The sequence below is a fragment of the Salvia hispanica genome, chromosome 6 (assembly GCF_023119035.1).
Source record: "Salvia hispanica cultivar TCC Black 2014 chromosome 6, UniMelb_Shisp_WGS_1.0, whole genome shotgun sequence".
Taxonomy (NCBI): domain Eukaryota; kingdom Viridiplantae; phylum Streptophyta; class Magnoliopsida; order Lamiales; family Lamiaceae; genus Salvia; species Salvia hispanica.
Window position 1 is genome coordinate 9,940,143 of NC_062970.1, and position 60,948 is coordinate 10,001,090.

General features: G+C 36.5%; 5 protein-coding genes across 6 annotated transcripts; 2 read left to right on the forward strand and 3 right to left on the reverse strand.

The window, feature by feature from the left end:
• Positions 1-1,984: 1,984 nt before the first annotated feature.
• Positions 1,985-2,512, forward strand: LOC125194655. The gene has a single exon (XM_048092901.1). It carries the CDS (start codon positions 1,985-1,987, stop codon positions 2,510-2,512), a length of 528 nt encoding a protein of 175 aa, XP_047948858.1.
• A 20,671-nt stretch (positions 2,513-23,183) lies between these two features.
• LOC125192236 (protein DETOXIFICATION 16-like) lies at positions 23,184-25,813 on the forward strand. The gene is made up of 7 exons (XM_048089749.1): positions 23,184-23,535; positions 23,708-24,252; positions 24,336-24,479; positions 24,679-24,917; positions 25,066-25,184; positions 25,270-25,356; positions 25,446-25,813. The coding sequence occupies exons 1-7, from the start codon at positions 23,266-23,268 to the stop codon at positions 25,497-25,499; spliced, it is 1,458 nt and encodes a 485-aa protein (XP_047945706.1). The 5' UTR covers positions 23,184-23,265; the 3' UTR covers positions 25,500-25,813.
• Positions 25,814-37,192: 11,379 nt separating this feature from the next.
• Positions 37,193-38,620, reverse strand: LOC125196516 (transcription factor MYB36-like). The gene is made up of 3 exons (XM_048095057.1): positions 38,369-38,620; positions 38,152-38,281; positions 37,193-38,009 (listed from the first exon to the last, which is right to left on the reverse strand). The coding sequence occupies exons 1-3, from the start codon at positions 38,502-38,504 to the stop codon at positions 37,373-37,375; spliced, it is 903 nt and encodes a 300-aa protein (XP_047951014.1). The 5' UTR covers positions 38,505-38,620; the 3' UTR covers positions 37,193-37,372.
• Positions 38,621-45,557: 6,937 nt separating this feature from the next.
• LOC125196033 (FGGY carbohydrate kinase domain-containing protein-like) lies at positions 45,558-50,264 on the reverse strand. Of its 2 annotated transcripts, none has more exons than XM_048094382.1 (12): positions 50,176-50,264; positions 49,895-49,977; positions 49,619-49,803; positions 48,913-48,974; positions 48,582-48,696; positions 48,367-48,483; positions 47,445-47,564; positions 47,198-47,345; positions 46,960-47,116; positions 46,391-46,463; positions 46,146-46,273; positions 45,558-45,867 (listed from the first exon to the last, which is right to left on the reverse strand). In XM_048094382.1, the coding sequence occupies exons 1-12, from the start codon at positions 50,215-50,217 to the stop codon at positions 45,739-45,741; spliced, it is 1,359 nt and encodes a 452-aa protein (XP_047950339.1). In that variant the 5' UTR covers positions 50,218-50,264; the 3' UTR covers positions 45,558-45,738. The 2 variants fall into 2 exon arrangements, with proteins under 2 accessions (XP_047950339.1, XP_047950338.1); XM_048094381.1 differs by having other exon boundaries at positions 48,367-48,486; positions 50,176-50,261.
• Positions 50,265-50,600: 336 nt separating this feature from the next.
• On the reverse strand, positions 50,601-51,486 carry LOC125194656 (D-ribulokinase YDR109C-like). Its single transcript, XM_048092902.1, has 3 exons — positions 51,182-51,486; positions 50,834-50,913; positions 50,601-50,726 (listed from the first exon to the last, which is right to left on the reverse strand). Exons 1-3 carry the CDS (start codon positions 51,339-51,341, stop codon positions 50,601-50,603), a joined length of 366 nt encoding a protein of 121 aa, XP_047948859.1. The 5' UTR covers positions 51,342-51,486.
• Between the last annotated feature and the right edge of the window lie 9,462 nt (positions 51,487-60,948).

The window sequence follows — 60,948 nt, forward strand, 5'->3', positions numbered from 1 at the left end:
GGCTTCAAGAGTGCAATCTTCAGTCTTAAAACAGGGAGTTGGTTTCTCTAATTCTGGTTTTTCTGAGGCTACTAAAGGGAGCACAGGGGTGGGGCAGAAGCGACATCTAGCTGATATCCTTAAGGAAAACGTAAATCACCCGTTTACTTTTGAACCAGGAAAAATCAAGAAAATTGGTATTGCAGGGGAGAGCTCAGGTCTGCCATCTATTTATTTCTCTGGGTCGGATACTTCTTTTCTTGCGGAGAGACTTGGATTCGCGGTGGTAGGGAAATTCTCTCATTCAATCCTAACCTCACAACAGATACAGAAGGCCCTACAAGGTATGAAGTTTGTTGGGGAATTTTCTTGGAGCTACATTAATGCGAAACATGTCCTAGTTCAATTTAAAGTGATCTCAGATTATGCAAAACTACTATGTGGTCCAAATGGAATGCCTGTCTGGTTTATAGATCGTCACCCGATGAGAGTTTTTAAGTGGACTCCTGAATTTGATCCGTTCTTTGAATCCTCGATAACATCAATCTGGTGTAACCTCGTGGGACTCCCTATTCATTTGTTTGAGAAATCAACTTTGTTTGCTATAGGAAGCTTAATAGGGACGCCTATTCAAGTAGACCATGCTACTATCACTCAGAAACGGCTATCTTTTGCAAGAATTTGCATTGAAATTGATATCTCAAGGACGCCACCAGAGGAAATAGTTATTGATATTCAAGGAAGGGAGGTCCGGCAAAGGGTGAAATGGGATAGAATCCCTCAATATTGTCAAGATTGCAGGCATGTGGGTCACTCCACGGATGCGTGTTATGCGAATGGAAAAAAAGAAAAGCCGATGAAAAGAGATTATAATAAGCCTTTCCCAAGATGGCAACAACCAGAGGCCAAGAAGGGGGAAGATAATAGTCAGCACAACAGAGAAGGTAAAGAGGGAGAGTCTTCTCAGATGGAAAAAAGAGACATGCCGCCTAGAAAGGTTGATACAGAGGGGCCATCTTTTGGGGGAGGAGCTGCCTCACCAACGTCTCAGTTGGAGGTAGGGAGTCAGGCTGATTTAGAGGTTGAGGCAGATGATTTTCAGACCCATTGGAACAAGAAAGGTAGGCAAGGAAGAGGTAGAGGGAGAGGGAGAGGGAGGTCCCTCTCTTTTGACCATGGCAGAGGGAGAGGAAGGTCTATGCAAGGGATGCAGTCAGCTGGGTATTTAGCGAGAACGTATGGCAATGTGGGGGTTCCGCTTTGGAATCAGAATGGTGACAGTGTGGAGGACCTCTCACATGGTATTGTTTCTAACCCAAAATACTTTAAAAGTCTACCAAGTGGTGACTTTGAAAAGGAGCAATACGAGGATGAGAACGATTGGGAAGAGGAGACAGTCGATGAACAAATCAAGCTGGTAAAACCCCCAGAGAAGAGGGAGGCTGTAACAGGGGACCCGCAGCTTGCGATTGAAGATGGAAAACAGAAAAAAGGGAGGCTTGAATCCTCGGGGGATGCTCTCTTGTGATATCATGACTTACAACATGATGATTTGGAATGCTAGGGGTGTGGCTAACACAAACACCCAAAATATAATCAAACACATGATTAAAGTTCATAGAATCTCAATTTTGGCTATCATTGAGCCTTTAATTCAATCTAATCTGGAATTTTTCAGCAGGAGGTTTGGTCTTCAATTCAGGGGTGTGAATGAAAATGGTCAGATTTGGTTGTTTGCGGAGTATGACATCGAGGTGGATCAGTGGGATAGTTCAGAGCAAGTTCTTCATGCTCGGATTTCCACACAAGTTCTCCCAATGCCATTTTTTATCTCAGTAGTCTACGGCAAATGTTCCAGGGTCGGACGGCACCCCCTTTGGGACAAACTTAGAGAGATCGCTGTTAAAATGAAGAGCCTCCTGTGGTTGGTGGGGGGAGGGGGGATTTCAATATTTTTATCTCGGAGGACGAGCGTCATGGGAGTAGTAAAAATAGAATAAGAGAAATGGCAGAATTTGCTGACGCCCTAAATGACTGCCAACTGCTCGATCTTGGGGCAGATGGGGCAATATTTTCGTGGGCGAGAGGGGAAATCTTTGAAAGATTGGATAGAGCATTAATTGGGGAGGGTTGGCCGGACCTGTTATCAACTTCTAGAGTCACTAATCTGCCAAGGATCCTCTCGGATCACATCTCGCTGCTCATTCAATGTCAGATACCTGGGCCTCCAATTCGCCCACCGTTCAGATTTCAGAGCATGTGGGTTAGGCATCACTCTTTTTTAAAGGAGGTGGAGGAGTGTTGGAAAGAAGACACGGGGGAGAAAGGAATGGTGAATTTACAACTTAAACTGGGCCGGCTGAAGAGAAGCTTAAAGTCTTGGAATAAGAATATTTTTGGTAATATTTTTGAAAAGGTAAAGCAAGCGGAGGAGGAAGCACAAGAGGCGCTTAAAAGATTTGAATTGTTACGGACTCCTGCCTGTAGAGTAGAAATGAATCGGACGGCAACAGAACTTACTTTAAAGCTTTAAATGGAGGAGGATTATTGGAGACAAAAATCAGCTATCAGGTGGTCGGTTGATGGGGAGAGAAACACTAAGTTCTTCCAGGGATGGGTAAAACAGAAGAGAGCGAAAGCGAGAATTCACTCAATTGAAGTAGGAGAACAGGTGATCACTGAGGATGGAGAAATTAGGCAATCGGCGGTCTCTTATTTTCAAGATCTTTTGACCTCTGATATTGACCAGCTTCAAGAGCCAAATCTTGACCTTCTGTGTTCGCTGCCTCCAGAATTTAACATGACAGAGTTGGAGGAGGAACCGTCGGTTCAGGAGATTAGGAACATTGTTTTTGGTATAAATGCAGAGAGTGCATCGGGGCCGGATGGCTTCTCATCCTTATTCTTTCAGAAATGTTGGGTCATCATAAGCTCTGATGTAGTTGAGGCGGTTAGGGAGTTCTTTCAAGGGGCTAGCATGCCAAGAGACTTTGCAGCAACTATGATTGTCCTAATACCTAAGAAGAAGAATCCTACCAAGTGGTCTGAGTTTAGGCCGATTAGTTTATGTAATGTTTCGAACAAGATTATATCCAAGCTTATTGCTATAAGAATGGCTCATCTCCTTCCTTTGATCACTGCCTCGAATCAAAGTGGCTTCATCAAGGGGCGCCTTTTGAGTGACAATGTGCTCCTTGCGAAGGAAATCTTCCAGGAGTTATGGAAATGTACCCCTTCTCCGAATCTAGCTCTTAAAATGGATATGGCTAAAGCTTATGACCGGGTTCAGTGGCCATTTTTACTAAAGGTCCTGAGGAAAATGGGATTCTCAGATAGGTGGCTGGGAATGATAGAGAGATGTGTGAATTCGTGCTGGTTCTCAATTCTTATCAATGGATCCCCAGCTGGATTTTTCAAATCCTCTCGTGGTCTTCGACAAGGAGACCCTCTTTCCCCTTCTTTGTTCATTTTAGCAGCGGATTATCTCTCCCGGGCGCTAGATCATCTTATACTTGGGAAGAAGGAGATGAGATTTTGTACAGCACGGTATACAATGGGGGTGTCTCACCTTGCTTATGCTAATGACATCTTAATATTCACACAAGCCAGGAGAGCCACGATCCGAAAACTCAAGGGATGTCTCAAACATTACATGGAGGTCTTTGGGCAGAAAATTAACGAAGAGAAGAGTTGCTTCTATATTGATAAAAGACATGATGGTTGGGCAACTGGTGTAAAGGCAGTGGGTGGATTCCAACAAGGGACCTTACCATGCACTTATCTTGGTATCCCTATTTTTCGGGGGTGAAAGAAGACAAACTTGTTCATGTTCATCTGAGAAAAAATTTCTGCAAAGATTCATAGTTGGTGCCATAGGCACCTTTCTTTTGGAGGAAGGCTTACTTTAATCAGAAGCATCCTAGAGACGATCCCTATCCACATCATTCAGGTACTAGAACCGACAAAAGGGGCTCTCAAAATGATGGAACAGGTGATAGCTAGGTTTTTCTGGGGATCCTGCAACACTGCGTCAAAGACACATTGGATTAAATGGGCAGATGTGTGTCGACCTATCTTTGAAGGGGGTCTCGGATTAAGGCGTATGGCTGACACTGTTGAGGCGTACAGTTTTAAACTTTGGTGGAGGTTCAGGGAGAGAAACTCACTGTGGGCAGAATATATGCACAAGAAATATTGGTCGCTCTCGGCTTCTCTTGCAACCGGTCTAACCGTTTCAGCCCTACGTGGAGGAGAATGTTTAGAGCAGGGATCAAATGCCAGAGATTTATTAGATGGATGTTGGGGAGTGGGAAGGTGAGCTTCTAGGAGGATACCTGGGTAAATGACCAGCCGTTTTCCTCTCTTTGTTCTAGGGTTGGGGTGCCTGACTTTGCATGGGTGGGGGAGTTTTGGACGGAATTTGTCTGGAATGAGGCAGCTCTGTTCAATGTGGCTGATGAATGGGGTTTACCAAGGGAGGTGGTGGAGGATATCCTTGCCATTCCGGTTGACAGCACGGTGAGAGATGAGTGCAGATGGTCTCTGACACCCCATGGCAACTTCACAGTGGCTTCGGCATGGGAGCTTCTGAGGAATAGAGGAGAATTGTTTGAGGTTTATAGCATTATTTGGAACAAAGGTATTAACCCCACAATCTCAGTATTCCTTTGGCGATTGCTTGCGAATCGAATTCCTGTAAATGCTAAGTTGCAATGGAGAGGTGTTTCCTTGGCATCTAAATGTCGGTGTTGTACAAAAATAGATATAGAAACTCGGTTACACCTATTTGTTAATGGGGAGGCTGCTTCAGAAATATGGAACCGCTTTGCAGGTTGGTTCCCTCAGGCCCTTCCGTTTGGCAGGCCGGGACACAATCTGGAAGGCAGATTAAGATGGTGGCAGAGGCACCTGGGAATAACAGATAAGTTTCATATCTGTGCTCTCATACCTTGTTTAATCTTGTGGTACATCTGGACGGAAAGGAATGGATGTGTACATCGGGACAAAATTTTCAAGGTAGACAACGTTTGTAAGAGGGTGGAGATGCACCTAAGAAATCTGGTTTGGGCAGGGCACCTTGGTCCAGATCAGTGGAGGGGGTGTGAGCCAAAGATGGAGTTGATGGGAATGATGCCAAGCAGACCCAAAACTAAAAGGGTTGAAAGGATACATTGGAGACCTCCAGACTGGCCGTGGGTCAAGTTAAATGTAGATGGGGCCTTTGTAGGGGCAGGAATAGGGCCGGTGGAGGCGGCCTGATGCGTGATCACCAGGGGGAAATTGTGGAAGCCTTTTGTACTCCCCTTGATGCGAACTCTGGGCTTGAAGCTGAGATGAAGGCACTGCTGGAGGGAATTCTGGTAGCCAAGACACACAGCAACCATATTTGGATGGAATCAGATGCTGAAGTTCTGAGCTCCATGATGCGGAAGGGACAACTGGGGCCGGCAAAGCTTAGACATGTAATGGTGAGGATAAGAGTTGCACCCAGGGACATTACGTGGAGAATGACACATATCTGAATGGAAGGTAATAAGGTTGCTGACTGCCTAGCAGCGCTTTGAAAAGATAGCCCATATTTGTTGATGTTTCAGACAGGATCGGTGCCTGCTCAGGTAAGAGCTCTTTCAAGATTGGAACAACTTGCATGCCTAATTTTAGATTTGTATGAGTTTTTAGTTTGCTGCTCTGTTTGATTGTTTGTTTTTCTAAAAGAGTGTAGGCTCTGTAATCTTTTCTTTGGTAGTCTTTCCACTTTTGGGATTGACTGAATTGTACCTCTTTGTTCATGATATATATGGGATGAGGGTCCTACTCAAAAAAAAAAAAAAACTATATTGAGTCGTCATAACAATAAATATATTCTCTATGATATTTAATAAAAATGACAACTTAAAATGCAGTGACAATATAATATGATAATATGCAAAATAATGCATGTTTCGGGTTAGGGATGTCACAATTCTTCCCCTCTTTAAGAATTTTGTCCGCAAAATTCATTTCATCCTAACATCTGTCTCTGACTTACCATCTTTCTGATGGTGAAAAATATTACTAAAATATAATCATGTCTCCATAAATAGTATATTGCGGACCTCTGCTAGACACAAAAGATAGAATACCATATAATCGTGCTGCATCTTTCGCGTACTTTTCAGCTAAGTGATATAACAAAGAAATCCAACGTATAAGTAAGAAATGTGCTAACTTGGTCAGTTATGTCATCCAAATAATATCATTCCTCATTTGTTTGATCGATGACCCTGTAATCACTATGCCTGACTTGTAACTCAAAGCATCTGTAACAACATTAGCCTTCTTAAGATGGTATTTCGATGATGTAATCATAATCTTTAAGAAACTCCATCCAATGTAACTGATCAAATATTTCAATCTCTCATGATCGGTTGAAATTCAAAAAGTCTCTCCATGCAGATAAGGATGTCAAATCTTCAAAGCAAAATAATGCTACTAATATCAAATCATGAACATAATAAGAAACTTCATCTCGTGATTGTCATGACGCATAAATAGTAAAATTCCATTTTGCATCCAAAGATAACCAAATTCCTGTTGCAAAGCATCACTGTAGATAATATAATATTATGTACCTATGGAAATTGTCAATATAGGTGATATAGTCAATCGATGATTCAACTAATCAAAACTGTTTTGTCATGCTTCACTCCATATAAGAGAAGAATTATGTCATACTAACTTCATTATCAATTGAATAATAATCGAGAAACATTTCCGGCTGAAAACCAGCTCAATCTTTTGTAGATCCACTTATATTCCATGACCTGACACCACGTGTCCCAACAATACCACATGTTCTAGCAAAAACTCACATTTACTCAACCTTGCAATAATCTGTTTATCTCGCAGAACTTGTAATACTGACTGCAAGTGATTAACATGCTCATCTGTACTTCATGAATATAATAGTAAGTCAATAGAAATAATCACTAACGGATCCAGGAATAGTTGAGAGAATTTGTTCATCAATGCCATAAATAATTGTAGGTGCAATAGTTTATTCGAAAGGCATAACCAAAACTCATAATGGTCGTACTGAGTTCAAAATGGTGTCTCTATAATATTCTCTTTAGCTATCTTCAACTGATGATATCTTGATCGAAAATCAGTACTCGAAAACAGTTGCATACCTTGAAATTGATCAAATAAGTGTTCTATTCTCAGTAATAGATATTTATTCTTCACTGTCACTTGATTCGACTTCCAATAGTGTATATAATGTTGCAGTGTGCAGTCTTTCTTCTACAAATATGATATTGGTGCACTCCAAGATGAAACACTGGGTCATATAAATCTCCTACCAGACAACTCTTGTAACTGATTCATAAATTCTTGAAACTCAAATGAAGACGGTTGATAAGTAGAAATAAAAATAAATCCAGTGCTCAATAGAGAAATATGTCTCCTAATAAGGTGAAAATCTAGATAAATCGCACTTCCAATAAATCAAAAAGTCGATATAGATAATATAAGAAAACCTGGAACAATATATTGATTACCGTAAAATATCACTCGATCCCGTCTCGATGATTATATTACCATTTCTTTTACTTGACAAGCTACATTGGTTCGATGAAGTGAAAACCACTCTATACCAATAATAATATCAAAACTTGTGTATGAACAAGAGAATCAATATCCGTTGGCAGCTCAATTGAATTAACTCGCACGTGCTGTAGAAAACCATGTATACTGAAATAATGCCAGCTAATAATCAACAAACATAGTTCCTTGATTAAAGACAAAACCTTCTCTGCTTCTTATCACGATACACTTCTTTGCATATATTTAGCACTGAGTTCTCTAGAAAAATTGTCTGAACTGAATACCAGAGGTTGTATCATAACTTGTGGGACTGTTTCTCACCAAGAATAAGTATTGCTTCAAAGAGATACCCTATAATCAAAACCTTCTTCTGACATACAAATCATCTGATTGAACACCGGTTCTATCACTTTTAACTATATCCCAGCTTCAGTAAGATTAGTCCCATAAAATCAACAACTTCTGCTTTTCCGAGCTCTTTAAATTTTCTACCTCTTTACCTCATCATTGGTCCATGTACCAAAAATCCCCATATGAAGCAACATGTATATGAAATGCATTCTATAATTAATGGACAATGTAGAGCGGCTAACCCTTCTCTCTTCGGTGACAAATGTTCATGATAATTCAAATGCATGTGAGACTTATAACTAATATGTATCGTATGATATTTATTAATGTCATGTCCCAGCGGGATTCTATCCCCGCTCTGATACCACCTAAACTGTCACACCCCAACTCTCTTATGACATATGCACTTACTATAAATAGATTCAAAATTTTAAATAAATAATCCACGTTTTGAGTAACTGAAACACACATATTATATAAGCTCAAAAACCAACATTTATCAAGTACATATTTCAAAACACTCTAAACCGTAGTGGGACCCTCTCACCACTCTATATACTACACATTTATCTACATGCAAAAATAATTAGGAGGAGAAAGTTGCCAAAACGCGTCAGCCGCCGACCCTGATAATATGTTGAGTTCCTCTACTTTTATAAACTAAGACGTCGGTCTAACCCACTTAAATATATCATGCTAAAGTAATAAACGTGTGGCTAAGCTCCACTTACAAAATACATATATATAGCAAACATAAGATATATTCATAAATTGGGTGTTTCGTTCAATACAAGATATTTAAACAATTAAAATTATGACAAGTGTTATAACATGCATGAAACACATATGTAGGGATTTTATTTGTACACGTATAGAATAGATATTAAGGCATGTCATCTTTCATTTTCTTTAGTAAAAGTTACGTGTGTACACATACACATTTTATAAACTAAGTACTAAACTTATATTTTCATGCACACTACAATAACATATACATATTAATCAAATAAACTAATTTAACTAGTTAACTATATACATATATGTTTACGAATATATATATAATAAAATAATATACACACATCCATTTTAACGATTTCCGTAAAATCAAAGCTATCTATATATTCAACTATATTGAGTCGTCAAAACAATAAATATATTCTCTATGATATTTAATAAAAATGACAACTTAATATGCAGTGACAATATAATATGATAATATGCAAAATAATGCATGTTTCGGGTTAGGGATGTCACAATAGGCATCCTTTCTAGAATCAAGCACATATTTGGAATTTTTCTATTTCACATCTTGCACTTTTCTTTACATTAAGCACACTACTTTTTATACTTTTCCTCCTTATCTCTCCAATTCCTTTACAAGACAAGATAGCAAAAACTAACTAACCCAAGGAATTGTCCTCATTATGTTGGCTTCCAAAGAATAGGCTTAAAGGCTCAAAATTGGCTCCAAAGGGAAAAATTTTAAAATTTGAGAGGGTCGAAAATTTGGGTAAAAGTAGGCTAAGAAAAGATGGCCAATCATCCTCCTAAATCAACTTAAACACTATGTAAACTTAGACAAGACTAGGAGCAAGTTCTAGAAACATATACATGAATGCAGATTAATCACACAAGAAAGAAATTAGGCTCAAATCCTCACAAGGTATAAGCATGATTCAAGGCGAACAAGCAATTCACTAATTATGCACCTTTTTACCAAACCATCAAATCAAAACGTCAAGCCATACTTAAACATGGATGGAATGTAATATCATCGGAAACTCGGTCTAAAGCGTGTCCCTAAGCATGCGTGTTTCTAAGTTCTTCATGTTAAGTTCACGACATGGATTCAAGAAAACATTTTTAGAACACAAGATTCTCCTACGGGGTTTTGAAAAACAAAAACAAAAACTTTAAAAAGAAAAACCCTAAACTCACGGTCCACCACTTTCATCCCCCCAAACTTATTTACAACAAAGTGTAAAATAAGTTTGTAGAGTCGGTAGGGACGTGAGTAAACTACTGGAAAAAAAAACGTACCTTGAAAAATTTCGCGTCAAGGCTTGAGGGGGTGAAAATTCGAAAAACTTCGAAAAATCGCGTTGGAAATTGTCCCCACGTGGCGGTCTGCCGCGGCATGTCCGGCGGTCGCCGCACAGCTCCAGACATGAGCTGCGGCGGTCGCCACGAACAGGTCAGAACCTGCGAAAATTTTTCAACGCACAAAATTAAACTAAAACCAAAAATACTCAAAATTAAATTGAAAATTGTCAAAACCAAGGTTGGGTTGTCTCCCAACAAGCGCTCTTTTAAAGTCATGAGCTCGACGTTACCCCCTTTTACTCATTGCATGATGCATGATTTGAGTGCTTATATACACATTACCTTTATACACTTTGAGAGTGAGAGAACACTTCCCATCTTTGGAAGTTTGCCACATGTGAGTGCGTGAATTCAAGGTGTTCCACGAGTTAGTAATGAAAGTGCACTAATAAGCTTTGCTTGATTTGATTGCGTTAATACATGCTTAATCTATTCTTTCATCTTTTTAGGAAATAACGACGTCTAGTCCTTGTGCAATCCGTGCGTCTATTTTATGTTTCTTTCTTGTTTTGTTTGAGGACAAACAAATATTCCAGTTTGGGGTATGATACGCTCGCATTTTGCACTATTTTAAGGCCATTTTGTGGTCCGTTTTTAATGTCAAAGTTGCATTACATGTCCATTATTTGCATATTTTATTTATTTTGGTATTTTGGCATGTTATGTGAGAAATGTGCATATTTGAGCCTAAAAAGGGAGTTAAAACACGAAGTAGGAAATCTGGAGAGCTTCAGGTGGCATCCGGCGACCGCCGCAAAACTTCCGGCGACCGCCGGGAAGTGCGTGGCGACCGCCATAAGGAGTCAGAAGCTTCTGGACTGCACGCGGCGACCGCTGGCCAAGGTGCGGCGGCCCGCCATAAAAATGCGGCGCGTGACAGCTGTCTTCAAACTCAATTTTCTGGCGATCCTGAAGTCCGATCAGGGCGTTCTACACACCATTATCTTCGTATTGAAAATAGCTTCAAGATGGTACAAGAATAACCTAAATCGGACTTCTGTGGAGAGATTTAAGGCCGTTCTACCAAAGTCGCGCAAAGCTGCCAGCTGCAGTCTAGGCGAAAATCTAAAGAAGGAAAAAAAATATTACCTTGTGAAGCCAAATCTTTTCCTTCTACTATGGGGAAAGAAAATTACATCTTTCCTATGCTTGGAGGAAACTTATTACCAAATTTAAATTCTTCTCAAGCTTATATATACCCCATAACCTCATTCATAGAATCAAACTCTTCCATAACCCCCAAAAGGGGAGCCTTCATGGCTCCTCCCTCCATTCTCCAACCCTAATTCCTTCATCCATCACCCATCACCATTCTTGGAGATTGAAGCAAGGCAAGAGGAGCATGGAGACTTCAAGATTCATCCTTGGGTTTTATTTGTTTATTTCACGTCTCGTACTTTAAATATTGTTTTAGTTCATCTGTATATGGATTGCTAAACAATAGAATTTTGGGGTTTGATAGTAATTGACTTTTATGTAGTTCTTTTTATGTTTAATGTTCAGGACTCGTTTCCACTTGATTTTTCTTGAACTTTTGTTTGACTAATTGGTCGTTACCTTGATTATTGTCAATCTTTGATTGGTGATAGCTTTGATTGGTTTATCTTATATGTTCATACAATAATTGTGACATGAGTATTGATGCATGATAGGGAGAGATCGTGGTAAAACTTGAGTCGGATGAACGTAGAACTAATTAGAATAACTAAAGAGTTAGTGAAATCATTATCCTTGAAATTCCTCTATTAGCCTAATTCTATCTTCTTTGCCCTTGTTGTTTTACTTTATTTAATTTTGTTTAGTTTAAAACCCAAAACTTTTGTTTCTCTAGATAGTATTTGACGCTTAGTACATGATAGCCAGTTGCAATTATATTCTTGGTGTTCGATATCTCGGTACTGACCTTTAGCTATACTAGATCTACCCTGTATACTTACAGGTATTTTTAGTGCTAATAAAAAGTGCATCAATAAGGGGACATACCTATGGGGCCCTTGTAGGCGGTACGATATGCCCACAATGCGGCATCTAACCGAAGTGCCCAATCCTTTCGGCTCACACTCACCGTCGTTTGAAGAACCGACTTGATTTCCCTGTTTGCTAACTCCGCTTGCCCATTCGCCTGAGGATGATAGGGTGAAGTAACTCTATGCTTGACTCCGTATTTGTCCAACACGTTGTCCAACCATATATTGTTGAAGTGAGATCCTCCATCACTAATAAGAGCGCGGGTTGTACCAAATCTGCAAAAGATGTTTTTACTAACAAAAGCAGTGACAACTTTAGAATCGTTAGTTCTGGTTGGAAACGCTTCCACCCATCTAGAAACATATTCTAGTGCAAGTAAGACCAATAGAACCCACTCTGCAAGATTTTTATCGCGGTTCTTTGCATACCAAAATGGCCTCTAGTTGGAGACGAATGGCACTTTTCAACTATAGCCGCCCAATCCTCTTGAGGGACACATCTCCTAAGTATAGTATCTGCACATCTTTTCTTTTGAACAGGTAGGGCTTATCCCAAAAGTAAGATCGTACATCTCTATAAAATTTCTTTTTCTGATAAGGAGTAAGATCTGGAGGATGTACCTTCGCCGCCAAATAATTTACAATACCGGCGTACCATGGGAAAGTGGCTTTAGTGAAGAACAGATGCTCATCTGGGAAGTCCTCGTTGATTTCTTGAGATAAATCTTCTCCTTCCACCGGGTACTCCAACCTTGACAAGTGGTCCGCTACCACGTTCTCGCACCCCTTTCTGTCCCTTATTTCCACATCAAACTCTTGGAGTAGCAAGATCCATCGGATAAGTCTGGGCTTCGCATCCTTCTTTGCAAACAAATGCCTAATAGTTGCATGGTCAGTATAAACAATTGTCTTAGTTCCAACAAGATAGGCCCTAAATTTATCAAAAGAATAAACAATAGCAAGCATCTCCCTTTCAGTAGTCGTATAATTAGCTTGAGCAGAATCTAAAGTTCTACTAGCAGAATAAATTACTCTAAAAATCTTGTCCCTCTTCTTCCCCAAAGCTGAGCAAACTGCAATATCACTTGCGTCGCACATGATTTCAAATGGTTGACTCCAATCGGGTGTGATGAGGACAGGAGCGCTCACTAGAGCTTTCTTCAAGGTCTCAAAAGCCTGCAAACAATCGGAAGTAAAATTAAATTTCACATCCTTCTCAAGCAATTTACAAAGAGGTTTAGAGATCCTAGAAAAATCCTTGATGGATCTCCGGTAGAAGCCTGCGTGGCCTAGAAAACTTCTTACTCCTTTTCCGTTGGATGGAGGTGGGAGTTTCTCAATGGCTGCAATCTTTGCCCTGTCGACTTCTATCCCTGCAGAAGACACTTTATGCCCTAGAACTATACCTTCTTTCACCATAAAGTGACATTTTTCCCAATTGAGAAAAAGGTTAGTTTCTACGCATCTTTGCAAAACCTTAGCTAGATTGTCAAGACAATGATCGTAAGATTTACCAAACACAGAAAAAACATCCATAAAAACTTCCATCACTTTTTCAATCAAATCATGAAATATAGCCATCATACATCTCTGAAAAGTAGCAGGAGCATTACATAAGCCAAAAGACATCTTCCTTTAAGCATAAATACCATAAGGACATGTGAAAGCAGACTTATGTTGGTCTTCGGGAGCAATTGCGATTTGATTATACCCAGAATAGCCATCAAGAAAACAGTAGTAATCATATCCCCCTAGTCTATCAAGCATTTGATCAATGAAAGGCAAAGGGAAATGATCCTTCCTAGTGGCTGCATTTAACATCCTATAATCAATGCATACTCTCCAACCTGTAGCTACTCTAGTGGCTATCATCTCTCCATCCTGGCCGGGCACTACCGTCATCCCCCCTTTCTTAGCTACTACTTGCGTAGGACTTACCCATTCACTATCAGATATTGCATAGATAATCCCTGCGTCTAGTAACTTTATCACCTCTTTCCTAACTACATCTTGCATGATAGGGTTAAGTCTATGTTGGTTTTGCACACGAGGTTTATGCCCCTCCTCAAGTAAAATTCTATGCATGCATGTGGTTGGGCTAATTCCTTTCAAATCACTAATAGACCATCCTATGGCAGACCTATACTTGTTCAAAACACACAAGAGCTTCTCACACTCTTTCTCACTCAAAGCAGCGGACACAACAACCGGGTAAGTGTTATCCGGCCCTAGGAATGCGTACCTGAGATGTTCGGGGAGAGGTTTTAGCTCTACCTTGGGCGGTCCCCGTGGCTTTCCCACTGTTTTCTTCTTTTCTGCCTCTTCTTCGGGAGTGCGTAATGGCAAGAATGCGTTCCCCTTTTGAGGGATTCTTTCCGGTAGCACTTCCAATTCTGCAATAATGGCACACACGTTAGCATCACAAGAAGATAAGTCAGTACTATGAGTGAAAGAATTTATTAGATAAGATTCGAAAGGATCCTGGGTTTGGTGATAAGTGACTTCCACTTCTCCCACACAATCGGTGACGACTTGGATGACACTATATTCTTGGTAGCCTTCTACCCCCTCCTTTCCATGAAATTTCAGGGCGTCGTAGATGTTGAATGTAATGCTTTCATCGTGTAGCTTCAATGTAAGCTCTCCTTTCTGTACATCTATCATGGCTCCCCCAGTAGCTAAAAATGGTCTTCCAAGAATTAAGGGCACCTTCTTGTCCTCCTGCATGTCTAACACAACAAAATCAGCTGGAAAAATAAATTCTCCAACCCTTACCAAAACATCTTCTACTATCCCCATTGGTGTTGTTGTGCTCCGATCTGCCATTTGCAACGTGATTGAGGTGGGGCGGATGTTATCAACGTCAAGTTTCCTGTAAAAAAGATAAAGGCATCAAGTTAATACTAGATCCTAGATCACATAACGCTCTACCTTTCACACCATTCCCCAAAACACAAGATAAAGTAAAACTCTCTGGATCTTTGTGTTTAGTGGGTAGTCCCTTTTGGATGATAGCACTGTAATTCTCTGTTAAGCCCACTGTCTTGTACTTCCCTCACTTCCTTTTCTTGGCCACCACATCTTTCAAAAATTTAGCGTAATTGGGCATTTGATGCAGGGCCTCTACCAGTGGAATGTTGATGTGGACTTTGCTCATTACTTCCAAGAATTTGGCAAACCGAGCGTCAAGTTTCTTGATCTTCAATCGCTGAGGATATGGGATGGTAACGGGCTGCCGCGATGGGGTGTGGCGGCCGCCGGGTTTTCATCAGTGACCATTCCAGAGTCTATCTCGATCTGCTGGGGTGTAGACGGCGGGTCGCCGTGTTGGGGTGCGGTGGGCCGCCGCACGTCTTCAGCAGACGTGTTGCCAGGCGACTTCTCCGTCTCCCTTCTTCCCCTGCCTAGGTCTCCTGCCTCCGGAGGTTGATATGTAATTCCGCTACGCAGCTGCACGGTGTGGCACTTTCCTTTCGGGTTTACCTCTGGCAGGCTAGGAAGCGTACCTTCAGTGTGCCTCCTCCTATGGTTGTGGTTAAGATCCCAAGGTTAAATTCCAGCATCCCGACTTGAGTAACGAGGGTTGCCAACCCCCTTTCCAAGGTGCTTGTATTTCTTTCCAGATTTTCCAACATCTGGTTCGTCACCTTTCTATGTTCGAGAACTTCGGCGATGCAGATGTCCAACAGATTCTCCCTATTGGAGCGGGGTTGATCCTCCACACCTGCACATATTTCAAAAGAATTATCAGAACAGTAATCTTGTGCATCGTAGGAGTAATCAGAGCAATTTGGGTCGTACTATGATCCCCCATGGTCGAGGTTATAGTACTCATCGCAAGATTCCCCTTGTTGCTCATCACAGTAGTCATATGCATCCTCCATACCTGCAGGAAAATCCATTAAAACAAAATTAAAATTAAAAAAAAAACAAAATTAAAATGAAAGCGATTAAAATTCAAAGTAGTAAAAATTATCCGTTTGACGATATCACTCCAAAGTGAATTGTCTTCCCCGACAACGGCGCCAAAAACTTGATGCACTATTTTTTAGCACTAAATAAACCTGCAAGTATACAGAGTATATATAGTATAGCTAAAGGTCAGTACCGGATATCGAACACGGGGAAGGCAAACACAAAGTGTCTATCCTCTACTAAGACTCAATTACTATCTGGAAAAACAGTAGGTTTTGGAAAACTTTGAAAACTAAAAACAATAAAAAGCATATAACAACTAAATGCAAATAGAACACGGAGATAATCGATAGAGATAAGGGAATCCCAATGATGTGCGTTCACAGTTATGGTTATACAAGTTTCAAACTACAATACCCTAGCACAGTTATTACTTTGATAGAACGAGTCACCTAGCTTATGCTCATGCGATGCAAGCTTTGATTACAACATTAGGGTTGTCAATCCTAACACGTAACTCCATAAAGCTCCTAAGACCCTTGAAAAGTCCTCACTCTCAATTAACAGTGCCGTTTTAAGGGAAGCTAACTGTAGCGTCTACTAAGTGAATCTAACTCGCTAGAACTCTCTCACAGTTATGAAAGCAAGCTATATTAAATCATACATAATTGTGTCACTCAATCATGCAGCATCAAAACTACTTAGGGAAGAAACAAAGTAAAAACAAAACGGATATTAAATAGAAAAAAGAATTGTATAACCAAAGTCGTTACTAACACATCCCTAGAATCCTATGAGTTTAGTTACACATGATGGAATAAGCTAAACACATAGATTGAACGGAAGATAATTTGAACATAAAACTAAAGCAAATAAAACCCGTAGGTTGAATCCTTGTCGTTCTTGGTGTTCTTGAAATTCTTCTCCAACTCCTTGCACAAGTGAAGTACTCTAGCTCTTGGTCTCTATGAAATATTTTGCAAGTAGATGTTCTCTCTTTTTGATGAAGCTTGAGTTCTTATTTATAGGGGAAAGCCAATCCTTGTTGTGGAAGGAAAAGATCTTCAAAATTGGTAAATCTTGGAGCAAATTTAGGGCATCTCGGATTCGCCGCCTTTCTCCGGCGGGCCGCCGCACCTTGGCCGGCGGTCGCCGCGTTGGAGTCTAGAGAGTCTGTTTCTCCGGTGGCGGACCGCCGCATGGCTTCCTGCGGTCGCCGGGCGAGACTTCTCTTCCAAGAGTAATATTTCCGAGGCGGACCGCTGCATTGATCTGCCCGCCGGGCGCCGGCGGTCGCCGGTCGCCGTTTGACTCCAGATTTTCAGACTTTGCGTTTTGGCTCCCTTTTTCGGCTCAATTATGCACATTTCTCACAAAACACGTCAAAATACCAAAATAGACAAAATAAACAAATAATGGACGTGTAGAGTGACTTTGACATAAAAAAACGGACCAAATAACGGCCTTAAAATAATGCAAAATCCGAGCGTATCATTCCGCGGTTAACCCCCGGAACCGAAAACCTTGGGCATCTCTACACCTTTGTGATATTTTATCCAATTCCTACTTTGTAGAATGCTTGTTTTCATTTTTTTAAATTGAATCAAGTAGATGTATGCATCAACGGTGGATGTATCCATTAAGTAGTTGACCATAGGATAATTGGGTTTAGTGAAAGTTACCTAAGGTTACTTCAATCTCTTTTGTTAAGGTCTTAAGGTTCTAGATCTAATTGTTCATCATGTACACTTCTTCCCCTTTCTAATTTCCCATCCATTTAAATTAAAATTCATTTTTTTGGCTAGATCCAACCTATGTTTTGTATTTTTGTGTTAATTTTGTGATCAATCATTTTGGGCATTATCTTAGGTTATTCATATACATCTAAAATACATGGATCCTTATCATGAACAGTCAATTAAATATGCTTATAAATATATTTCATACTCTCTCCGTTCGTGAAAAAATGTCTCATTTTGCTATTTCGGGATGTCCCTGATTTAAAATCTTATTTACCTTTTAGCAATACTTAGTAAGTGAACCTCATCCTCCACCTAAATTATTACACTCAAGTTCTATTATAAACCAATATAAATGAGGCCTACATTTCACAAAGTCAAAAAATTTCTTAAAACCCGTGTTGAGACACGGAGTATAATATAAACATCAATTTTGAGAAATTTTAATATGGATCAAAGAATTGCATGTTTTGGTTAGTTGCAAGATATTTGATCAGCCTATTTATAAAACATGTTCAATAAAAAACAATCATGTCCTGGACAATGAAGACAACTAATGAACTAGTAAAAGAAATATAAACGTAAGCATGCGTTGTACAATATGCAAACCAACCCAACTACTAATTTATTAGTCACATGCAAATTCCATTTAAAGAATTCAAGCACTCGTCATTTAGTACTCCCTCTATCCCATAATAGATATCAGACTTTATATCCCATAATAAATATCAGACTTTATTTTTTAGTTGTGCTATAAAAAATTATATTTTTATTTTTGAAAAAAATTCTCTTCCACATTAATATAAATATACCATTTTCTCTCTTCACCTAACACACAAAACAACATCTCTTAAAATCCCGTGTCATTCTCAAACTATGTCATCTATTATGAGATGGAGGAAGTAGTACTTCATTTGTCCATTATTAAAAAATCATTTTATTATTTTGAATTGCCCACGTTTTAAAAAACTATTTTACCATTTTGAATTGTCCACGATTTAAAGAACCATTTACTTTGTGCATCGCACATATGTCATACCATCCGTCCCACATTACTTCAGACGTTTCTTTTCGGCGCGAGATTTAAGAAAATTGTGTTTAGTGAGTTAAATAAAGTAGATGAGAGAATAAAGTAATAGAAAGAAAAGAGAGTAAAATAAAATAAAGAATAAAATATGTGAGATTTGATGTTTTGGTTTTAGCAAAAAAAAAAAAAAATGACTCAATTAACTTGGTGACTCAACTTATTTTAACACAAGTAATACCCGCAAGTGTACGGGATAGTGCAACAATTAGTAAGCAAATGTATCGTATCCCACAGAGACAAATTTTTATCAACTTAAGTATCACGAACAAATATTAACTACTATCTAGACAATCGGAAAAGGTTTGATTTGTTCTAACATTAATAAAATTATTGAGAAAGTTGTAGAACTAGGGGATCCTATACACAATATCTAGCTCTTATCCAATCTATTTGCCTTACCTTTTTTGTGTCCCTAGAGTTATTAAGTCGATCACAATTATAGATTAAACTCCCATCCCGAGGTGAGAAACCTGAATAGGCATTAGGATTGAAGTCCCCTTCTAATCCTAAACCCCTAACTCCCAAAAGCACGATAAGGTCAAAGACCCCTTCTATTGTATTAAGGTGTGATTTATTCTTAATTCCAGATTAATTATTTCATCTCTCGATTAATCTAATTAATCCTACACAATCAAGTGGTGATCAAGCAATAAAGAAAAAACCAAGAATAATCAAATAACTACAAGAGCAAGGTAAGAACGAAATTGATAAAATAAAAACTATGAAATTAGTGCATCATCACCAAGAATTCTACAAGAAATGTTTAGCTTCTCATGTTCTTATTGAAAACCAAGTTTTGCACAAGAATTCAATGAAATACATAAAGAATAGATACTAAGAACTCATATAGAACGAATCCATGGAATGAAGCTTCAATCTTCCGATGTAGAGTCTTCAATCTTCAATTCTCTCTCTCAAAGGTGTTCTTGGGGTGTATGTGAGTGTGGTAGGCGGCAGGTTGTCAATCCTTGAACCCTAGGCGTTTTTTTCTTTTAATCCCCCATTAAAAATTGCGCTTTTAGCAAAAGAATACGCCAAAACAACGTACTCGGCCGGGTGGAATTAACAGGTAATAATTCTCGGCCGCGTGAAACTTTCTATACAGCGCAGTGTTCGTAAAACGGTCATAACTTCTTATACGGGACTCTGATTGAGGCGTTAAAGATACCCACGCGAAGCTCTTTCGAAGAAAAAGAGAATGATATACAATATGGACTAATTGGACTTCAAAATTTCCAGTAAAATTGTTTCAAACCAAGGCTGCTGCACATCCACACATTTTTCTACACATTTTTAACAAAATGTTCAACATACCAACATAATAGAGAAATAGATATAAACACGCCCAATAATTAACAAAATATGATCAAATTCATATAAAACTATCCTCTAAAATCATGTAAAATCCGAGTATGTCACTTGGAACAACCCAAAATGAAATATGACTCAAGTAACTTGGAATGGAGGGATTACATGATCAAGTTACTTTGGACTTGCTATTTGGCAAATATAATAGAGAATGAAACCAATTTCATTAATCAATTATCTAAACAATAAGATATTGTTTGCTTAATTTTTTTTCTGTTATCTTCTTATATTAAAAGCCATTATAAATAATTAATAGTATTAACAATTGGTATTTTGGCATTATTAATTATTTTATTAAAATTTCTATCGTCAGCCATTTACGCTACCAAATGCCCAACCCATCATTCTCATTAACTTTTAAATTGAGGCCCATTTCTCATATAACCAAATTTGAAAACTGGGTCATATTTGTTTATTAAGTCTGAAGCCCAAAATCCAACCGTACTTTCCTCTTCCTCACATTTCTTTGTTACATAGGTAAAATTAGATGCCAAATGTAGATTCGAACTTTTATATATTTTGTGTATCTATCTTTATACAATATCAAAAGGTGGACGAAATTTAAAATGGATTGATTAAAAATTATGTCATTGATCATATAAGTCAAACAAATAAGACACTTCAAGTGAGTCAATCAGCTAATAAATTCTCAAAATATGCCACAATTTGTTGAAGTTGGAATTCCTAATTATATATATCTCCATAATCGTTGAAATGGATGATATACAGATCAAACAAATGATCTCACATATTTACATTCTCGTTCCAAACCAAAGTTGATCAAAGTCCAAAATATTAAATTTTGCCACGCATGGTAGATTAATAATATTACGGCATACACTACTATTAACAATGTATGTGATAGGAATTAATATGAGATTAATTCCTATTGAATATATTATATGAAAATAGAGCACAAAGGGAGGAAAATAGCATAGATTGGCGGTTTCTCCAAGAGGGAGAACCGTAGGAGAGAACGAGATTAATAATTGAATTCTTCATTCTGATTGATAATAATAAAAGACTCCACACATATTTATAATATGTGTGGTACAAAAAGATCTCTTATAAAGTAGGAAAGCAAATCAAATCCTAACCAGAATATCAGCTCCCTTCCGGAATAAAATAGAATATCAGGTCTCTATCAGTATATCATCCATACTATTTACCACATATTTTTTTTATAAAACAATCACAATTTTTTCCACGGACAAATATTACAATCTTGCCAAAGAAAAATAATTAAATTATGCTATGCTAATTTGCACATTTTTGTGTTGATATTAGCTCATTTCTAGGTTATCTACATTTCTTTCCTAAATCGTTGAGTCAAACGATAGGGTCATTCGATAACTTTAAATACATGTCGAACTTATCACAATAAATCATTAAACACTAGTTATTCCTCACACGGCTAGGTGAGTTTACTCTCTCTTTGACATCATCGGTTTCGAATTTCGATAGATTTCTCTTTGTCTTGAATTTTTGGAGTTCAGGCCATGCCAGTACTTGACAAAGCCACGAGTGCAGCATATTCTGATTACATACAGTGAAGCATGGATCTGGACCGCATATTCTAATGTTGTTGAGAGCATGTGGAAATGCATATTGTTAATACAAACACAATCTTTTTCTGTAATTTTGCGGTTAAGGAAAAGCTTAATGCTAGGTTGTGAAAAAAAGTAAGCCAGCAGAGCTCTTTTAAGAATCAGATCACTACAATTAAAGGAGTATACTAGTTGGTTAATATTTTAACTAAAGATTTGGGTGCCAATCTTTTTTGTAAATGGCTTCATTTTAAATATTGCCATGCCAGCATACACTAATTTTGGGAAAGTTTGTGTGAATTAATTAATTAGTGGTCACTAATTTTTGGGAGACCATATTGACCAAATTTGTTGGTATATGTGCTATATATCAATTACTTGAAATATGTTACCCATCTTTAACACCATTGGAATAAACCAAAATCTACCCAACGAATTCTGTATTTTTAAATTAAAAAAAACTTAATTTCATTCTTGTGTTTTTTTAATATAATGTTTGAGATTTGATATCTAGTTACTAAGTATATGATTTTTTATTTGGACGATTGAATTGCATTTGCATCAAAGATCAAATAGTTGTGTGGTCACTATATATGAAAGCACTTGTGCGTCTTCTTTCTTTCTTGGAAATAATTATAACACTCAAAGAGTCCATTGTACTCCTACGAAATTCAACACCAACATGTGAAAAAGACACCAAAAAATACTTCATATGAAAACAATTTCATACTGAAAAATAAGTATTTTGTTCGTCCCACAACAGGAGTCACATTTGGTGTGGGCATGAGTTTTAAGAAATGTAAAGAATAGTGAGTTGACAAGTTAGTGGAATATGGGTCCATTTTTTATATTGGTTTTATAAAAATGTGAATGAAATGAGTTAGTAGAATATGTAAGACCTACTTACCATATATGGTAAAAGTGAAATGTAACTGAAAGAAAAAATGGGATGGAGAGAGTAACTTTTACGCGTATGGCTTGATGTATATGTTCAGTGTATATGTCATTGAGGTCAACTAGTATATTTTTTTAGCCATGCATTAACGGCCTTAAAATATATGTAAATTACAAAACATGGGGATAAAAAAATGTGAGCAAGCTTATGCGGATTCAACTAGAGAGTGGAGATCACTATCTTCACAAGCTTATTATTGGTGTGATAGAAAGTGGCTCAAAATAGAAAATTTAGATTAGCAAGAAAGTTTTCTATAACAAATCGAACATATATATATACTTCATTAGTTCTCATATGGTAAAAATAATTACAGCCAATAATTAACCGGTAAAGAGGTCATTAACGGTAATGATGATATGATTTGATTAGTAAGAAATTTTAATCATCTTCAGCCATGCTCTCGGATCAAAATATAATCATCGTTTCAAAGAAAATGAGATCTAGCCTATGACTATGCAACAACAACGGCAAACAACTATTGGTGAAATCAATCACACATAATATAATTAAGAGTTGATATTTATTTAAATAAATCACACCAAAAATTGGAACCTAGTGCTCAGCTTTTATTATAAAAAGTGGTATCTTGATTTAATTGCATGCCCACTACACTAAAGAGTGTCAATAAACATTTGGCTGAGTGAGTGTTAAAGGAAAGAAAAGTAAAACAATGGCGTCTTTGGTCGAAAAGAGCGATCTTGTAACGCCATTAGTTGTAAAAGAATATGATCCCGAATCCGAAGTAAAATTCACAAGGGATGAAATCGTTGCAGAAGCTAAGCTGCAACTATTCCTTGCTGGTCCCATGATGTTCGTGAATGTCTTGTTGTCCCTCATACAAACAATTTCAGTCATGTTCGTTGGCCACGTCAGCGAGCTGGCCCTCTCCGGCGCTTCCATGGCCACCTCCTTCGCCTCCGTCACCGGCTTCAGCCTCCTGGTATGCTCTTTTATATTCTGCATGTGAGTGCTTGTTGGGATCGTCGACTGTACATTAGTTTGATATTGTCTGTTTTTGAGTCATTCTAAAAGGGGTCACACTAATTAGGGGTGGATAGCACTTACATGCTGATCCAACTTCTTTCACTCATCTGATGTGGTATATTTTGAAGGTTGGGATGGCATGCGCATTGGACACGTATTGCGGCCAATCATACGGGGCGAAGCAGTACCACACGCTCGGAATCCACATGCAGCGCGCCATGTTGGTGCTGCTGGTGGTGAGTGTGCCGCTGGCGTGCATCTGGGCGACAGCGGGCGACATTCTGAGGGTGCTGGGGCAGGATCCGGCCATTGCAGTGGAAGCCGGGGCCTATGCCCGTTACATGATCCCTTCCATCTTCCCCTTCGCGCTTCTGCAGTGCCAGTTCCGATTCCTGCAGACGCAGAACAATGTGGTCCCCATGATGCTCACCTCCGGCATCACCACGCTCTGCCACATCCCCATCTGCTGGCTCTTGATCAACAAGATGGGACTCGGTAGCAAGGGCGCCGCCCTTGCTAACGGCATCTCGTATTGGACGAATGACCTCTTCTTGATCCTCTACATCACCATGTCCCCTGCTTGCAGGGACACATGGAAGGGTTTCTCCAAAGAGGCTCTGCATAATGTCTCCAAGTTTATCTGGCTTGCAATTCCTTCTGCTATTATGGTTTGGTCAGTCAATATTATACTAATGTGAGTTCAGGTCTGTATCGACGAAATTTCTTATGCATGTAATTTTTTTGTGATGTTTGCAGCTTGGAGATCTGGTCTTATGAGATCATGGTTATTGTCTCTGGGCTTCTACCTAATCCGACGTTGGAAACATCGGTTCTCTCCATCAGCCTGAACACGAACGGAATGATTTACATGATACCCCTTGGACTTGGAAGTGCAATAAGGTGATAATTAAACAGATTGTGTGCGTTACGGACTCAATATCCCACATCGGTTGTGAGAACAACTGATGTGGAGTATATAAACCTAATGTGTTCTCTCTCCTAACAGACTAGTCTTTTGAACTAAGTTCTCATGTTTGGTCACTGTGGCACCTTTTTCACTATATAAGGAGTAGTTGATAATTACTAATTAATTTCTCAGCGTGCGTGTGGCGAACGAATTGGGGGCGGGGAGGCCTAAATCAGCTCGTCTAGCAGTGCGCATGGCGACGCTGATGGTGGCGGCAGAGAGCCTGGTGGCGGTGGTGGTCATAATCTTGGGGCGGAATGTTTGGGGGTACTGCTTCAGCAGTGAGGTCGATGTGGTTTCCTACGTTTCTGATATGATGATACTTATCGCCATCGCAAACATGGCGGAAGGAGTTCTCTCTGTCCTCAGCGGTACGTTGAACTGTTTGCGGCGGAACTTGGACTTTTAGAATGGACCAAAAAAAAATTGGATGTATATATTGATGGGGAAAAGTACAAAACATATAATTATTCCACCAAATTAATATTTTACAACTCATTAAAAAAATGATGATATCAGGCATTGCAAGAGGATGTGGTTGGCAGAAGATTGGGGCCGTCGTGAACCTGGCGTCCTTCTATTTCATCGGTATCCCCCTCGGAGTTGTGCTAGCATTCGTGCTGCACCTAGGAGGAATGGTACCATACGCCTATAATATACTATAATGTTTCCTATAATTATTTTGTTACCAGTTTGCTAATTTTTGAATTTTATTTTTCTCAGGGACTATGGACTGGGATCATAGCTGCAGTTTTCGCGCAGACGTTTTTCCTGTCAATCATAGCTCTCCGAACCGATTGGGAGGCAGAGGTAAGGGTATATACACTAATATTTGTGAACGGCTAATTTGGAATTGGATTCTTTGAAATCGAACATATGCATGGGGTTCGGTGTTGTAGGCAAGGAAGGCTTGTGTTAGAGTTTTCGACTCGACAATCCCAGTTGTGGCGTAAGGGTGAAAAGATTATGAGATGAAGGAAGGTCGTCAATCTGTGTGAGAAAAGCTAAGGATTCCAGCTTATATACAGCTTCTGGTGTTGTGTCAAATTACACATCAAGAGATGTTACCTAGCTCTGGATTCTTGCATTATAAATGCATTTTTGTTTTATGTTTATGTTTGTGGTTGTGTATACATGGTTTTGAATGATTTTGAGGGTTTTATAGCACTGGAAGATTGTACATAATTACTAGTACTCTGTTTTAGTAATCTGGTTGCCATTGTTTGGCACTCCAAGAAATATTCTAAGTTTCAATATTGTTAGACAATTACTATGTCTTAGTAATCTAGTTGACATTGTTTGGCACTCCACGAAATATTCTAAAGCTTTAATAGTGTACATCTGCGGTGGTAATTCGTAGTATTGAAAAGGAAGATTGAAAACAAAACACAAACCCAATATTTCTTTTGAATAGTACTACTAGATTGGAGCTCTAGGCTAAATCAGTAGTACAACGATATATTATTTTCCCTCCAACCCCACAAAATTTTGAACTATTTCCTTATTAGTTTGTCCATGGAAAATATGAACTTCTAATTTAGAAATAGTAAACAACACATTATCTCTACACACTAATTTATTTATAACTTATAACATTACACTACTACTAATGATATGGAGTTCATTCTCCACTATCACTACTTACACAATCATTCATATCTCTCTCTTTCTTTACCAATTACTGCATTCTCCATCCGTCAACCATTAATTGTCCACTTTGGTTCCGCTACGAGTTTTAAGAAATATAAAGGAAAGTAGGTTAAAAAGTTAGTGGAATATAGTCTCACTTTTATTTATTGGTTTATAATAAAATGTGTGAGAAATAAGTTAGTGGAATGTGAAACCTACTTACCATTTATGGTAAAGTAAAAGTGGACAATTAATGAGGGACGAATGAAAATGGCAAAAGTGAACAATTAATGGAAAACGGAGGAAGTATTAAAATCCATTCTGAACAATATGTTCATGGAGTATTTTTCAAAGACGGATGGAGTATACGATTTTGATTCATCATCATAAATATAGATTTTTTTTTTTAAAGTAGAATACATGAGTGGGCGGAATGCCCTTAAATAAAGCCTTAAGACAAAAGACAAATAAAAATTGATAGTAATTCCTTTTTTCATAAAAATAAAATTGATAGGAATTCCCTTTTACCATTAAAATATGTGCATTTGAATTATTATTTTTTTAAAATTTAAAACTTGGTTGCTAATGTTATAAACATAGATTCTATATCAAATTTCTCACTAGTTCAATTTTCTTCTAATTAAATTCAATGTGACACGTCAATTTAAGCAAATGGACAAATCGGTCAATGTGACATTGATTTTATGGGTTGTTAGTAGAATCATTTGAACATTACAGAATTTTAAAACTTTCTCTCATAATCTGTCAGAATTTCAAATTGCGGTATAAATTCATTACAAGATCTAAGTTTATAGAAAATATTAAATTTCGATCAAACTTTATGACTTTGGGACTAATATCTCATATTTTAATATTAGTCCTTAATAATTATATGCATAGATGTCAAACCTTATTCATTGTTGTTGTATAAATGTGTCCGTTATTTTATATTTATATCAAAGGATCCTTATAGTTACCTTTTAATAACGTTTTTAATTTTCAATTTCTTTTTGTATATACTCCTTCCGTGAAATAACTTTATCATTTTAATTCGTTATATGGAGTTATCTTTCCTTTTAGTAAAAGTCAACGCATTTTTTTTTTCATTTACTTTATTCTCTCTTCATCTTTCTTCCTTTTCATTTCCTGCTTTATTCTTCATTTACTTAGACCATTAACTATGGTGGCCGATCGCCACCCCATCGCCCATGATCGGCCTCCATTGCGGAGGAGGGGCCGATCTCCCTAGCCGATCGGCTCTGCCCCGAAGCCGATCAATCGCCTTGGCTGAAGAGTTATCGGCCCTCCTCGACCCTAAGAAAGGCCTCCATTGCAGGGTGCCGAGGTCGATCTAGGTGCCAATTTTTTATTTTTTTTTAATTCACAATTCAATTTTTATTCCCCTATATTTACCTCATTCCCATTAATTCACATTCATCCCTCTCCAATCTCAATCTCAATTTTACTTCTCTCCACGAATATGGACTTCAACACCGAGGAGTTGATTGCTCTTGCTCGTTGTTGGGCAGAGATCTCTGAGGACCCGATACGTAAAATCCGGGTGGCTTATGGGGATGTATCACGAAGAGATACGAACAAGAAAAGTCCACAGGGGCCTCGATACACCAGCCCGGCTATCTACGCAAGCATTGGAAACGCCTGGTGTACGAGTGCGCTAAATTTCATGACATCTACTATGACAATGCGAACGGGTTCAAGTAGTGAGAAATATATTAGCAACTGAAGGATTTCCCCAAATTCGGAATGGGTCGTGCTTCCGTTATTTTCTACTCCGGTTATTATCTATCTAGTTTTTTTTTTGTTTTTTTAAAGTAGGATGTTTATTTTATTTTTAATGAAATTTGTATTTTTTTTTTATTATTTATGTTGTCTTTAATTTACACCAATAATTTTAAAAGTGAAATATATTATATAGTGCTCATGTGGAAATGAGATGGGCTCTTAGATAGGATCTGAGATGAACTGTCATTACAGGGAGATAGGCTCTGAGATGGGCTCCGGATTTAAGGTCAATATTGTGAATGCTCTTAACTCACATAACATAATGTTTTACAATTGTCTGTCGAAAAGAAACGTTTTCACTACTATGGAGCAGAGTGAGTACAAGATTGGAGATTTGGGGTTGGTGGACTGGAAGGTGAAAATACGGCTATATTATGATAAAACTTACTTCTACATATATTAACGTGTATTAATATATCAACTCCCGAATAAAAATCTAATAAGGAATTCAAATTATTTTCCGGCCAAATAATGTTTACATATCATGTACTATTATTAAATATTATATCATCACATTTTTAGTCATATCGGCATTATTTCGATTTGATTTACTACATATATACCTTAAACAAGGTAGTGCGACAGCTGACAAGATGACATATATATATTCGACGGTTCATATTGGTTTAGGTATTTAATTAATCGTCTAATCATTAAGATGGGTTAAAAATATCTTAAAGCATATGATAGAAAATGATTTTTTTGATGTTGATGAACGTGATATTGATTATATTAAAACCCATTACAAATTAAGAATACTTAAATAGCGGTGTACGATAAATCTTGCGACTATAAAGTTATTAAAATTTGAACGGCCTAAGTGGCTCGATTCACTTTCAAATGCTTTAATAATACATTTCAATGGACGGGCCCTTCTTCTTTATTTTATATTTTTATCATTATCATTTTCTACTTTGAGATAACATTAATTCGAATTTTTATGAGTCTCGATGTTAATAGAGTACAGTCTGGTTTTACATTTTTTTTCTTAATTATGATTATGAAACTCTGTTTGTTAGTTGGAAGCAACAAGTTATGGTAATGGATGAAGAATTACATGATCAAGAATAGATAACTCGTATGTTATCATTTGGTAGAACTTTGTTCATTGTGTTAAAATCACGAGAAATAAATTAGTGAGGGTAATGTTTCAATTGTTGGAAATACTATGTCATTTTTAGTATAACATTTAAAAATAATAATGTGTCATTTTGAGTGGTATATATATTTCTAAAAGAAAAATGTATCAATTTGAATGGGATGCTTAAAGTAATAACTAATAATTTATCCGAGTTATGCATCATTAAAATTTAATTATGCAGTAGTAAGCTCAATTAATTTATTTTGAAATTTTTTAGTTAAGAGTAAAGTATCAAAGTGCATGGAATAAAAGCTTGATCACGGACGCCGGCACCTAAATTTTATTTATAATTGAATTGTTTACTTTCTGAAATTTACCAAAAATACATACTCCTTTTTATTTTTACTAATGTGACAATAGCCCAATCGAAACCAACGGCAGTGCCATTGCGGCATCTCACTATCAGAAAAAGCCAAACTACTTATGAATCTTAATAAGTGTAGGACAAAATTCCTCATGAAATTAATTTTGATGCAGACATTTTAGAATATGACCTGCTATATTAGTTAGATTCACCAACCTTTTACCACTTTTTTAAAGAGAAAAGTTCGTATATCATTTGTCATTTGTTATGAGAAAATATCATTTGTAATTTTGTAAGACTTGCCGCTAAATTTTAGCGGCGCCTGCGTATTATATATAGAAAAGGACAATATAGAAGAATTATAATAAGATCAAGTCTATATATAATTATGCAAGTACTTTTGCAGACATTCTCACAATTATTTGCAAATATGAGCTTCCTTTATAAATGAGATTTAAGAAAAATGAAATAAATTAAAAGTAATATATACCGCCACATTATGACTAGTTTATGACTTGGTTTAATAGAAAAACGGTTTATTCTTAAATTTCGATTCAATACTAAATAATTTTACTTTTATATTCTTTGGAGTAATATTTAACAGAGATTGCCGCTCTTTAATCTTCTTCTTCCTTCTATACTATTCCCCTGCCAGCCTATTCTTAAATGAAGTTTATGTTTTAATTTTGCCCTCATTTATGTGACAGAACTAAGGATGCATATTTCAAGTTTTTTCAAATTTTCAAATTTATTTTTCCTTTTCCCAGAAAGCTACTAAATCTTATTCATAGGAAAATAAGACTAATTGAGATTAGAAAAAGAAAAAGTATTCAAATTAAGAAAATAAAATTAATATTATTTACTATTAGTATAATCATCTATATATTATCAACAATATTAGTAAGGCGTGACATGAGTTTTTAATGAAAAATCTGTAAAGTATTGAGAAAAAAATTTATAAATGTATTATTAGTGGAAAAGTAGGAAAATATAGAAAGAAAAATGAAGGACAACGAAACTGAAAAATAGAGGATTACAGTCCCAAAAATGAAAGAGTAAAGGCTAAAATTGGGCCTAAACATATGCTCATTTTATCATTTTGGTCCTAAATTTTATCTTTTGAATTTTTCGGTCCTGTACATTTCAAATCGGATCACAATTGGTCCTTCGTTAACAATTCCGTTAATATTTAACGGTCAGCGATTTTAATCACAGTTTTGACTAACTTAAACAATTTTTAATTATTTAATCATCAAAAATATTATTTTTAAATAAAATCATAAATCATTTATTCCAATTGTCACTTTCATCTTCTTCCTCCAAACAGCTTCAGCATACGGCTAATTCCCCTGCGGCCTGCGCCAAACTAGAGATCAAAGCGTTCCAGCACGCGATACGCCATTGATGGACGAGGTGACGAGGAGGTGGGCGTGGAGTTGCCGGATTTAATGGAAGAAGATGTGTTTCTACATTCCACATACGTCATTGATGAAAGTGGAGGAAGAAGATGAAAGTGGCAATTAGAATAAATGATTTATGATTTTATTTAAAAAAAATAATTTTGATGATTAATTAATTAAAAATTGCTTAAGTCGGTCAAAATTGTGATTAAAATCGCTGACCGTTAAATATTAACGGAATTGTTAACGGAGGACCAATTGTGATCCGATTTGAAATATAACCAAAAAATTTAAAAGATAAAATTTAAGACCAAAATGATAAAATGGACATATATTCAGGACCAATTTTGACTTTTACTTAAAATGAAATAACTACGTTTTTGGACCCGTTATGAATTATGATAGTACTCTAAAAAAAAGGATAATTAGTTACGAACTAAGCGACTTAAAAATAATTAAACGAGGCATATCAATATTTAGGGCCTTTCACTCTCCTTTACCAACTAAACATGAAATGAAACAAATCATGAATTTTAAATCATTAATGCAGTAACAATGAAATGATTTAACTTAATGCGAAAATTGAAAAAAAATGTAACTAAGCATTTTTCTTATTGATATGTGAATTACATGATAAAATAAAACTCTACTAGTCATTATGACTAAGCATTTTTTTTTCTTGCATTATCTTTTATTTTTGTGTTATTATGTAAATTCATCATATCCTTAGTTGAATAACTTCTTATCCAAATGAATACTTATTCGTAATTGGTGATTGAATTGATTCGAATCATTTATACGGAGATACTTAATGTACCACTTTTACATTATTGATGTTAAAAAACGAGGTAGTAGGCTTAAAGCATAGCGTATGGGCCTGCAGTTTGAACTTATCTTTTCTGTCCATTAACACAAAATCGCAACCCAATTAATCACGAAGCCCAATTTGGTTGGCCCAAAGAGACTAGTTGGACAAATTCGAATTTATTAGATCCACAATCCTGGTCTTAATAATACAACAACAAGATAATGAAGCAAAAATGGAAAAGCAATAAAAAGAATTAAAGGTAGAGAAAAGCAAAAAAATTATACACATTTCAAACTGGTAACAAGCAAAGGAAAAGGAAGTATATTGGAATACTCAAAATTAATGAATTGTCCCGGAAAAATAATCCCACCATCATTGAGGAGACAGTTTGCCATATCCAAGCGTCGAAAAACTTTCGGATTAATGAGGGTTGTGGAGGCGAAGGCCGGACAAGATATCCGCACATCATAAACTCCCTTATAGCGCCATGCCTCGTTCACTATTTGCACTGTATATTTGGGAATATGAAGGCTTGCGAATCCCGATGCCCATTGATATATCTCGATACTCCCCGGCTTACATCGCTCCGGATGTATTTTCCAACCTATAACATACTCATAATATTAATAAGCTGATGATACTTAAAACAATATTGTAGAAGAGGATGATACCTACATGATATAGTGAATGGAGAAATGAGGAACATGGTGATGATGCTGATGTAGGATTTTGACATTAATTTGTTTGTAATTTTACTACTTGAGAGAGAGAAGAAGAGAAAAAATGAAGGACTTGCGTTTGTTTTGTGTTTGTGAGTAGTGGGCATATAGCATGCATGGAGAAAATAAGTTGTTTTTTTAAATGATTTGTGTTGTTTGGTTTTATGGGAAGGGAATTTTCGTGGGATTCCAGCTGTTTGATGTCTAGATATTTTGTGAAGATTATTTTGGTTTGTAAGATGTATATAAGGTTTGATGCACTAATATACAACCCATTAATTAATGTCCAACTGTATACGATTCGGCTTTCCACAAAAGAAATACCAAAAGCAGCAAGATTTTAATTAATCCAGCACACCTAAAATCATTATTATTATTATTATTATTATTATTATTATTATTATTATTATTATTATTATTATTATTATTATTGTTGTTGTTGTTGTTATTGTTATCATCATCATTATTGTTGTTATTATTACTACTTCTGTTACCTCTTCTATTCTTGTGCTCCTCCAAATACTAGGGAACATCTTTTTGCATTAAGTAGGCTTCGGAATATATAGAGGAATGGATTTTGGTCTTTTATTATTGACTTAATTGGGCTTAAAAGTTTTCATGAGTTGAGAGTAAGAGTTATTCGATTGTACTATACAGTATAAAATTGGATTCTTATAAAATACATGCAAATTCAGTATTTTTTTGCAAATGAAATAGAAATCTATAACACAGTGAACGATGGAGACGAACCTGAGACCTTTGACCTCAGTACATTGACTATGTATTTGACTCAACTTTATTTTATTGTAGCAAATAGCAAGCAAGAGTATATCGTATCACACAGAGACAATTAAGTGTAAACCTAAGTACCACGAACCAATTTCAACTACTATCCAGACGATCGAGAATTTTGGTTTTAAACTAACAACTACTAAAAGCATATAAAATCAGAGATTAAAATAAGCACTTAAACAAGAAAACAATTAAGCAAGTTGTAGAAAATGATAGAGAAATATGCAGAATTCAAGGATCCGATGCACAACTCATAGCCTAACCCAATTGAAACCGATTTACCATTTAAAGTCTCCAGAATTGTTGAATCAATCACAAATATAGATTAGTCGGTATTATGTTTACATATTCACACTATTTATTTATGTATTTATTAGCATTATACTATTACTCCCCCGGTCCATGATAAGTTGTCCATTTTATTTTTTTCATTTATAATAACTGGATACACTTTTCACTAACTCATTAAAGTCACTAACTTTTTCAACTCTCTTTTCTTCATATTTCTTAAAACCCACGCCAAGTCAAAAGTGGACAACTTATGATGAATGGAGGGAGTATTATCATAATTATTGTTACTATAGTTGGAATCACAATTTTTTTAATTGATAGTCGGAAACAAAATTCTAGTTCGTCCGTCCCACTTAAGATGTCCACTTCTATATTTGTAAATAAATCGCTCTCTCCTCTCTTCTTATTAAATACTCCCTCCGTCCGTAAATAGGAGTCTCAATTCTTTCCGACACGGGTTTTAAGAAATGTTAAGAAAAGTGAGTGGAAGAAAGTTAGTGGAATAGGGATCTCACTTGTATATATTAGTTTAAAAAGATATGTGAGTGGAATGAGTTAGTGGAATGTGAGATCTCTTTACCATTTATAGTAATTATGAACCGGGACTCCTATAACCATTCGCGGACAGACCAAAATGAAAAAACGGAACTCCTATTTGCGGACAGCGGAAGTATTCAACTACCTTCTTCTCTCTGCTTACTCAACCTAACAAGTAACAACTCCTCCTAAAATCATGTGACACTCAAGAATGTGAACATCTTGTGTGGAATGGAGAGAGTACATATGTAAGCTGTTGGCGGGAAGCTTTTGTTTATAGGGGATGTTGGGTGTAACACCCCACTTTTTCGAACCCTAATTTTCGTAACATAAAATTTTTGCATTAAATGTCTTTAATGGTATGTGGATTAATTGATGAGTGAATTAATTGCATGATTTCTTTGTGACCTAATTGCGATTTGGAGTTGAGATTTATCGGAATAGTCAAATGTATGACGTGATTGATTGAATAATAAAAAATGTGGAAAATATGACGTGGCTGTTGAATAGTCAAAGATGTGAAAAATATGACGTGACCGTTGAAAGGTCAATGTGTTGAGAATATGAGGTGGAAGTAAAAATGGTTGATTTTGTGTGAATACTTTGATGCGGAATAATATAATTGTGGCGAATTATTTCCCAAGGGATGAGTGAGACTAAATAGGATTTTTATAAATATCCTACACATTTTATTTGGAATTTTCGACCCTTATTATTATTGGAGAAGAAATCCTATTTTTCTTGGATTTAATTATTTACTTGGGATGATTATCCAAATTAAATCCAAAGTCCAATCATTCTATGGAATTTTCGACCCCCATGTTCATTTCATGGAGATTTTCGAAATCTCCTATTTGTGGGAGAAGGAATTATTTTATTATATTATTTGATCCCTTATTTATTCTCTTCCATGAATAAATATAAATATTCTAGCATATCTTTCCATATCTAAGAAGATCTTGCCATATCCTATTTAAATTAGGATTTGAAAAATCCTAGGCATAAAAATCGCCTACTCCATAATTATTTGGGAGGATTTATTATTTTATTCTGCTCCGTGATATTTTATTCTACTCCGTAAAATATCCAAATAAAAGCATAGGCCAATTAAATAGCCTAGAATTCGAAATTCCCCTTATTTCTCCCCTAATTCACGCCAACTCCTCCCCAAATCTTCTCAAATCTTTAATTTATTTTATTAAAGATATTATATCTTGCACTCTATAAATACATGAGAAAACCTAAACCTAGAATCAGATAAAAATCGCCCTTCTCTCTCTCAAAATCACGCCTCCCCACTTCTCCACTTCTTCTTCAACTTGTTTTCTATTTTATTTAAGATCTCTTCATTCTTTACCAAGAATTGAAGTTGAAATTCAAGAACTGTTGAAGAATCAAGGCTATTACTTTGTTCTGTCGTTCGTTCTATCAAGAAAAGGTATTTTTATATCAATCTTTTCTCATCTAACCGATTAATCGGTGTTCTTGAACCCTCGTGCATATAGATCGAGTGAAACGGGGAAACCAATTGATGAATGGAATGCATGTGTGTATGTGTGGATCGTGTGTGCGTGCCTCGGTGTGCGTGCGTATGTGTTGTGTGCGTGCGTGTGATGTGTGTTGTGAAACACTCATGCGTGACACGTTTTGATGATAGATATGGAGTTGTTGTGCGAATAAAAAGTGATACGATAATCATACCTTGATTTCGAATGGTGATATTAAAACGAATTAATCGGAAAAAGGAAACGTTGGGAACATGCATGATTTTCGAATCAATGTTTAAAATTGATTTGTGATACACATAATTTAAAGGTGATAATTTGCGCTCTCAGCGTGATAGCAAGGGGAAGAGAATACTTGCGAGCTAAGCCGACGAGGTGGGCTTTTCTTTTAAAATAAGGACATCGTACTAAATCTTTATTGATGAGAATGAGATTTGTGTTATCATGCCTTGATTTGTTCTGTCGTGCCTATGCCACTATTGAGTTAATCGAATTAGGATCCTTGTAGAGCCGCAAACTCTACTTGGATTAGTGTACACCAATGTTAGACCGCGTGCCAGCTTACGGGTTGGCCGGTCTAGTGACCTGGATTGCGGCCGCATTCCTTGTCATGTAGAATGAGGATATGGTAAACGTCGATGAGAAAAATGGTTGCGCGACCGTGATTTTGGATAAAGGAAATATTTTGGTGCCTCGGGCATTTCTAAAGATAAAACCCCGATGGACACTTGAGAATGGCATGATAACTATATTTGTGATAAAACTGTTTTCGGCATGAGTCCACTGAGTATGTTTATAGTACTCAGCCCTGCATGTGTTTTCCCCTATGTGCAGGTTGAGCAGTGACGAGCGGTTGGCGATGTTGAGCAAAGGAAATAATAATAATATGATTAGTTTGAAACTTCGAGTGTAGTTGTGTCTTCATACATAGCTTCATCCTTCTCTTGGTTGCTTCCGCTAAAACATGAAACTTATGATTGTTTGGTTGAGTTTGCACTATTTTATTTCGTTGGAATATTGAGACGTGATATGGATTGGATTATCTTGAAACCTTGTCATTTCGAATAGTAATAGTGATAGCCCTTTTATCATTGAATTTCATTGCTAAGGCATTATTCTTCTCTTACTTAATTAATTGTTCATTAAATACTTTGGTAAAATCCCTTCAAATGAAACCCTAGCCTATGATCTTTGTTTCATTTAAGTTCGCCTAGTTAACGACCGCCATATTTATTATACCCTAGAAGGGCGGGTCGTTACATTGGGAGATTTTGGTTTGAAGCAAGAGGTAGTCACAGTTGGCTGTGACAATAATAGTGCTCTATGTTTAGCTAAATATCAGGTCTACCATGAAAGAAGCAATCACATTGACGTTCGTTTGCGTTTAAGAATAGAAAAGGAAGAGGTGAAGGTTTTTAAGGTGCCTAAGGTCGAGAATCCAGCCAATATGCTCGCTAAGTCGTTGCCTAATGAAAAGTTTCAGCTATGCATTAGATTGGTGAATCTGTGCATGTTGTAGTTTTTGCTGTGATTGAGAAATCAAGGTGGAGTTTGTTAAGTATCTAATAGCTCAAACACTAGAAGAAAGAGAGAAAGAAGAGATGTTCGAAGATTGAGAGTTGTGAGCTTCGATTAAATAAAGTTCCTTTTCGTTCACGTGCATTCGCTCTCAAATCTCGTAAGCTCGTTCTCAATTCGCAATCAATAGATTAAAATCTTTCAAAATCAAAATGAAATATAAATTTCCGATGACAAAATGAACACAACATTATTATTAACCCACTTTACAACATGATCTATCATCTCCTTCCCACTTCTCCCTCAATCGTTTATGACAATATAACAATAACAAATGATAATAAAACTCCTACATATGCTCTCATATATTATTAGTACACTAATGCATATTATAGCCAATGGCGGAATAATCTTGATCATGAACCAAACTCGTCGAACCCCACGCGTTGAATCCGGCCGCGTCGAACTCATTCGGCCACCACGCTTGATTCCCCTTCGACCCGTCCCCCTCCTCCCCAAGAAAACTCGACGATCCATCGTTCAGAAGATCCTCGAGTTCAGCATGAGTAAACCCTGATGCACTCATATGCATCCCCCCATTATTCTCAACAACACTACTTCCTTCCCCGTTCAAGGCGAACGAGCTCTCCGAAGACGAGAAGCCATTGACACAACTAATCTCATGAACCTCATCGCCTTTCAAAGGAATATAACTTTGATCAGCGGCGACTATGGCATCTTGATCTTGATTGTGATTGTGAGGATTCATCTTAGGCCAGAGGGATGGATTGTTGAAGAGGGAGAAAGGGTTTTGAAGCTGCATGTGAAGCTGGAGCCTTTCCATGGCTGAATTGCTTAGATTCTGCAAGCTGTCGTCTTCATTTGCGTCTTTCGTTTCCTGCCTCTTGTTCGATTGCTTGCGCCGCCCTAGTAGTTTTTTCTTCAGCCTCGTGTTCCAGTAGTTCTTGATGTCGTTGTCTGTTCTTCCCGGGAGCTGTGCAGCAATTATGGACCATCTAATTTCAATGAAAATGTTAATTACTTAATTATAAGATCGGAAATTTTACATCAAATTAAATCCTTCAAAAAAAAGAGAATAAAAATGAAAAGAATCATACAAATTGAGAAACGACAAGCATAAACTAATTAGACAAATACCTGCTTCCGATGCTGATATAGAGGCTGCAGATGATGTTGTCTTCTTCCTCGGTGAATCCGCCGTGTTTGATGTTAGGCCTCAAGTAATTCAGCCATCTCAACCTGCAGCTCTTCCCACATCTCTTCAGCCCTATGCCAAACAAACAACACCTTTTTATTAAAATCATCTATACAAAAAAATAAATATATTTTGTTACTCAATTTCTTAATTATGTACCGATTTTCTGAGGAAGGGCGATCCAGTTTCCACCGGTGCCATATTTCTCGATGTAGGCTTTGAGCTTCGCGTCTTCCTCAGGCGACCACGGCCCCTTCTTCACGTTCGCTTTGTCGCAGCATGGAGCTCTTCCCATGGCTTTTTTTGAAAAGATTGAAAACTATTTGTGTTGTTGATTGTTGTGGGAAGGGATTGAAGACTTGGTTTTATAGGTAGGAAGATGATGATGTGATGCTTGAAGAAGAGCCTATAAAGTCTTGCAATCCTTTCTAGGGTTTGTACATTTATTTTCTATGCCCTCTTACATTTGGATTAGTTCAGTCCTATTATTTTATTTCGTTGTGATTCTTATTATTTTATGTATAACGTGACAAGGAACTGCATGAATTTCTCTGGATTAATTGTATTTAATTCCTTTGCTTTATGGGGTTTGTAATAATTAATTATGCAGGGGGGAAAATATTGCAACACCAAAAATCAAGGTAGATGATCTCTGGATTTGTGAACTTCTTTTATTCGATCATTTTGCAGGATAAAAGTTGATACCGTATTTATCTAGTACTCCCACATTTTCCACATAACGAGTTTTAATGTGTGATTGATAAATAAGAGAGAAAGAGAAAAAATAGTTGAAATTATATAGTGGATAACATGGCCATAAATGACAAAATAAAAGAGAAAGAGAAATAGATTATCATAAATAAATATAAACTATTTCAATCAGACGAACGAAAAAAAAAATGGCATGTCTGGATGAGATAGAGGGAGTACATTTTATAAAGTGTTGCTCTACAAAATCTAGAAGGTGTCATCTATTGCAAATGTTTGCATATGATGGAGAGAATGTTGGGGCTTTATTAATACCACTATTCTATTTTCTCGTATTACTTGCACTTTTCTATTTCATCTCGTTCCAAACTACTTGTACTATTTCTATTTTAAGTAAGAATTAGAGTTCAGTGTTCCTTTATTAAATGATCTCTCATTACACTTAAAATATTAATTTAATTATACTAAAAAATCAATTCTAAATTTACTACCTAAAAAGAAAAGTGCGAGTAACATGTGACGGAGGGAGTACCATACTACGACTAACTTTTATGCATGCGACACGTTCATACAACCGCTAACCTGAAATATATACCGAAACTGGTTAATTCACATTATACGTATAAATGCTGCTTCCTTTATTAGAATTTATCTTCAACAACACGTTAAGTGATGTCAGGTTATTTAGATGAGAAGCTTCAATTGCATTTCCCATGGCATAAAACAAGGCAAAATTATATTAAATTACTTAATCTTTTCTGTTTGTCTCCCAGTAACTAATTCAAGTTCGGACAGCAAAAAAGTTATTTTTATCTTTCCACCAGCTTGCTAGCTGCTCTAACATTTTTTGTCAACGTTTGAACTTTCAACACCAGAAAATTTGTGTTATGAAGTAGGAAACCAAGATTAAACCTCAAAATTAAAACATACTAGTATCTTACATCATGTCTATCCTTGTCATGGTTTTAGAAAGTAAAATCTTGGTAAAGACTAAAGAGTGAGTAAAGATGAGTTGGATAATAAATTATTTAAATCTATTTCAGTTATATATTTTCTTAAAGGAATAAATATTTAGACTTAGGGTGGTTTATTTTTCTCTTTCTTTTTAAGAGTTATGGAAGGAGAAAAATTGTCTTACCAATTGAGTTGCTCCTCACTATATTACATTATCATTCCCTTCAAATTTTGCATCAATAGACCATAATTCAAACAACCTCATATCCGAAATCACACAAACCCATAATTTAAATAACTCAAAATAACAAAATAACTTCATTACTGAATTACTTTCTATCCCTTAAAAATAGTCTTCCTTTTCTCCACAAAATTAATCTATTTTTGACTAATTTTTCTCTCTTATGAAATGGGTCATATTTTCACTAACAACACTTCAATCACTTTTTTTTTCTATTTTTCTCCTAATTTACCAACTTCGCATTATAACTTTGGTGTTCCCAAAGTCTATATTTTATGGACCGGAAGGAATACTTTATTTCAAAAACCTAAACAATTAAATTAATGACCGAGCAAACATAACTTTAAATATTAACTTATGAATTATTTTCTTTCGAAGTTCACTAAGCCACTCTTAGATGCCATATTCGGTTCATGCATACTTTTATCATAGTCAGTATTGTGGAATTGATTTGAACCACCATTGGACCACCTCCCCAACCCCTCAAACTACTTAATTAGAACCTACCTTGTGGCATACTAGTTGTAGATTTCAATATTTTTCTAATAATATATTCTCCTTTCTTAATCAATAGTTTTCTTTTGATTTGTCTCATAAGTTCCATTTTTTTTAGCAATTTTTTCTCTCTTGTGAGTTGACCTTATACTTTTTCATTTTATAATTTTTCACATATTTCAATTACTTTTTTATCTTATACTTTATTAATTTTATATTAAAACTTGTGCATTTTCCAAAGCCTTTATTTTTATTTGACGATTTCATCGAATAATTTATTTAGGTGCGAACTATATATGGAATCGAGCGTTAATTGTTAGTCCATATTTTTGGATCTCTATATATGTCCAAGGGTACATTCTATAAAATTTAGTTTAATTAAATTTTATGTAACTCTAAGTACTCCCTTCGTTCCTCATTAGGAGTTTCATTCTTTAAGAAACGAGTTTAAAACATATTAAGAAAAATGAGTGGAAAAAAGTTAGTAGAGTATGAGTCTCACTTGTATATGACGGACTAAAATGGAGAAACGGGACTCCTAATCGCGGACTTGCACTTTTACATCTATATTCAAATATATTTTTTTCTAATTTTACATGCATATATTTTTAGATAAACAAAGACGCAATATTCTATCCAAAATTTTAGTTTTATTTTATCAAATTTGAACTTCACGAATGATGTCCGTTAAACAATACTCCCTCCGTCCCACATAATTTTACCCAATATTCTATTTTAGTCCGTCCCACATAATTTTACCCATTTCACTTTTACCATTTTTTATAGTGGACCTCATATTCCACTAACTCATTCATACTCATATTTTATTATAAAACCAATACTTTAAAAGTAGGACCCACATCCCACCAATTTTTTCAACTCACTTTCTGTTACATTTCTTAAAGCCCGTGTCAGGTCAAACTGTGTAAAATTATGTGGGACGGAGGGAGTAATATCCTGACTACAGGAAAGATGTTTGTTTAGTTGGATTAGCGAGTCTAAAATTCACATTAATTATACACATAAAATAAAAATTGTATAGTTTCACATATGTCCTTTGTTATTTCACTTTTTAACAAGATAAGAGGAATTTTTGTTAATATACCTTCGCTTGGATATAAAAAATGGTAAACATAATGACTCAACTATCTAATCCTTATCCGGGTTATGAAAATAGCACTACATATTGTGTATTTCATATTTTCATACATAAAAATTAAAATTTCAAGTAATGATAATATCAATCGGTGATTACGTTATGATAACAGCACTATACATTGTATATGTGATCTTTTCATTTATATAAAAATTTGAATTTAAAGAATTGATAATATCAATCGCTGATTAGGGCTTAACCACCAGTCTTGCTGGCATAATCCCTGTTCTTGCTTGCAGACACCCTAAAAGCTACAAGTGGGCTATGGTTTTCGTTTTTTTTATGAATTAAAATAGCAATTAAATAGGAAAAGGTGGTGAAAAAACAATGCATAATGCCGTTAAAATTTCAAAAAAGTTTAAGAGGGAACAACTCAATTGATTGACCTTGGTTCCCTACTTTAATAATCTCACTACCAATTTTATAAAATAAATTAATAGTATAATAAGATGGACAAGGTGGTCCGGAACCGCACTTGATAGAAATTACAAGGGAAAACTGTCAAATTTTCAAAAAGATATATAGTTATATATTCATATAAATAATCGTCAAAAATCGACTCAGATCTTTAGGAAGAAGACACATTCTTCTGTTTGTCTTTCTCTCTAGGTTATATTCTCTCTCTCAAGAGCTGGTGCATGTAATTACTTTCTTCCTTACAAGATAATTTATGTGCATACTATATAAAAAAATGATTCATTTTATAACTCTTCTTAAAGTAGAACAAACAATCATATCAGTTCATAAATATATAAATATTAATTGGCATCACAAAACATATCACTTCCTCATTTAATATCAATTCGTTGATTCATGAATTCCCGACTCAATATCAGGAATCAATATATTTAATGATATCGACTTATATTATTGTATCAATAGACTGATATGATTTTCGGTTTACAATGTTCTTTTTTTAACAGTTCCCAAGGGAACCACTCTCTATATCCCTGAAAAGTATGACCATGTGATTCGGCACGGATTTTAATGTATAATTGGTAAGATAAGAGAGAGATGGATAAAAGGATAGTAGTATTAGTGAAAGTGAGCTCCACATTATTAGTAATGTAGTGTAATGGTATAAGTTGTAAATAAAATGATGTGTAAAGATCATGTGTTGTGTATAAGTATATTCCAAAATTAGAAAGTTCATAAAGGCGGACTAATAATGAAATAGGAGTAGTTTATACTTTTTGGGAATGGATGGAGTATAGAGTTACATACATGTGTGTATATGCATGTATGTTGATTTCATATATAAATATTAATTTAAGAATGATAATAGTTGATTAGTATACCTCTCAAAATAATACTATTGAGTAGTATATAACCAGACTTCAATACTTTTCAGTTAAGTTCTCCAATACACTACTTAGTTCTAATCTCTACTGATGAGCAGTTGAATATTTATCTACTACAGATTCAATCAAACTTAGCTCTAATATCTACTTCATTTTTCTATGATATTTTTGTGATTGAAAGTGGAGCTAGTATATACTGGTTGTCTATATATCTCTACATATATCCTTAACTAGTTTTTTCATGGTCAGATCACATAATTAATGAGAATATTCCGCTCGTATTAATTAATTAAGCTCAAAACATTACACTTTTAGCTAGTAACTAAACAAATATCCATGCAATATTTAATTATATCATGAAACTATGTTCATTACAATCTCAAGAAACACAGACAAGAGTCTCCCTCCTGACAGGATGATGAGTTGACAAAGATACATTTATAGTTCAATCATGTACCTGCTGTAGCAAAAACCTTTTAAACTAATTATACTTTATTATGTGAAGCAGACTGTTATGACTTTTGTGCATTGATTTAATCACAAATTCATTTAATATAATCGAGGTGTTATTATCTTAATTCACTTTTTCTATAATAATTGATAAAGAAGACACAGCTGCTGAGCTCAAATTGAGGTCTAATCCCTCAATCTACCAATTGTCAACCCCTTCTGTTAACGAAACCTATATCTATCAATTTGTTAATTGGTGTCCAAGAAATTGACTTGGCCCTTATCTCCTCATGCCCTAATTATTTGCACTCACTAATTTTTTTTAATTGTTTATTACAAGTTCTATGTTTCGGGGGCATTTACTTTGGATCTATAAAAACAATCTAAGCTAATCCACTATTTACTTTGATAAATTGATTGATTTTGAGTTTATGTGACCATCTTATTCTTTAAGTAGTCAATTAGTATGTCTTTTATCAATCAATCTATTTAGATAATAAACGGCTATTTCAAAAGTGTTATCGAAGTTTTAAATACATCCAATAACTTAAATGGATATTTGTAATAAAGGGTTTCTTCTACAAAACAATGTACTACTATGAAAACAAGGAATGGTGGGATCGGAAGTGAAAAATGGAGGTGGTACGTGTGAGGTTGACTTACAAACTAATTTAATGTGTAGTTGCATTAGGTACAAGCACAATTTAATTAAAGAGGCTATTAGATGAAATAGCATTTGACTCTTGTGTCACTCAATTTGACTAATTACATATATACATTAATATCGTCAAAGGGGTGGCTGCAAAATATCTACAGGTTGAGGAAACTAAATTTGATTTCTATTCCCAATTAATGAGAAGGCATCTCAACTTAAAACATGGATGACTTGATATACAACCTAGTTCGTGTGTGTACAATGTTGTTTGATTCATACTCCTATGAATGTATAGTTAGTAACTAACTTCTAGAACGAGATCAAATTTCAACTGTTAGATCAAAATGGAAGTGTGTATATAATGTTGTTCGATTCAGACTCCTATAAACACATATGTTACTTTTATATACCAATTAGGTTAACTTAAGATTGTTTTAAATTTTTAATTCATATGAGAGAAATGAGCAAGTGTGAACTAAAACAATCTAAAAGGGATCTTGCATGTTATGAACTAAATCAATCTAAAAATACCCGAAATGATATCTAAAAATACCTTCCATTAGGATTTGGTTGTTTTTTAACACTAGATGTATAGGGGATGGAATTGATTAACTCCAATTCCGCTCTTACTATATAAAACTAAAGTCAAATTGAATTCATTAGATTAGGGTGATCAATCGCTAAATTATATCGTGTAGTGAATTTATAACATTATTATACGTAGAAGGAGTAAATTAGGGAATAATCTTTTTGTAGTTATGGAATAATCAATGATGTCATAGATTCATTGGGATAATGATGTAGTGTTGGGTAGATAATGAACTCGATGTGTTATAACATTGTCAATTTTTCAATCTTTAATGTCATATATCACTTTCAAAAAAACATTTGAATTAAGAGAATTATATAAACTTTAAGTTTTGAGAGAATTTTAAGGATTATCAACTGTGATTGAAAATGACATGTAAAATTAAAGATTCAAAATCGACAACATTATAACGCATCGAGTGCATTATCGCATTGCACTGCGATATTATTCAAAGAAATTTGCAACATCCTAAATTATTCCGTAGCTACAAAATATTAATTCTCTAATTTACCCTTATGGCATAAAATAATTTTTAAATCTGCCATATAACGTAATCAGTTGAGTTGATCACCCTTATATAATGAGTTAGTTTTCGAGTTTTGATTTGATTCATTCCTTAATCCTTATACTACATTAAGTGGCAATTAATCACTTATACCATAAGCCTCACAATCCAGCAATGCCATTTACTTGTATCCAGTAAAAAATATATTTCGATTATCATTCTTTACCTGAGATAACAAAAGGCTAAAATCATCAATTACTTTCATTTTTATTGCACACCTTTAAGATTAATACGTAGCAACTATGTTGTCTCTTTATTGCGTTCAATATTTATATACCTGTAAACTTCCACAGGCAATAGGCTGTAATATTCCATACATATTCAATGTATAATTCGTGTAAACAAATTGTATTTAAGTAAAATACTTACTAAACTTATTATTCTATCTTCAACTTCACAATCTCCATTCCAAAGTCTAGACATCTGAAAGAGCTTCCTTTATCATTGCACGCTGGGATAGTTGCTGCTCGTAAAGATCGCGGAAGATACGATACTTAGTGTCGTGATACTTCCTTACTTTTGGGTCGTGAGAGGGATAAACCACCTGCCAAGGATGAAAATAGTCCGCAGCATCAGAAGATCATTAGATATTAGTCTGAAATATTTGCTATTTTTAGGTGTATCATTTGTGTAATTCTAGAGTATCCCTTTTCTGATGGATAAATGAACACAAATTTAAAGGCCACGTCACGGTTTGACTCAAACCCGAGACCTTTGGCCTCAAACATTAACCATTCTACCACTAGGCCAACATATGCACACAATTCTAGAGTCTCCTTGATTATGTATGTGAATGACGGTAGTTGTACAGTAGCTTCTTACCCGGCCAGGTGCATTTAGTGCTTTCATGGCCTCTCTAACAGTGGAATACGTCTTCGAAGCAACAGCACCAAGAATAGCAGCACCTAACAGCACAGCTTCGTTTTCCCGAGGAAGAGTAATGGGATAACCTATTGAAAATAACAGACTACTAATGACTAACGAGACTATTAGGGTTTGACAGATGAAATGATAGAGAGATGTCAAATAATCATATCTATACCCATGAGAGAGAGAGAGAGTAGCACCTGTGATATCTGCATGCTCTTGAATAAACAAAGGATTTTTGGTAAGCCCACCACATGCAAGTAAGGTATCAATCTGTGGCAAACCATCTCTTAGAAAATATCCAGACCAAAGATAATAACAAAGTGGAATGTGCTATACAAGATTAAAGTGGCATGCTGGTAGGCTAAAAAAATTAAAGAGAAAACTTTCGCATGAGTGAAAACTCATTGAATAACCAGTAGATCGACATTAAATTAAATAGTCACTTGTGTAGAAATTGAGTTGGCGCATTACTTAAATATTAAAGGCTTAAGAATAAAATACTTATACACAGTTTTTATCAACTAGACATTATTAGAGCATAACATATTAGAAATAAGCTACAATTATTAGTAACAAGATATTCAATGAATTTTAAACCTATACACATTTTACAAGCCTACTAAAGTAGTACTAGTATAAGAAAGGACTTGAGTACCATGTTCTGTTATTGCCTTTATGCCACTTTGTCTGTTTTTGTCAGTAGTGGCTAATCAGCTCTAAATGATATGGTGAAAGTAATTTAAGAACACTGCAACAATTTCCTTACCTTGTGCCCCTTCTCATTGCAATGTTCAACTATATGTCGTGTCCCGTAAGCTAGACCTTGTATTGTGGCAAGGTATAAAAGAGCCAGCTGTCTCTCACTTGTATCAATAGTAAGGCCATATATCACCCCTTTGGATAATGGGTCTGCAATAGGAGATCTAGACTAAAAGCTTAGGCAATAATATCAACAATTTTGTGAAATAATAATCGTACTTCCTGATAAAGTATTAAGCTCTCACCTGTTTCCATGGAAATCAGGAAGCACATGGATGTCTTTGGTCAAAGCAGCAAGAAATGGAGAACTCATTTCTTGCTTCATTGATTCCAGTATTTCATTCATTAGCATTTTTTCCAGTATCTCATTCAGAAGCTCATACACTGAAATACCTTATAAAGAAAAAAAATTGTAGTATACTTTAGGTAAAGGACAACATAGATGTGACTATATATCTAGAAACACAATTTAACAAGTTAAGGTCATCTCACTTCGAGCAGCTGCTCTGTTAGCCAGGCCTTGATAGGCAGGATGGCCCTCCAAGATGTGTTCAAATAATGCCCCACTAGCGCTCTGGCCTCCTTCCGTAAGCCAATACTCAGGCACCATAGCTTAACAAATCGTGAAAGTGAAAAGAATGTCACTCCTTGCATCAGAGAAGAAATAAACCAAATAAATCATGCCTCCGGTAGATATGATATAACTTTTCCATTATGAAGTATTCAAAGGCTAAGGTATTCCATCATTGCAGAAGCAGGAAAGCTACTTTTAAACTACAAAACTAGAAGAGTCTCCATCTTGCCATGTCCTAACTTACTGAAAAGGCTGAAGGCACATTCTCCACATGGAACTCAAACTGTCCAAGTAGCTACTGAGATGTTCTCAAACAGGCAGGAAGCAGAGGGATAGAGGGAGACGCAATGTTTGGACATCCACAAGGATTCATAACAGACTCACTAATAATATTAGAAGGTATTAGAATATGATAAATCAAAATAAAGTCATAAAACATGCAGTTCACAAGTTCCTCCTGCATAATACTAATAAATATCCATGTACAAGTTGGCATGAGGACTCTGTATTTCATGACACAAGACATTCGCAGTTAACGCCTAGACGTAAAGTAGAAGGTTATAGGTACCAAGAGGAGAATATTAATCCAATAAGGTAACTCCCCTGGCAATTCCAGACTCTAAGAAAAATCCAGTAGCTAAAGTAGCAAGTGTGGAGGTATTCATTTTTTTTAACTGGGTGTTAAGGAGGTGAACTGAATAGAAGACAGTGATTTTATATCCAGTTTCACTCTACGGCCCATTAATAACCAGTGGCACAGTGGAAGTTGTCAGTGTCACTGAAAGCAATATTGTTAACAAATAAATCTGTGACTGATGTATGGGTTATATTAGAACATACCTGACCAGAATGGTCCCCAAACCCCTGGAATGAACAACTTGGTCTTAGATATAGCCATATGGCAGTTGGAAGTTCCACATACTAACACCATGCGATGACATATTGTCTCATCCCCATCTTCTGCACATTCAACATCAATCAATCGTAAAATATGTACAACAAACTGAGTTTGTTGCTTAAAATGTCACAGTCGTGGAGGGATGGAAGAAAGTAACCTGCTGGTTCATGTTCTATTATTTCTGGAGGCACACTTTCCATGACCCCCACACCACCAGCATGAGCATCTATCAACGATGTACCAACTGGTGTCCCAGCTAGTAAACCCAGTTCCTGGTAACAGAAAAATGTTTCTTAGCAAAAAGGATAAAATAAGACACTAGCGAGCATGTCTCTTGGTCCAATTGGACTGGTAATGTACATCAGTTAGGATAATTTGATAGAAAGATGGAGTATGTGCTGCTATCTCCAACTGAACTGGATATTTTATATCAATTATAGGCTCAAGCAATCACTGTAATCAAGTGAACTTTTCGTAAGTTTTCTTGCCTTTGCGGCATTAGGTGTCAGACCACAGCCCAAAGCATGACCGGGAAAAGCTACACTGCGTCCTGTAAACAGTGTTTTATCTATAAGCATCAAGAAAGAGATATACAAGAAAATAGAAAGAAGACAAATATTTAAAGCAACTATTACTTGAGCTGAGACTAAATTATTAGCGATTAGTTTTTTTTAGGGAATTATTAGCGATTAGTTAAAGGAAGACTTTCTAGTGTATATCTAGCATAACACTTCTCATTGTTTCCTGCTCCACAAGCACACACAAAATATTAGTCATAGATGCCCAAGGAAAAAAAATTATAGATATTTTCATAATTTAGATAGCAAGAATATTTCACTCATAAGTTACAGAAGACCACCTTCTCATTCAGACACTATTTTCAAAGAAGCCATTTTTCACAGCTCCTTATTTAAGGGAACTACTATAATGCCTCAAAGATCTCTCAATTGATCTGTAAAACCTCGTAGATTGCTAGAAAGCAGTGATTACACCATGATTATGCAACTACATACATTTATAAAATACCAGCTATCAGTTTGCGATGATGGACTTTGGAGAGATCCAAATGGTACGTCTAATGCATCCAATTGTTAGGAAATCATTTTATGTTGCACTTGAGGTATAAATGACCATACAAATTTCTGTAACTAAAAAATACATAAATGGTTCATAAGTATAACAAGAAAAACATACCTATCTTGGAATGATGGCTGTCCACAAGATCGCCTAAACCAATTTCCTCCCAGAAGTCATCATCCCATCCAAGAGCTTCCATGTCACGGGAATCTGTCTCATTGATCTGTTGCATATGCGCATGGCCCAAATAAGTCCATTTGCAGACTGTTGTGCATAGACTTCGAGTATCATCTCCTGTTGCTCTGTTTAAATGACCAATATTTAGTATAGGATTCTATTTTCAGTCATACTACCGTACCAGAGACAGTCTTGGGGAAGAATTAGACAGCCTACCTATATGATAACCAATCGCTCAAATCCATCCACCTAAATGTCATTGACCAGGACTCCCTCAAATTTTCTTTGACCCACAGAAGCTGCAATAACAGTTTTCAACATTAAACAATTATAAACCAAATCCACTAATTCGTTGAGCTAAGCTATTAGCAAACATATTACAATAATGGGAACTATGGTTTCTAAAAGAAATGTATGTCCCATTACATTACGCATGCTCAACATTGCAATGCAATTATCAAGTAAAATACAAATTATTAGGTTGAAAATATTAATACCTGAGAAATATTAAATAATAAACTATCTTTTTCTTCCTTCATGGCTTTTCAATCATATGAAGAAGCCATGAAAACTGCATCTTCGAAGCTTCTACCATGGTAGTTTACAGATTAAAGTCTACCATTAAGTGCGCGGCACCAAAGAGTATCAGGGAAAGTTGTTGTCTGTGCATAACCCCTTGTAATTGTCTCTTTCTATGTGCACTTACCACTATATGACAGCCAAACAATAAAGCTGGTGGAGGCCTCTGTTACAACATCCCGACATACATCCAATCCATCACTAGATCCTGCTAATGGATGGTACAAAGTCCTCCAGCTTTTCATACTTTTGGAGAACTTCCAGCTATCAAAGAGACGAAAAGCTATGTGAAGTAAAAGAAGAAAAGGTCGCCGATTGCTACTAAGAACCTAACAGAACTTTTTCACATACCAAGTGAACAGGTAGCCGCAAAACCCAAACTGGTCACTTGTTCCCCTTTAATTTGTGCAACAGAGCATGCTGATCTGACAGCTGTGCAAATCGCATGCCAGATATCGGTCGAAGATTCCTGGGGAAAAAGGAAATCTGGCTTCAAGTTTTCAGTTTCTCTAAGAAATTAGCGTGATTAAAAGTTTGTGCACAAACGTCTCAAAATTCACATTATTAAACAGCCACCTCAACGCAGTCACCATCTTTCCAGATCTGAATGGGGCTAGTAGCAAACCCCAAAAGCCGTCCATGGTTATTAAAAATGGCTGCGTTAGGCAAAAGAACCTTGGGTTAAAAGGTTATCGAATGGTTACAAATCAGTATCCTACATCACAATCCATAATCCCTGAGCTCTAACCAGCCTCATTTCTTCAATAAGAACATAATCGAAGTTGGAAATTGGTGATCAGCACAAATTACAATACCAATAAATTGAGAGAAAAAATGAGCAAATACATTTAATGGAACATTGCTGAAACGCAATCGACTAAAAACGATAAGATGAGTGATATAGATGCAATTGAGTAAGGAGACCTGCGCGTGCGCTTGCGGTGCCGACGTCGACACCGAGGAACATAGGGCCGGTGCGGCTGCGCGGGGTGATAGGGCAGTTGGGCGTAGTCATCTCGACGGCGGAGGAGAGGTGGCCTTGGTTGGGTTTGGGTGGATTGATAAGTCGATTTGCGCCAGACATTGTTTTAGGAGGATTATTTGACGCTATTTCTCGGGTTTTTTCCGTTAGGATTTTGACATTTTCCTCCTCCTCTCAACACCTGGTTTGTTTTCTCTCTCCAGATTATCATCTTTGCGTGATGAGTGGCGATGACTAGTTTCTTCCTTATTTTTTTATTTTCTTCATTATCTGGTCTGGTCATGCCCCGGGCTGAATACACAAACTAGATGTAGAGATGTCCAAGGTTTACGGTTTGGATAATTAATCGTGAAAATGTAACTGTCGATTACGATTTCAAACAAGAACCATGAGATTTATATGGAACCGTGGACCAGTCCAAGTTCCAAGATTCAATAACCGAAACCTTCCATGAACCGCCAGTTCTAGGCGGTTCCAAACCGAAACCGCGAAAAACCACCGGAAACCGTGAAACTAAGCCAAAACAGCAAAAAAACACTTACATTAATTGCAAAAAACACTTATAATTACTCAAATTAAATTTACATCATCATAAAAATATAAACATGCTTAGAGCATCCGCAATGCTGCGGATGTCCCGCCGCCCTTCTCGACGGACTTCCCAAAAACACCTCCTGCCACGTCATAAGGACTTCCCACTACATTGCCACGTTATAAGGACTTCTCATTGCACAATGGCGGACATCCCCAAGGACTTCCCGCGCGGACTTACCGCGATAAAAAAAATTCACAAATTCACAAATATGCAATTTACGTTACGGAATTAAATTTTCGACACGAATACGGACGGAGAAAATGCAACAACTTCATTAAAAAAAACATACATCATTAGATAAAAAAAAAATTACATAGGCATAAAACCAAAAAAAATACTACCCCAAGCTTGAAAAAATGCGACCCCCGGCTCACTCCGCGCCGTCCCCGTCGCCAGTGCCGCTGCCGTCATCCCCGGCGCCACTAAAAGTCAGGGGTGGCATCCCCAAATCGCGCCTCAATATGTCGATGACATCCTTCAACATCCTCTTGTAGAAAGGATCAGTCGTGTTATACCACATTTCCATGGTCTGTACTAGGCTATGCATTTGCTGCGCGCGGGTGTGAGATTGTTGTACTCGGGAGGGGCCTCCGATTAGACCTTGTTGGACCCGCTGGCGCTTCCCCTTGCCATCCGTTGCGCAGTCTTTTGCCCAATCGGGCGACGACGGCGGCGGGAAGACGGGGTCGGGATCTCTGCCTCGGCTTTGGGGAGCTCGTGCGAACCGGCACTACTGTTGTACTAGCCGGAAGCGCTGATCTTCGTCCGCTTCGGCCAGCCAGCTTCAACACCCGCACAAAACTTGGCGGAATTCTTCACCATGAGATAGACCTCCCAATGCTCGAATCCGCGGAACTTCAAGGCCCTGTCGGGGTACTGCTGCATGGAAAGGTTCTTCACACCCTCCTCGGACATGCCGCTGGTTGCTTGGCGGAGGTTGTTCTGGTAGATGCCGGCAAATCGACTGAGCTTAGGCCTCAACCGCTCCTACTGTTTCCGGCATTGCTCGGGACCGTGATGTTTCCCACCATCCGGTTTGAATCGGAGGTAGCCTTGACTAATGCGAAACCACATTCTGTCGATATGCTGGTTAGCCCCGATGTAGGGATCCTCGACTACACCGACCATGGCCTTCGCCAGCGCGACGTTTTCCGCCATCCAGACGAGGTAGGGCCTTTTGCCCTTGCCCTTGCCCTTGCCCCCTCCTTAGTGGGAGTCTCCCTGATCGGAGATAGCCCCAACTCCTCCAAAGAGAAAGTCTCGATGCCAGTGAACTGAGTCTCTAGAGAAGTACTCTGGGGGGGAACACTAGACAATAAATCCATATATGGGCGATAGACATTGTCCCCAGGTGATTGAGGGCCCTTGCTACCCCTCCCCCTGTTAGAGTTTGTATACTAGAAATCACGTTTGAGTGATTGAATCCGTAAAACTCTTATTTTATTTTCCAATGAATAAAACAGATTATTTTTGTCATAATGTTGTTATGTTTTACATTTAATGGATGTTAATGCATGTTTAAAATGTATAAGTTAACTTAACAAAGTCTAAGTCTTTGTTTTAGTAGACCAGTTGTGGGCGTCGTCCACTTTAAGGTAATACGGTCAGTTCTAAACAAAGAAAAATATGAATTTCACAACCTAGATGGAATTAGACTACCCATCGAGAAAGGTTGCAATGTCAGTCCGTATATTTCTAAGCCTTACTGCGAAATAAGATGACATTGGTGTGGTATAGCACTGAACGGATCTAACAGCAAGCCTGGCGTCATCTCGGTCATCCCTCTACTCACCCCGGGCATCTGGGGCACCATCCCACCCATCCAAAGGTACATACTGTAGTACGGGGACATCATCCCCGCCATTTGGGAAACCATCCCCGCTATTCCGCTCGAGTTTCCCTCACCTTCGGCGGGAAACATCTGCGTTTGTGACTCGCTCGTGGCGTGAGAGTTCCTATCGCTCTCCATTCATCTTCAACAGAAATGAAATTTAGAGAGAGAGAGAAACTTGTTAACACAAGTGGTATGAATGAAATAAAGTTCAAAGAGTCGTATATATAGAGTTTTAAAAAAATAGGAAGTCTGTGGCAGACGTCCGCGTCGTCGCCGCAATAGCGGACGTCGCGACTGACGTCCGCATGGACGTCCCGCCTCAGCAGCGGATGAGCGGTATCCTCACCGGACATCCGCGTCCTCGCAATCCACGCCTAATGGCGGACGTCCGACGGGAAGTCCGCTGTTGCTAATGCTCTTATAAGAAAAAAAAAGTATAAAAACAAGAATCAAATAGAATGATAAAAATGTAATATAAGTCAAAATTAAAAACAAAATGTTAGTTTGGGCTTTGAACCCACAACTCTATGATTCTTCAAGACACGTTTACTACGTGACTAGACCTAGATTTTGTATTAAAATCAAACAAATTTTTACATAAAGCAATAAAAATGCTCTTTTAAGTGTAAAACCAATTGTCCCAAATCGAAATCATAAAGAAACTTGGAGTTGAATACCTATCTCTTAAACAATCATTTATCTCACATCAAAGTCATAATGAAAATTTAATTGAAAACTAATATATAAAGGTTACTAAATCAATGCAAAATTTGTTGATCTAGTGTGAAGGATTATATTCACGCACCCGTATTTTAGTATGGATCGTTGTGTAATTATAGTTTTACTATTATTTTAATTTAAAAATTAAATTTTTTAAATAAAAATCGATTTTTTATCACTCGGGCCCCTGCAGTGGCCGGACGATAGGTTGGACAATGCAAGGGCGCCCCTTTATTCGTGGATGAAAGTTCGGGCATGGCGATCATCCGCCCGCTCGTCTGTCCGCCTGCAGTGGGGGGACAAGGGATCGTCCGGACAAAAACCACCCTATTGTGGATGCTCTAATCAGCTTTTCCAATAGCGTGTCCCATCCCAATAGATGCCGGCGGGGGCATCGATCGCACAACGGTCGATCGCCCTTATTGTGATAGCTCTAAGATCATCTTTATCAATGACCTAGGTCCCTCTCTCTCCTCAATTTCAATTTTACAAAACAAGGAAAAATATGGAGGAGGTCTCCCTCTCTCTAGATCCAAGGTTCAACCGGATTGGTTTATGAGACCAAGTGGTCTCTCCCTTACTTCATTTCATTGACCAATGAGGTTGTGCCATTTGTCACAACTTCATTAGACAATAAATATTTTATTTAATACCTTCAAGAGCTAGATCCCGAGCCCTGTAAGCCTTCATCCTACTCAATGTAGAACCGAACTGTTCATCCACACATTGTCGTATAGCTTGTAGAGAGATATGTGGATCTGCTTTGATCTTCTCAGTGAAACGCACTGCCAACCACTTTGCAGTGATCCACCTATTTTCAACAACATATGAGCATGTATGTGCATGGTTTCTTCGCAGACTCAGTAAGACAAAGTCAATGCCATTATAGGCAGCGGTCTTGCGGGCGTAAATGAACCACTCGCAACCTATATCATGGCATTTAACGCGCATCTTTGTCTTGTCATTCCTTGCAAGGTACAAGGGTCTCTTTGACATAACTGCGTACTGCCGTACAGCCGTCATGAAATACTCCTTCGTGGCGAACACGTCTCCCACGTTCCAAACTGGTAAATCATCAGTTAGGTTGAATGGGGTATATAATATACCCTGCTTGCGTCTGCTTCTGCCTTCCTCGGGTTCTGAGATGTTCTTTAGTCCTGCATCCGGTTGATCATGCATCGGGTCATGCTCTGAACCCTCATGCCCCTGACCTTCATTGTTCTGAACAACAGGCGAGTATCGACGTCGTTTCAATCGTTTGGTCCCACTGCTACTTGAACCTTCATTTACCAACATGGCATTAGCGGCTGCAACTGCTTGTCGATGTGCATTCAATTCTGTATAATACGATGCAAACAATTGCCTTCGTGCTGCGGGATAAATGTTTCCTTAAACAATGCTCCAAAATGAAAGTCTTCAAAATCAAACTCAAAATCAGCATTCTCATCATCCTCGTAAATGTCTTCCAAAGTTGGCTGATACGACCCCTCATCAACCACTTTTTCCTTTCCTTTATCTAATCTTCTACGGTCGTATTGTTCCTATCACATAGTGGCAGATATAAATAACAAAAACCATAGTAAAAGTAAAAAATAAAGTTAGTAATAGCAAGTATATTACCTCGACATACACATCAACATCTTCGAGCCATTAGGCCCACCTACAATCGAATCTCGGTTTCCTTTGTCAGACTCACCATGACCATGAACACTTGCCTGAACACTTACTCCTTCAGCACCTCCAAAAAACTCTACCATGAACACTTACTCCTTCAGCACCTCCAAAATCTGCTAACTGTTGGGGAGGCTCAACACTAGATCCTTCAACTCCACCCTAAACAAAGTCACACAGAGGATTATGATTAAGTCAGTAGAGTTTAGTCAATTATAGCAACACTATAAAACCTAATTATTATAATAGTTTTCCCTCTCTTTAGCAATAGTTTTCCCTATATAAGCTTAAAGCCATTAAAAGAGTCAACTAAATTACCTGGTTCACTGTGTCAGTTGCTACAACACCCACTTGAGAATTATTACAATAGTTTTCCCTCTCTTCAGTAACAATTGGTAAAGATATAACAATTGGTTCAAACTGAAATAATAAAAACACAAAATAAATGTCCGATCCCACCAATATATAATGCATGTCAAGTCCCCACCAAAATACAAAAAATAGTCCTTCAATGACTGAACTTTGTATTTTTTTTGTCCTTATCACATGAAACCTAATCAGGTCCCCACCAAAATATAATAACCTAATCACATTACAGGTATCTACAAATATCATCAATATCAAAAAAGTACCTCGGTAGTTGTTTGGTTTTCTACCTCCATATATGGACCTTCAATGACTGAACTTTGTATTTTTTTGTCGTTATCACTTGAAACCTGTATTCAACAATACATATTTAGTTAATTAAATTCACAGATAAAGTTCTCATATGAAGAACAAATGCAAAGTAGGGACCTCTGCGCCACTGCTTCTGCATGCATCTTCGTGACTTGGCATTGCTTCTGCATGAATATGAATCCCAAGATTATCACCTACATGTCTGCCATCCTCAACATCAAAATCACCCATCAAATTCTTTCCAACAACTTTGCTACTACGCATATCAACATCTTGCTTCTTCCAACTTGCTCGAGCTTTAGCCAAACTAGTTTTAAGATACTCTTCAAACTCAATGTCCCTCTCATACGATCCAATAAGCAATTGTTCTTGATTTAACCTCTGCTTCTTTCTCGGCTTTCTCTTAACCACACTAGCTTCAGGATCTTCTATTTCTTCAATGACCACATTGCTTTTAGGTTTCATAAGAGCCTCTCTAATTTTTTTTTATCCACTGCCGGCTTGGCCCCTAGCTAGGGTTGCTGTAATCTCCACAACATGCACATGCAGTAGCCTTTCTTTGGATATAGCCAGTGAAAGGAATTCACCCATGCGGCATTCATCGACAAGGGGTACCACACGACGGCCTACTGTAGTTCCTGAGCACTCATCGTTATATCGGGGATCACATATAATCTCTTGGATAGCCTAATTTCAGCAACATTGAAGAAAGATCTAGTAGCTGGAATTGCCCAACGAGGCAATTATCATAGTGGGTCATAGAACCACCCACATAGGTATCCTTCACAACTCCTCCACCGTGGTGTAGTGCCACAGTGAACATTCCTGGCTTATTCTCTGTTTAAAAAAATTCACCAAATCAAAACCCTTACAAACAACAAACACAAGGCGAAAAGAAAAAAATGTTCGTAGAAAACACGAATACTAAACAAACCCTACAAAAAAATTGAAAAACTAAAACCCTAACACCCAAATCAACAAACCCATCTTGGATACACGCCATTAAATTAGAAACTAAAACAAGTACCCTCCACGGAATGACAACAATTTTTATAAACTAATCATGGAATTAAAGTCAAATGAGTCAATAAAAAGCAAGGATTTACCATATTCAGTAGCTGGGTCGAACAAATCAATGTCTCTTGGACGGATATCCCAAGTTCCCTCGTCAACGTCGATGATCTCCATATGTTGGGGTGGCGGTGGTGGTGGTGGTGGTGGCGGCGGTGTCTGGGCTGGTGCCTGAGCTTGTCTTCCCCGTTTTCTCCGTGGAGGCATGTCTTGATAAAAACGAAATGGGTCGAAATGGCATAGGAGGTGGAAATGGGTGAAATGGAAGAGGTGGGCTATCTCTTGAGCTTCCGAAAATGAAGTGGAAAGAATAGGAATGTTAGTCAATATAAGAGAGAAATGTGTTTAGGAAAATGACCGTACACTTTGTCCTATTCTACTTACTCTTTGTACATGAACTAATATTAAATCATTTCAAACTTTGTCCAAAAATCCACTCAAATCAAAATGCAAATGAAAAGGCTGGCAGCTGTAGACAGAGAAAGATATTGTGTGGACGAATTAGCCCTTCACCCATTCGGGGGTTATAATGTCCAGAAAAAGTGACGAAAAGTGCAAAAAACCTTCAAACGTGTATAACTACAAGTCCGGGTACCGCTGGTGATATTAATTTTGTTTAGGCACCGCAAAAGTGAGAGCATACAAGTCTAGGGCCCAATTAGATAGTTCACTCTATTTAATATTTGAATAATTTTTATTTACTAAATTAAAAAGATATTTGCATTAGGAATAATAATTTTTCATTCTCTAAAAGTAAAAACTACTTTGCTATTGTTGCGTACACAAAAAAAAAATCTGTTTCGTATAACCCTTTGTCTATTCTACAATTTCTCCAAATATCTAATGTTTAGCCTTTAATTTGAGCACCAAATATCTATCCTTCATTGGAAAAAAAATTTCTTATAAAGAATTAGTCTATCTTTAAGGAACATTCTAAATTGACAAATATGGTCTATTTTTATAGAATGGAGGGAGTAATATATAAAAAATAATATTATAAAAAATAATACTTCTTCCGTAAAAATACATGCACTCTGTACCATAATAATATGGACATTTTCCTGTATGGAAAGTTATCAATTTATTTTCTACTTAGACCATATAACCCACCATTGTACCTCATCGAAAACTACTTAGACCATATGACCCAACCATTACAACTCTCTCCATCCCACAAGAATATGCATTGTTACATTCTTACATTTTTAATCTGTCCCATAAAAATATGCACTTTCTAATTTATGAAACTATTTGCTCTCTATGAGGTGAGACTCGTTCTTCACTAAAAGTACTTTAATTATTTTTTCTTTCTATCCTCTCTTGCTTTACCAATTTTGCATTTATACGCGTGTCGAATTCAAGCTGCATATTCTTTTGGGACAAAGGGAGTAATAACAATATGGATCCCACTATCCACTAACAGTACTTTTACTATCTTCTCCTCATTTATCTAACTTTAGCAATTTTGTCTGAATTCCCTTGTATAATATACTCATATTTTTGTAGGATGAAGAGTGTACACAAGATTATATAATACACTATTTGTTCCATAGTAGTAGGTTCATTTTATTTTTTTAAGAGTTAACTGTATAAATGGTACCTGATCTTTCAATTTCGCACATAAATGGTACCTGATCTTTATTTTATAGTATCGTTTTTTATACCTATAAATCACATTTTACCTGATTCAATTTTCACCCCTAAATACCATCTAAACAAATTCATTTTTCCATTTGTGCCATAAAGAATATTTTGGGCATTGACAAAACTAGTACCAAAAGTGATATTATAATATCTTCTCTCATTCTCCTCACTCTTTATACTATTATTATTAATCAATATTAATATTATTATTTTGACGTTATGAATAAATAATTAATTTATTTCTTAAAATCATTTAAATACACTTAATCATAACTATAATTATAATTATATTTAATTATTATAATAATATTATTGTTATAATAGTAAAAATTAGTAGTAATTGATAGGGGTGCTTAAACAGTTCTTTGCTTCTCGGTTAACCGGAATCGGAACTTAAACCGGCCGGTTAATTGAGTCCGGTTCGAGTACCGATTCGAACTTTTTAAATAAAATCGATTCCGGTTCCAAATCAGAAACCACCGGTTCCTAACCGGGAACCGAATTATAATTCAATTTTATTTTTTTATAATTTAATATACTAATAAATCTAATTTAATTAAATTAATTTTGCATTAAAGTAAAATAAGTTGAAACATTGAGTGATTTTTAAATTTAAACAGTGTTAGTTTGCAAGCTTTGTTTTTTAAAGAATTTAAAATTTTTAAACCGTGATACTTTGAATCTACAATTATTTCCCTTAATCCATTTTTTATGAACTAACTACAATGAGTAGGTAATTGTAAGTTTGTTTATAATTTCCAAAAGAACTTATACAAATACAATATCATTTCATATGATAGAAAATTAACTTTATAATAAATTTATGTAACAATTCATTTAACATACGATTTTAACATGTTTGTAAATAATTTATTAACTGTTCCGTTATAAACCAAGAAGTCACAACTAGATCAATTAGTATTGGAAATTCCAATGAATACTCCCTCCGTCCCGCTTTAGCAGTCCCATTGACTTTTCTGCCCTCTTTTTGTAAAAATAATAAAAAAATAGTTAAACATGAGAAATGGTAAATTAAGAGAGAGAATAATATAGAGAAGAGTCTTATCTACATTATTGTCTTTCTTACTTTACCATTTCTCCACTTTAATTATTTTTTATTATTTTTACAAAAAGATGGCAGAAAAGTCAATGGGACTGCTAAAGCGGGACGGAGGGAGTATTTGTTTTGCCAAAAAAAGAGAAAATGGAATTCAATTTTAAAACTCATTTCTAAAAAAAAATTGCTAAAGTTTAGAACTTCTATTTTTGTATTAAAAAATTGCTAACATAAACTAGTCTGACCTAATACACTTGGCATCACTCTTACCCATACATGAATATTATTGTATTATTAGTTTGTACATTTTCTGTATTTATATGAATTTTTAGGTATTATTTGTTATATTTCTATATGTTGGATTATTATTTTTTTAGTATTGAACTATTTAAAATTATAAATACATTCGGATTAAAATTACACATCGGTTCCGGTTCGA

Excerpts from the sequence above, each read along its gene's own strand:
- LOC125194656 (XM_048092902.1), bottom strand. The coding sequence starts at position 51,341 with ATGTCTGGCGCAAATCGACTTATCAATCCACCCAAACCCAACCAAGGC. Across the intron at positions 50,914-51,181 it reads CACCGCAAGCGCACGCGCAG|CCATTTTTAATAACCATGGA; the intron begins GTCTCCTTACTC and ends TGCCTAACGCAG. Across the intron at positions 50,727-50,833 it reads AAGATGGTGACTGCGTTGAG|GAATCTTCGACCGATATCTG; the intron begins GTGGCTGTTTAA and ends CTTTTTCCCCAG.
- LOC125196516 (XM_048095057.1), bottom strand. The coding sequence starts at position 38,504 with ATGGGAAGAGCTCCATGCTGCGACAAAGCGAACGTGAAGAAGGGGCCG. Across the intron at positions 38,282-38,368 it reads CGCCCTTCCTCAGAAAATCG|GGCTGAAGAGATGTGGGAAG; the intron begins GTACATAATTAA and ends TGTTTGGCATAG. Across the intron at positions 38,010-38,151 it reads TATATCAGCATCGGAAGCAG|ATGGTCCATAATTGCTGCAC; the intron begins GTATTTGTCTAA and ends CATTGAAATTAG.
- LOC125192236 (XM_048089749.1), top strand. The coding sequence starts at position 23,266 with ATGGCGTCTTTGGTCGAAAAGAGCGATCTTGTAACGCCATTAGTTGTA. Across the intron at positions 24,480-24,678 it reads GGACTTGGAAGTGCAATAAG|CGTGCGTGTGGCGAACGAAT; the intron begins GTGATAATTAAA and ends TTAATTTCTCAG. Across the intron at positions 24,918-25,065 it reads AGTTCTCTCTGTCCTCAGCG|GCATTGCAAGAGGATGTGGT; the intron begins GTACGTTGAACT and ends TGATGATATCAG.
- LOC125194655 (XM_048092901.1), top strand. The coding sequence starts at position 1,985 with ATGGCAGAATTTGCTGACGCCCTAAATGACTGCCAACTGCTCGATCTT.
- LOC125196033 (XM_048094381.1), bottom strand. The coding sequence starts at position 50,217 with ATGAAGGAAGAAAAAGATAGTTTATTATTTAATATTTCTCAG. Across the intron at positions 48,697-48,912 it reads TGACACCTAATGCCGCAAAG|GAACTGGGTTTACTAGCTGG; the intron begins GCAAGAAAACTT and ends TTCTGTTACCAG. Across the intron at positions 46,464-46,959 it reads GCAATGAGAAGGGGCACAAG|ATTGATACCTTACTTGCATG; the intron begins GTAAGGAAATTG and ends GGTTTGCCACAG.